General features: G+C 44.5%; 1 protein-coding gene across 1 annotated transcript; it reads left to right on the forward strand.

Moving 5' to 3' along the window:
- The first annotated feature begins 21,820 nt into the window (after positions 1-21,820).
- Positions 21,821-29,686, forward strand: NKX3-1 (NK3 homeobox 1). The gene is made up of 2 exons (XM_002709466.5): positions 21,821-22,127; positions 23,131-29,686. The coding sequence occupies exons 1-2, from the start codon at positions 21,821-21,823 to the stop codon at positions 23,547-23,549; spliced, it is 726 nt and encodes a 241-aa protein (XP_002709512.1). The 3' UTR covers positions 23,550-29,686.
- Positions 29,687-72,089: the final 42,403 nt, after the last annotated feature.

Consider the following 72,089-nt stretch of genomic DNA (forward strand, 5'->3'; position numbering starts at 1 on the left):
GTATTTACTCAAGATGCAGTTCCAGTATTTTCCAGCTGCTGACTATAACATAGATGGCTGCAAACAATACTTTTTCCTATTGGTGAGCCTGTACCTTCTATGTGTCCTGGGTGCTCCTGCACTGTCCTGACATACTGGGTAAGGCTCCATCCTCCGACAGATTCTTATTTATATAGCAAGGGGAAGTCTTGCACTAATATGTCCTTTTTAACCATTGTATGATTCATTTTATATTTACCATGCACCTCCATCTGAGGCAGAGAATAGTTCACCCTCTGTGTCTGCTGGTTCAGTCACAGATGAAAAATATTGAAAAAAAATTCCAGAAAGTTTCAAAAATCAAAATTTGAATTTGCCTGATGCAGAATACCATATAGTAAGCTGAAATCTATGAGAATGAAGTGATTGTAGGCATTGTATTAGGTATTATAAGTAACATTCCAACGATTGAAAGTATACTGGAAGATGTACATGGGATATATGAAAATACATGCCATTGTACGTAAGGTACTTGAGTATCCACTGATGTTGGTATCTGAGGGGTGGTCCTGGAACTAATCCCCCCACCCCAAATAATGAAGGACACCTCCCATCCACAGAAGAAGTGTCCAAGGGTCAAAATGGTGACAGCAGCACTGCCTGAGGCAGAACTGGGACTAGACCAGAGACTGTCTGTTCTCTGGTCCTGGGTTACTTCCACAGAGCAAGTCTTAGCAGAGAGTTCAAGTCCTCACACAGCTCATGGGACTACTGAGGGACCTTCTTATCTTTCTGCCTTGAGGGACAGAAGCCCCTTTTTGGAAAGCATTAATAGGGGATAAATCTGATTGATGAAAGATGCCAGATACGGTGGTGGTGGTCGTGGTGGGGAGATATAGCTGCCTCTTCATCTGTCTGGCAGTAGATGGAATAGCTGAAGACCCTGATGGTTACATTATTCTTGCCCAGTTTTTTTCTATATTTTCCACCAACCCTGAACCTCCAGGGACACTGATTCATGCTTTCAAATGGCCAACTCCTGGGAGCGGGGAGCATTCAGCCCCTGAATTCTTTCTTCTCCCCTCACAGCGTGGAGAGAGCTTCATGGGAAGTCACTCTGCCTTCCTCCCTCTCTGTTTAGACTCTGCCTGGCAGCCCACATGACCCCTTTCAACCCTAAAGAGAGAGGTGGTCTCAGTGACACAGTCCAGATTCCACCGTAAGAAAAGCGAAGAAGCACCCAGCAGCCCTGCCTCTAGCCTCACGGCGCTTCCTCGTACAGTCCCCATGGGGCTGGTCCTATGCCCTGGTCCCAGTCACTCCTGGCTTCTTCCCATGCATGCTTCAGTGGCTCCTGTTTCCTGTCACCAGTCTCTCCTAATTCCGAGGGCCCAGGAAATTGGAATCCTGAGTGAGAACATCACTGGGCCCCAGCGGATGCTTTCCTTTCATGGCCTCTGTCTCCAGGCCAGCACTGGGCTCCAGCGCCTCGTGTGGCATCCCCATGTAGCTCATCAACCAGACCAGTGTTGTTCCCCTGCAATGCTCCTGGAGGAGCACGGTGGATGTCCCCACCAAAATGCACAGACTCTGTGTCTGCGGCCAGATCTGAACACCAGCCTCGGGTCTGCCCAGTGGATTTCCAGCAGGCCTGGTGCCAGTCTTAGAGGGAGGGCTCCACAGCATTTGTTGACAGAGCAAGTGATCAAATGACTGCAGAGTCTACATTGAACACCCAGACCCTGACTCGGCTCCTCAGTAGCCAGAACCTTCCAGAACCTTATCTTCTGTGTGGATGGAATCTGGTTCCTAGCAGGGGCTGTCTGGTCTTTGATAAACAGGAAGCCTAAGACTTGTCAGCCACGAGTTGTGGTGTGGAGGGAATGAATGTCACCTGTATTTTTCTTCCTATCCTTCCATAGGTCAACTTAGCTATAGCCAGCAATTAGTAAGGGAGACTGTCCGAGTGAGTGGAGCAACACAATACCAGTTTCACTAAAAATATTTCCAAAGAACCTACTACTAAGTGTAATGCACACCTCTGTGCACTGAAGGGGGGCTGGGTGTGGAGGCAAGCAAGTGAGATGTATGAATGCACAAAACCACTTCCTGTCCTCCAGAACATTATCAAATGGCAGGTGAGACAGTGCCACAGGAAAAACTAGAAAAGGTGTATTCTAAAAACATCACAGGGGAGCAAAGAGAAGGTAGCTATTTATTCTGACTGGGGTAAATCAGACACACAATTCAATAAACACCTGCATGATGATTCCTACCCAGAAGATATACATACTGAGGGAGAAATCTAGCTATTGTTCAATATCTGATTCCCCTTCCTTCTTTAATAATTGAACTTCACAGTTTTAGTTAACTACATGGTCTTCCAGCTAAAGATCGTATTTCCCAGACTTCCTTTGCAGTTAGGGTGGGCTAAGTAACAAAGCTCTGACTAAAGGGATGTAAGTGGAAGCAATGGATAATCCTCCAGGACATAGTCTTAAGTAGGAAAGACCTTCCTTCCACGTTCCTTCTCTCCTTGCTGCTGACTAATATACAGATGAAATAGCAGGAGCAATGGCTGCTGTGTTAGATGATGATAAAGCAATGAGATGGAAGAAGTCTGAGTCCCCAACATTATGATATCACATCACTTTTGTTCGGTTTATCCTCCAACAATTGCATGGGAGAAAAGTAAACTTTGGGGGCTGGAGCTGTGGTGTAGTAGGTTAATCCTCTGTCTATGGCCCTGGCATCCCACATGGGTTCTGGTTTGAGTCCCGGCTGCCCCACTTCTGATCCAGCTCTCTGCTAATGGCCTTGGAAAGCAGTAGAAGGTGGCCCAAGTGACTGGGTCCCTGCACCCATGTGGGAGACCCGGAAGAAGCTCCTAGCTCTTGGCTTCGGATGGGCTGGGCTCCAGATGTTGCAGTCATTTGGAGAGTGAACCAGAAGATGGAAGACCTCTGTTTCTATTTCTCTCTCTCTCTAACACTGCCTCTCAAATAAATAAATACATATTTTAAAAAATAAACTTTGGTCTTTTTAGATCCACTGTTATCTTAGCCCTTGTTAAAGCAGCTGAACAGATATCTCAACAAATAGAGGAGGGGCCCATCAGGAGGCATGTCCTGTGAGTTTGTGCAGAAGAAGCGGTGCGAGGGCCCCTGTGGGGAGCAACTCGGACTAGACTAAGTTACTGGAATTAAGACTTATTCTATGCATCTGCTCTCCCACAATATGGCGCTGAGAAGGGAGAAACAGCTTCTACACAGCTGCCTCCAGTTCAACCAATAAACTGTAGGACCTGCTCCTGATTGGAGGAGAGCAGCATACTCGGCATGTGGGTAGCAGAGTTGGGATTGGTGGAAGAGGACTATAAAGGAGGAGAGAGACAACATGCACCAGGAACATCTAAGGGGAACATCTATCTGAAGGAACACCTGTGCAGCCCCGAGAGAGCCGGCCGGCGGTGTGCCGCTCCCCCACGGAAGTGGGGAAAGTGGCTAGTGGGAACCGCCCTTCCACGGAGGTGGAAGGGTTGGTAGCCAACCCGGGAAGAACCAGCAGCAAACCCGGGGAGGGCCGAGCAGACGAAAGAACAGCGCAGGGTCCTGTGTCGTTCCTCCACGAAGAGGGGGAGCGACATAATGGTGCCGTGACTCGGATAGGAAACTTAGGAGGGAAGAAATGGGAAGAAGTGGGAAAATACCAGAGAGACTAGCAAAGAGCCTAGGGAAAAGCCGGACGGAAAAGGTGCCGGAAGAAGCTATTGAAAGCCTAGGCATAGACTCGGATACGGACTGTGGGAAAGAAGTTAGGATTGGACGTTAGGATTGAAAGTGAAAGTGAAAGCTGGAAGAAACTTAGACTCGGATGCGGACTATGGCGGGGAAGCTAGGAGATTGAAAGTGAAAGTGAAAGCTAGAAGAAACTTGGATACGGACTGTGGGGAGAAGCCAGGAGAAATGAGGGAGGAATATTGTTGGAAGAAAAGTTAGGAAACATACCGGGTGGAGAAAAATGTTAGGGAGGATGTAGCCGCGGGGGCAGGCCGAGGCAGAGACGTAAGCCAGCTTGGGATTCGTCGAGTCAGCCCGGGGAACAAGGAGCGAAAATCTGGAACCAGAGGCAGAGACGTGGGCCGCCAGGTTGGAATCCGTCAGATTAGCCCGGGGAGCAAAAGACAGGAAGCCAAACCGAAGGGCGCAGACGTGAGCCAGGTTGAATTCGCCAGGTTAGCCCGGGGAACTTAGATTGAATACCAGTGGCGGAAACGTAAGCTACGCTGTGTGATTCGCGGAAGCCGCCGCGTGCAGAGAGAGCACGGGGCGTGAATAGATAGGGAACGTGGGGCTAGCGCGAAGGCCGTGGTGCGGGCACGAAGGGGCTCAGAGACCGCGGAGTGCGCGCGAAGCCGGTAAGCCGCGCAGATGAGAGAAGCGCGGGCTGAAGTGGCTCAGAGCCGGGAAGCCGCCGCGGCGAGGCGCCGAGAAGCAGCCTCGGGGCGGGCACCGGGATGCCGCAGGGATAAGAGAAACAGAAGTTTAGAAGTAAAATGAGAGAAATAGGAATGCTGGTAGATAGAAGTAAAATGGGAGAGATAGGAATGCCCGGAGATAGAGAAATAGAGAAAAATAAGGCCTCCCCACAACACGGCAATGAGAGAGCTTGGATTCGGTCTGCCTGATTAGTAAGACGATAAGCACCTGTGGGCGGCTGCAGGTCACTGAAGACAGGCATGTAATTAACATCAATAAGTCTCCCCACAATACGGCAATGAGAGGGCTTGGATTCGGTTTGCCTGATTGCTAGGGCTTGTAAGCACCTGCAGGCAGTTCTAGCAGAGCAGAGCATGCGCTGCAGGGCACCGAACACAGGCACGCATCAGCACCTAAAAACCTCCTCACAACATGGCGAAGAGAGGACCCGGATTCGGTTTGCCTGATTGGTAGGGCTTGTAAGCACCTGTGGGCAACTCTAGCAAGCAGAGCAGAGTGTGTGCCGTGGGGCACCGAAGACAGGCGCGTATCAATGCCAAAAATAAAAAGAAAGGGGGATCTGTGGGGAGCAACTCGGACTAGACTAAGTTACTGGAATTAAGACTTATTCTATGCATCTGCTCTCCCACAATATGGCGCTGAGAAGGGAGAAACAGCTTCTACACAGCTGCCTCCAGTTCAACCAATAAACTGTAGGACCTGCTCCTGATTGGAGGAGAGCAGCGTACTCGGCATGTGGGTAGCAGAGTTGGGATTGGTGGAAGAGGACTATAAAGGAGGAGAGAGACAACATGCACCAGGAACATCTGAAGGAACACCTGTGCAGCCCCCGAGAGAGCCGGCCGGCGGTGTGCTGCTCCCCTGCGGAAGCGGGGAAAGTGGCTAGGGGGAACCGCCCTTCCATGGAGGTGGAAGGGTCGGTAGCCAACCCGGGAAGAACCAGCAGCAAACCCGGGGAGGGCCGAGCAGACGAAAGAACAGCACAGGGTCCTGTGTCATTCCTCCACGAAGAGGGGGAGCGACAGGCCCCCTGTTCCTGTTTGTAGCCTTGCCTGTGAAGGCTGCTTCTCCACTCATCATACCCTGAAGTACCTGGGGTAGGGGGACTTGGTGAAAGTTATGATGGGTTTTACAACAGGCACCAGGAGCTGGGCTAGGGCACCAGGATGTTTGTTTTCAACATACTTCAGATGCAGTACTAAAACCCCTGGATGCAGATCATGATGTTCAAGAACATGACGCTGTCGCCCTTCCTGCGTTTCTGTCCAGACTCTGGGGAGCAGGTCCTGGGGGATATGAGAACAAAGAGTAATGAGGAGATCATGGAGCAACATCTGAAGAATCTAGGGGAAGAATGAGGAAACCCTCAAGAAGGAGGAGCAGGAGAAAAACTCTCTCATCCAGCCAGCTTTGGCCCTCCAAAGTCCTGCCTGTGCGAGTGCATCTGTGAGGTGGAAAGGCAGGTGCCCTGCCCAGGGCTGGTGCCATTACCCAAGGAGATGACAAGAAGTACAAAGCTCTGGAAGCCAGTGCCCAGGCTGAGGCCCAAGGCCACTGTGGGCTGGGGCAGGGGGATGTCCAACCAGTGGGGAGCTGGGGATGGGATTCCCTTGGCCCGGGGAAGTCCCTGGTTCTATCTCAGAGACACTCTGGAAATATCTTCACAATGAAACATCTCCACACACACACACACACACACACACACACACACACACACATAAAAAGTAATAAATAAGAAAATAGAGGGCATAGGCAGGTAATTAGATCAACTAGTGACAGTGCGACAGATGTTTATAAGAAAAGAAAAGCACATCCAACCAAGCTGATCCAGGAAAGCTCCTTGGGATGAGGCACCAAACTGTGACAGATGGAGGGAAAGGGTAGGGAGTCCACCTGAGGGCAGCAGAGGGGAGCACAGGGCACAAAGTGCAGGGGAACCAAGGACTTGGGGTAGGTGACGCAGAAAACAGTTGTCGGGATGTGTCCGTGGCCACACATTTCAACAAATCTGCATTCCCGGTGGATCTCATCTACTCTGAAGAGCCAACCACCATTTCTATGTATGTAGCTCCCAAATCCCACATCCAGAATTCTGGCTCTACCCTCTGTCCTGAATTCAGATCCAGCTGCTATTACTTCCTGGACATCTCTGTCCTTAATGTGTTGTCCAGTGTGAAGTAATGCTATAACTAGTACTGAAACAGTATTTTACACTTTATGTTCTGTGTGGATGCAAACTGATGAAATCTTTACTTAATATATACTAAATTGATCTTCTGTATATAAAGATCATTCAAAATGAACCTTGACATGAATGGAATGGGAGAGGGAGCGGGAGTTGGGAGGGTTGAGGGTGGGAGGAAGTTATGAGGGGGAAAAAGCCATTGTAATCCAGAAACTGTACTTTGGAAATTTATATTTACTAAATAAAAGTAAAAAAAAAAAAGAAAGAAAATCCCAAAAGTACACAATACAAAAAAAAAAAAAATATTTCCCAGGCACCTCAATCTAAAGCACAGCCTGTCTGTTCCCAGCTCCCTCCCACTAAACCCACTCCACTGTCTATATTCCATCTTCCATGAACTGCTCCATCCTGTCTGTAACCCAGGCAGAAATCCCAGTATCCTACTTAACTCTGCTCTCCCCACCCTGCCCTGTTCTAGATTCCCACTGCCACCGTCTTGCTTCAGATCCTTGACCTTGTGCATGTCTCCTAACCATCTCTCTGCCACCACTCCCTTCTCCCTGGGCCATTTTTGGGCTGTTATGGGGAAATTGTATATATTTCAAAGTACAGTACACATTCTTTAACCCAAGGCACAGAAACTCCCACAACATGCCTCTCACCTCCATTTCCTGCCGCACTTCCTTCCCAGTCCTTCTACCTGCTTTCTGGTGCAGTCAGCTCTCCTAAACACACCAGGCAAGCTTTCCCCCTCCTGGCTTCAGAGGCCCAGCTCAACTGCCACCTCCCAAGGAAGTCTTCTCTGAGCACCAGGTCAGGAGTTCCTGAGCTCTCGGCGTCATGGTTGTTCCCTGCTGCACTGTGCATCCACCATTGCAACGTACTTGTTCATTTTCTTAATGCTCCCTAATAACAGCAAGACACTTGACTGAAGAAGTCAATTTTGGCCAATCTTCCGTATTTATTTATTTATTTATTTTAGTGTAGCATGCAGATAAAAGTATGCAAATAATGCATGTATGGGGACTCCATTTAAATAGTTCATGAAAAAAACATTTTATGGAAAAATTAAGCATGCATTTCAATATCTCTGCACCAAAATACTCAACTTTTTTCACTTTTTAATTTAATTTTTTTAGTTTTGGGGGATATCATTTTAATTTACATTATAGTCAAAGGCTTAATGGCTCTACTAAATAAAGTGTTTAACAAATAAAAAGTTGAAAAAGGGGACAGCACTGTGGTACAGTGGATTAAGCCGGCTCCTGCAGTGCAGGCATCCCACAGGGGCCCTGGTTGAAGTCCCGGCTGCTCCACTTCCAATCCAGGTCCCCGCTAATGCAGCCGGGAAAGCAGCAGAAGATGGCCCAAGTGTGTGGGCCCCTGCACCCACATGGGAGATCTGGAGGAAATTCTGGGCTCTTGGCTTCAGCCTGGCACAGTCATTTGGCACAGCCTGTTGCAGCCATTTAGGGAGTAAACCAGCAGATGAAATATCTCTCCCTCTGTCTCTCCTTCTCTCTCTCTCTCTCTCTCTCTCTCTCTCTGTAACTCTGCCTTTCAAATAACCAACTATATTTTAAACAAAAATTTAAAAGACAATTGTCTAGCAGAAAAATAGTCAAGGACTATAAACAATAATCAGATGGAAAGAAGTTCAACTTCACTCATATAAAGTAAATTTTAAAAGTCACAAAATCATTAATACTATAGTAGTATATAATTGCTATCTTTTTTGATAAATGTTTAAAACAAAGTTTGACAAAACACCATATTTGCAGCAAAACATATCCACAGGCATTTCTCATTTTCTTTTTTTGAGTGTTTTTAAAAATTTTAATACTCTTGTAAGGGAGAACATGGTATTTGTCTTTCTTTTTTACTTTATTATTTATTTATTTGAAAAGCAGAGTTACAGAGAGAGAGGCAGAGACAAAGAGAAAGGTCTCCCACCAGCTGGTTCACTCCCCAAACGGCCGCAATGGCCGGAGCTGCACCAGTCTGAAGCCCACAGCCTGGAGCTTCCTCTGGGTCTTGCACATGGGTCCAGCGGCACAAGAACTTGGGCCATCCTCCACTGCTTTCCCAGGCCATAAGCAGAGAGCTGGATCAGAAGAGGAGCGTCTGGGATGCTGGTGCCGCGGGCAGAGGCTTAGCTGACTACACCACAGCACGGGCCCCTCCGATAGACTTCCTGCAGCACCTCACACAGCAAGAGGAAATCTGACAAAGTGACCTTTCCACATACCCAGCCCCAGATCATGAAACAGAACACTAGCATCCTCCCCCAGAGACTCTCCTGTGCCTTCCCTACTGCCACCAGTCCCCCAGGAAACTGCCATTTAGTGAAATTAAATCCATAGGAAATCATCTGATATAATTATGTAACTTTTTGGAGTCATATAACATACATGCATTTGTCTGGCTTTTTTTCAGTCAACAGTGAGTGTGAGAGACGCATCCGCATTGTTACAGGTAGTTGCAGTTCATTCATTCTGTGTTTAGTTTTCCATTGTATGAATACACCCCAGGGGATTTGTCTAACCTACTAAGGATGGGCATTTGGGCTATTTCCAGTTTGAGGCTATTCCAATTGATGCTGTTAAAGACATTCTTGTGCGTGTCTTTTGGTGAATATTCACCCCCAAACATCTTTCTGTTGCATATGCATGAGGTGTGGAAATTCTAGGTCATGGGTATGCATATGGCCAGGGTTATAGATCCTGCTTTTATCTAAAGTATTGTGTTATTTTATGTTCCCCCAAAACCATTTGAAAGCTCTGGCTGCTCCACCTTATCACCACTCCTTCCTTTCTTTCTTTCTTTCTTTCTTTCTTTCTTTCTTTCTTTCTTTCTTTCTTTCTTTCTTTCTTTCTTTCTTTCTTTCTTTTACAGGCAGAGTGGACAGTGAGAGAGAGAGACAGAGAGAAAGGTCTTCCTTTGCCGTTGGTTCACCCTCCAATGGGCGCCGCGGCCGGCGCGCTGCGGCCGGTGCACCGCGCTGATCCGATGGCAGGAGCCAGGTACTCATCCTGGTCTCCCATGGGGTGCAGGGCCCAAGCACTTGGGCCATCCTCCACTGTACTCCCTGGCCACAGCAGAGAGCTGGACTGGAAGAGGGGCAACCGGGACAGAATCCGGCGTCCGGACCGGGACTAGAACCCGGTGTGCCGGCGCCGCAAGGCGGAGGATTAGCCTAGTGAGCCGCAGCACCAGCCCATCCATTTTCTTTCAATTTCTCCCTTCTTCCACTTCCTTGCCTGGAACAGGACAATACATCAAGGTATTGGGAGTTCCAATGATATAGCTGAGTTGAACTAATGGATGAGTCATGAGAGATAAACTTGAAGAGATGCCTAGTCAGTGAGCAGAGAAAAGTGATGAATGCCTATTAATCCCCTATGAAGTACTAGGTTCTTGACATACATTATATCATTCAATTCATAATCACTCTCTCAGCTCTAAGGTCCAGTGGAATAAGATGCATACCCAAATTAGGAGACTGAGGTTCAGAGTGATTGACAAACTTATCCAGAATCACCACCACTGAAAGTGCAGGTTTAGACTGAACCTCCACAATTCATTTGTTTTATATTATATTCTATTACCTTTTCATAATTATAACCACTGTATTCTGCTGCCTTTGCCACATGAGTCCTTACTGATATTTAACGACCTGAACATACAATCATATTTGCTGATGGTTCAGCACCCAATATTCATTTTCTGATTGTGGTATCTTTCTGATCTGCCATTTTCACCCTAGTCTTGGAGTAAGTTAGAGGATCTGAACCAATACATAGCTTCAAAGAACAGTTCTTCCTCCCAAAGAACAGCTGGAGATGTGTAAGATCCCAGAGATTCCCATGGGCTCTGATCCATCCAGCAATGCCTGGATTCAGAAGCAGCCCTGGAAACTCATTACACGAAAGTAACACACACAACGCTAAGATTATGAGTACTATAGCCCATACTGCCAATGGGGTAACCACAGCCTTTGCCTGCACTACTTAAATTGCCCACCAGGGGACAACATTGCCTCCAGTTTCCCACTATGGGAACAAAGGAATTCCCCAAATTCCATAGGACTCCGCCGGAAGCTTTTGCGTTAGGCTTTGAACAATCATTCAGGTCCTTCCTCAGGTCAAGCCCTTTGCCTTCTTGTTTGTATAGTGACAGTTACAGACGACACCGGCTGTTGTTGGCAATGGCTTCACTGTGACAAATACTGATAACAATGGTGACGCCTGTGGCACCCAGAGCACTGGTGCGCTTCACAGTGCCACTTGTCCTCCATAAACTGCCCATTTAATTGTCAAGAGAGGAAGTGTCATTCTCACACAGCTGAAGAAACGAGGAAAAGCGAGTCGGAGTCAGAATATAAACCCACGATGCCTGTTGACAAATCCTCTGCCGAGGGCTGAACTTGTGTGTCTCAAATATGACTGTCTGGGTTTAGAAACAAACCCTGCAGGATCTGGAGAGCAACTACTCCTGGCGGATTAGCTCAAACGCCCTGGAGGGAACGTGATCTGATGGGCTCCTCAGAGACTTCCTGACTTGAGGACTGGCGGGAGAATCAACGCCACCGGATCTGTTGGATTCCGGCTTAGCTCCGCCACAGGCCAGGTTGCTTTATGGAGGGTGAGCTACTTCTCTTTTGGGTTCTAGTTCATGTCGGGCAACATGGAATTAGTTGAACCAGCCTCTGTCAGTGAGACTTTTTGGGTTGTAAGTGACAGAAACACAATTCACACCAACATGATCAAAGCAATTCAGAGCAGTCTCACAGCCCACTTAGCTAACCGGCAGGAAGACTTACGATGGGGCTGGACTGAAGGATGACTGACAAAAGGGACCTGGGACCCACGGAGTCACTCCCATCCACCCCTCACCTCTGGTGTCTCTGCATGGTGAGCTTCAGACTCTCAGGTTAGCTGAAGAGATGGCCTATGGGCACATCACAATCACTTCATAACCAGAGAGGAAAGAGGCCGTTTCCTGCCAACTCCAGACTGAAACACCAAGTGAGCTTGTCCTCACCACAGTGAGCAGGGAGCATCAGGTGTGACAACGAAGATAGGAGATAGGAAGGCTTTGCAACTGCAGGGGTGGGTGTTAGGCACAGGGGTTAAAGTCCCCACTAGGGATGTCTGCATCCCATATCAGAGTGCCTGGTTCAAGGACCAGTCACCCCCCGTTTCTGATCCAGCTTCCTGCTAATGCAAATACGTGGAAGCAACACATGATGGCTCAAGTACTTGAGACCCTGCCATTCAAACAGAGCTTTGCACTCTCAGCTTTGACATGGCCCAGCCCTGGCTACTGCAATTGAAAGATCTCTCTATCTCTCTCTCAGTAGGTTGTATGTGACATTTCTTCCTATGGGGACAGGGTCCTGGGCCAGGAATGATGCCACAGAAGGTAGCGCTGCCTGCTGGTTAGGCAAGCAAGATCAGGGCCAGATGGCATGCATCTCGGCTTTGCAACTTATTAGCTGAATGGCCACAAGAAAGTTAGTGAACTTCTCCCTACCTGAGCTTCCTTTTCTGCTTGGGGGGGGGGGAGGGGCAATAATAGTGTCATACACAGGGTTGTTGAGAGGATTGAGTTAATATAAAGTGGTGCAATATTTGCATATAACCTCTGCACATGCCTCCTGTATAACTTAAATCATATCTAGATTACTTATAATACTTAGCACAATATAAATGCTGTGGAAAAGTTGTTATACTGTATTATATAGGTAGTAATGATAAGAAAGCAAATTCTGTATGTTTAGTACCAGTGAAATTTTTTTCAAGTACTTTCAATTGCAATTGTTTGAATCTGCAGATTTTGGAGGTGGGGGGAGCCCAGATACACACACGAATGGGATGCAGGGCTCTGCCCACATCCAAGGCCTTTCAGGCCTCAGGCCACTGCTGCTGGGTGGTCTCTGGGGTCTGCTGTCCCTGCCCCCATGTCCAGGATGGCCGTTTCCTGGATGAGCTGTGAAAATACCAGCAGGGCCTGGTCTGCCTCTCCTCCCTCCCTGGGGAGCTACAGGGAGGGTCTGCTCAGGCCCAACAGGAACTGCAGGCTGAGTGATGGCCACCTGCTCAGTGGTCCTTGCCTGCATCTGTGAGAGGCGCCCCAGCCAGCAGACAGCATTTTTCTTGGTGAGGCCGCGTCTGTGAGTCCCTAGGCCCTGCGTTGTCTGTCTCAGGGTGCCCTGATCCCTCTGGAGAGCCAACCAGAGTTCTTGCCCTTGGTCACTCATCCTGCAGGGACCCGTGCCCATCCCTTGCCTGGAAACCGGCTCTGTCAGCTTCTCGGTGGTCACCCACCCTGCAGAGCGTCCGTGAGGCTACAGGAACCTGCTCAGGTTCATGGCAGGGACTGAGAGCTGCAGGGATGCAGAAGGAAGGTCTCGGATTGCTTGTGGCAGCCAGCATGGGGTGGCGGGAGCGAAGGTCACAGCCTCCTCCCCTAGACAAACAGCCCCCAATGTGTCTCCCAGGTGAGGTCCTCCGTTAAGCTGTTGAGCAGACCAGGCATGGAAAGACCGTGGCCACCCAGTGAGAGAGAGGCAAACTTCTGCAGACACAGCCCAGCAGCTGTGGTGGGAGACGGAGGGGAGGTGACCAGGGGCAGCGTTAGCAAAATACTCTGAGGTTCCTATTGCCCAATAAATCTTCCCCGACGGCCTTTCTTGGGCGATAAGCACTGATGAGGGACATCGTAAGGTTGAGTTATTATCTGCACCGAAGTTTCCCACACTCTCACTCTCTGGGCTGCACAGAAAGGCTGCAGACAGAGCTGAGCTACATAGGGAAGAGTGGGAAGATGAGAGCTTCCCAAAGGGTCCGGGGGTGCAAGGGCAGTGGCTGCGTGGCAGGTGTGGAACATGCAACACAGGGGCTTCAGAGTGGGGTGAAGGGCCCAGGGACGTCCATGGTCTGGAGTCCATCACGTGTGTCCACAGTGGCCTGCTCTGCCTGCACTCTCTGACTCAGGGAACTGCTCAGTGGCCTCAGCTCCTCACTACACAAAGGAGTGGGGCAGGAGGAGGGTGGCCTGGCATCACTTCAGAGTCTGTTAGAAATGTAGACTCTTAGCGCCCACCCAGACCTAATGGTTCTGCAATTTTGTTATAACCCTCAAAGTCTGGGCAGTGCTGCTGTCGCTGGCCAAAGCCCCTCCCCTGCTCCCTCCTCAGATGCTGTGGCTTGTTTGTCTCCACCAAGACTCATACTGAAATTTAAGGGAAAAAAAATTCTTTATTTACTTGGGAGGCCTAGAGACAGAGAGAGTGGGAGAGAAAGAGACAGCACTCCCACCACTTGTTCAATCTTCAAATTCCTGCAGTGGCTGGGGCTGGAGCTAAAGCCAGGAGTCAAGAATTCAATCCAGCTCTCCTACATGGGTGCCAGGAACTCAATTACTGGAGCCATCACCATTGCCTCCTGGAGTCTACATTGGCAGGAAGCTGGAGTCAGGAGCCAGAGCCAGGAATGGAGTCCAGGTGGTGTGTTAACTTCTAGATATCCACCCAGTGCTGAAACTTAATTGCCCTTGAAACAGTATTAGGAGGTGGGACCCTTAAGAGGTGACTTAATTATGAGGGCACTGCTCACCTGCTACATAAATGCTGTTACCGCAGGAGTGGGGGAGTTACGATGGCAGTGGCTTCCTGATAAACAGAGGAGTTCGGCCTGCTTTCCTCTCCTGCCTGTGATGTCTTCTGCCATGTTATATCACAGTGAGAAGACAAGCAATTCTGTCTTGGGCTTCTTGGTTTCTAGATCCATGAGCCAAAGAAACCTGTGTTGTTTATAATTTGCCCAGTCTGTGGTATTCTGTTAGAGTAGCGTAAAGTGGACTAAGATACCAGGTTCATTTTCCTGAGCTTTGGTCTCTGCACCATGCCCTCTTTTGCCACATCTCCATTTCTTGCACACTGCCAACCACCAGGTGCAAAATAAAAGCCAAACTAACTCAGGACCCTATGTAAACGGTTGAGGGCTACTTCATGTGTTACCACACTCACCCAGCATTCTCATGTTAACCCAAGATAAGAATCCTAACAGAAAAATGTAGGGCATGGAGAGAGATCAGTGGGAAGGCAGTGCCCTTGACCCACCACAGGAAGGCAGGTGTCTATGATGCAGGCTAACCATGCACACGGGGTTTATTTTCCCCTCAGCCCTCTTTCTGGTGGCTCTGCTGTCATACTTCCTTGGGAGTGGACAGCAAGCAGCAAAACAGGGCCAGCTGGACAAGGAATTCTGGAAAAGCAACATGGACGTAATGCCATCCTAGGGGACTTGCCAACCATCCTGTCTGACATTCCTCCTCTATGAAGCTGCAGCCTATTTTCTCTTCCCAGTGTCAGCCAGGACAACCAGGCTCAGGCTCCAAAAGAGCCTGACTTGCTTTCAAAGCCATTTCTGAATACTCAAGTCAATATGTATTTAGGAAATATCTGCCCTAGGATATGATGGAGAAGTCACGAGCTTCGGAGCCAGGGCAACCTGGTTAGCTGGGATTAGTTCAGTGTAGTTAGTTTAGTCTCTGAGTTTCAGTCTCATTCTCTAAAAAAATTATTTCCCCTGGGCTGTGATGCAGATTAATTGCCTACAGCAAATCATTGTAGTGAATCTAGAATGAATGTTCAATATTCATCCTTTTTCTCTCCCCTTTCTTGGGGTGATGCAGGAAAAGGAGAAGCTGAAACACAGCCCTGACATTCAACCAGGTTAGAACAAAACTGGTGCCATGGTTTGAATGTATCCTCTCCAACATTCAGGAGTGGAACAAATGGCCAAAGTGCTAGTATTAAGAGGTGATGTCTTTAAGAGGAGATTAGATCACGAAGACTCCTCCCTCCTGAATGGGATTAAAGCCTGTATAGGGACGAGCACTGTGGCATTGTGGGTAAAGCCTCTGCCTGCATTAATGGTACCCTATATGGGTGCTGGTTTGTGTCTGGGTTCATGTCCTGACTGCTCCACTTCCAATCCAGCTCCCTGCTAAAAGTCTGGAAAAAGCAGACGGCAGAAGTATTTGGGTTCCTGTACCCACGTGGGAGGCCTGGATGAAGTTCCAGGCTCCTGGCCTCAGCCTGGCCCAGTGCTGGCTGTTGTGGCCATTTGGGAGTGAACCAGTGGATATCCAGCAGACCTCTCTCTCTCTCCTTCTCTCTCTGTAAGCCTGCCTTTCAAAATAAATAAATATTTTTTAAAAATATTTTATTTATTTTATTTGAGAGGTAGAGTTACAGTGAGAGGGAGAGACAGAGAAAAAGGTCTTCCTTCCATTGGCTCACTCTCCAAATGGCCGCAACGGCCAGAATTGTGCTGATCTGAAGCCAGGAGCCAGGTGCTTCTTTCCAGTCTCCCATGCGGGTGCAGCCCAAGGACTTGGGCCATCTTCTACTGCTCTCTCAGGCCATAGCAGAGCTGGATTGGAAGTAGAGCAACAAGGACAAGAACTGGTGCCCACATGGGATGCCGGTGCTGCAGGCAGAGGATTAACCCACTGTGCCACGGCACCTCAAAATAAATGAATCTTAAAAGAAGGGGGGGAGTAGAGGAGGAGGAGGGGAAGAAAGCCCTTGTAAAAGTGGCTTCACACAGAACTGAGGTTTCTTGTCCTTTCATCCTCCACCACGTGGGGACAGAGTGTTCCTCCCTTCTGGGGGTTCCAGGAACAAGGAGCCATGCTAAGAGCAGAGAAAAGCCCTCACCAAATACCAGATGGGCCAGCAACTTGATCTTGGACTTCCGAGACTCTGCAACTGTAAGAAAATAAACATCTGATCTTCATAAATTACCCAATCTATGAGATTTTGTTACAGCAGCACAAAAGAGACTAAGACAACTAGTAAGGATTAAGTGTTCCTGGACCGTACAAAATCATCACTGTGCTCCTTCCAAGAAGCAACTCCTCCTCCAGTTGCTTTGGGTCTCTAAGGCCCACTGAACTTCACCAAATGGCCTCCAAATGATTCTTTTCTCCTCTTGAGTTTAAAGTCTTTAGCTGTGGTGGAAGGACATGAGGATGAGAAACCAAATAGGATACTGTCTAGTAAGGTACAAACTCTGAACTTTCATACTCTGGTCCATCCTAGAAAGATAGGGATGGGACAAGTCTGAACTCCTAGATCCTTGGGCTTCCAGAAACACTAGGGAAGCATTCTCCCTTGCCCACTCCCAAAACAGCAGATTCAAGAAGGACTGTCACTGTGTCAAGGAGACAGTGTTGAAGATGACAGGGTCTCTACTAGCAAAAAATTGGGGAATTCTCTCACTGATGCACAAACCATAGCTGGATGTTCCAATAATAAGCATTTATTGATCACCTGCTGAGTGCCAAGAACTAAGCCAGGTGTTAGGGATGGTACAAATATGAGGATGACACAGTTCTTTGTCAGGCAGTTCATAATCTAACAAAGGAAATGATCCACCCACACAACCCAGATACAAAGCACAAAGGCAAAGAAATGTAAAACCAGCTGAGGCGAAGTGCCAGGGCCTGTGTCCCTTTTTTGAAGGGAGATCTGAAGCTGGAAGAAGTGCTAGTAAAGGAAGTGAGACAGCACAACTCCAGCTCTAAACCTGTAAATTTTTAAAAATTTGTTTATTTGAAAGGCAGAGAGAGAGAAAGATATACAAACACAGGGAGGGAGGGAGGGAGGGAGAGAGAGAGAGAGACAGAGACAGAGACAGAGAGAGACAGAGAGAATGAATCTCCCATATGCTGGTTCATTCTTCAAATGTCCTACAATAGTCAGGGGGGCTGGGTCAGGCTGAAGTCAGGATTCAAGAATTCAATTCAGGTCTTCTATGTGGGTAGCAGGAATCCAACCGATTGAACTATCACCTGTTGCCTTCCAAGGGTTCACATTAGCAGGAAGTTGGAATCAGAAGCAAAGCCAGGACTCGAACTCAGGCATGCTGGCAGGGATGGAGATGTGGGCATCCCTAGTAACATCTTAACAACTACACCGAATGCCCACTCCTTGGTTTGTAATTCTAAAAAAAATTATCGGTGAGTAAAAGAAAACATACCCAGTGCCACTCTCCTTTTCTTCTTCCAACCTGCTGTTTCCATCTCACTGAGCAAAGAAAACTTCTCTGTTGAATAAATATATATATATATACACACGTATATATGTATATGCTTCCACACATGTTCTATGTGTTAGTGTTCAATGTAAAAGAGTATATAGATCAATACAATGTAACTTTTTAACCTGATGGTTTCACTCTTTAACACATTTTGCAACTTGAAGCAATTTCTGACTAGAGTGAGGATATGTTCCCCAGTGAGTACATTGGGTATTTGTGTGTTCCTAGGGCAAATCTCTAAGCATTGAATAGCTATGTCAAAAGATACGCCTAGGGCCAGCGCCATGGCTCACTTGGTTAATCCTCAGCCTGTGGCGCCAGCATCCCATATGAGTGCTGGGTTCTAGTTCTGGTTGCTCCTCTTCCAGTACAGCTCTCTGCTGTGGCCCGGGGACAGCAGTGGAGGATGGCTCAAGTGCTTGGGCCCCTGCACCCTCATGGGAGACCAGGAGGAAGCACCTGGCTTCTGGCTTTGGATCAGTGCAGTGCGCTGACTGTAGTGGCCATTTGGGGGGTGAACCAAAAGAAGGAAGACCTTTCTCTCTGTTTCTCTCTCTCACTGTCTAACTCTGCCTGTCTAATAAAAAAAGAGAAGAGAAGAGAAGAGAAGAGAAGAGAAGAGAAGAGAAGAGAAGAGAAGAGAAGAGAAGAGAAGAGGATATGCCTAGTTTTTAATTTTGACAGATACTGTCATGTTGCCATCCAGATATGTGAAACTGATTTACTCTACCTCCAACTTGGTGCCAGAGCAGCTGTTCTGGTCATTATCCACTTTTTTATTTTAACTTTCACCAACTTGATAGATGGAAAAGGGATATCTCAATGTGACTTTGATTTGCATTTCTTTAATGATAAGTGTGGTTAATTTTTTTTCTCCATGTGCCTCTTTATGCTGTACATCTTTGATCCATCTGAGATTTATTTTGTTGTAAGAAAATGTTTACATTTTCTAAATGATGGCACTAGTTATTAAATAATGCATATTTCCCCACTGATTTGAAGTGACAACCAGCTCTAAATTTTTAAAATGAAAAGAAGCCACTTTAAGCTAAACCTCACACTATACACAAAAATTAATTCAGGATGGATTATAGATTTAAAAAAAAAGTGTAACAACTTTAGAAAATAACACAGGAGTGGTCAGCATTGTTGCACAGTGGGTAAAAACTGCCACTTCCAATGTCAGCATCCCAATATGGGTGCCAGTTAGTGTCCCAGCCACTTTGCTTCTGATTCAGCTCCCTTCTAATGTCCTAGGAAAAGCTGCAGAAGATGGCCCAAGTGCTTGGGCCCCTGCTACACATTTGGGAGACCTGGAAGTAGCTCTTGGCTCCTGGCTTCAGCCTTGCCCATCCCCAGCTGCTGTGGTCATCTGGGGAGTGAACCAGCAGATGGACAATCTATCTCTCTGTCTTTCCCTCTCTGTAACTCTGACTTTCAAATAAATAAAAAAACTTTAAAGAAGTTTTTAAAAACAGAAAATAACAAAAGAGTATTTTCAGTACTAAGGTCAGGCACAAAGTTCTTAAATTACAAAAATTATAATATGTGTACAATAAAAAATAATAGAGTGAACTTCACTAAAAACTAAAAACTTCTGTGCTGTGAAATATCCTGTTAAAAGAATGGAAACACAGCCACAGGTTAGTAGAAAATATCTGCAAAGCACATTCCAACAAGGTTTATGAATAATGTTTATTTTTATCTACTGGAAAGAACAACAGAGACAGAGAAAGAAAGAGAGACTTTCTATTTGCTGCTTCACATTCCAAATGCTGGCAACTACCAGGTCTGGGTCAGATCAAAGCCAAGAGCCCCATTACTGGGCCATCACCTGCTGCCTCCAACAATGCATCAACAGGAAGCTAGATTGGAAGCAGAGCTGGCACTGTTATAGGACACAGGCGACCCAAATGGTGGCTTACCTGCCTGTGCCACATTGCACACCCCCAGAAGGCTTATATAAAGAATATATAAAGAACTATCAACACTGAATAGTAAAAATCCAGAAAATTCCATCATAATGTAACCCAAAGTCTTGAATATTTCAACAGAGAAGATAGCAATGGAAAGAAAGACCTTGTTCAATATCCTTAGCCATTTGTGAAATGCAAATTTAGAAGTAAAGCCAGCTAAGATATCAATGGCTAAAGTAAAAATAGTGATAGCACCAAAATGTTAGCAAGGATGTGGGGACACTGAAACTTTCATACGTTACCGTGGAATTGCAAAATCGCACAACCACTCTGGAAAGCAGTTTGGCAGTTTATACAACAGTAACATCTACCTCGCATTTGACTCAGTAATTGTACTCCTGGACAGTTATCCCACAGAAATGAAAACTATGATTACGCAAAAACCTGTACCTGAATGTTCATTGCACTTTCCCTCATAACAGCAAAAAACAAGTCATGGATCCTTCAACGTAGGACACACTCTGCTACCAGATCCATGGATCTTACTACTCAGCAATAAGAAATCATGGCTTTTAATCCACACGGCCATCCAAATGGACCTCAGGAGCGTTATGCTTGGTGGGAAAACAGCCAACCTCCAGAGGTTCCATACTGTGGGATATATGTTCCATTCATATAACATCCACAGAATGATATAACTCTAGAGATGGAAAAGATACTAGTGGTTGTCAGGGAACAGAAATGGAAAGTAGGGGCTTAGGAATGCAAATACAAAGAGGTAGCACAATGGAGTTCTCTTGTGGTTATGAAACAATTGTGTGTCTTGATTATGGCAGTTACATGAATCTATGCATGTGATACATTGCAGAAAACTTCTCTCTCTCACACATGCACACACAAGTACAGATTTTAAAACAGTGAAAATAAAATGAAACGTGTAGTCTAGTGAACGTTAGTTGCACGGATGTCAATATCCTGATTTTTAAAAATATGTAAGATGTCATTGTTGGGGAACACTGGAGTCATTTTTATTTTTTTTGCAATTTCTTGTGCATTTCAAAATAAACTATTTAAAGAATGTTTAAGTGAAAAGAGATCTAGAAAAGACAAGCAAAGAAAACTAGCAGTGCCGAAGACCTTCCCATGCACAGGGTGGTTCTCTTTGGCCTTACCCACAACATCCCATTCAATCCCTTTTCTTTCTCCCCAGACACACAACATACTATCCTTCCGAGATGTTTCCAATAGAATGGAATTAGACTAGGGCAGACACAAAAGTTGCATAAGAGTAGTGTAAAAGAACACCAGCACACTGCTTTTCTAGAGTCACCTGTTGTGAACACTGTAGCCCATTACCTCCATCCTGTGGGCGCCATCCGCCAGTCTCTGACATTGCTCCTGGGGCACGTGAAGGTAGGTTACCCACTGCACACGTCAGCGTTTATCTCCTAAGAACATTCTCGTACACGACCACAGTGCGGTATTCAGCGGGATCCAACTTAACGGAGGGCCTCCATCGTCACTGTTCCCTGTCACTTGCACCGATGAGGTCCAGCGGAGTTCAGTCTGGGGTCAGGCATGCCCCTGACTGCCATGCCTGTTGGAAAGCCTTGGATCCGGCGTACCTGGCTTTGCCACCGCTCGCTCCTGGTCGCGGGGCACCCAGAATTCTCACCTGTAAACAGGTGGGAGCGGTACCACGGACTCGCCTGTCTGTTGGTAAGACACCATGACAGCCTCGTGTGTCCTCGGCATCACCATTCCCGAAAAGCATCTCGACTTCCATCGTGGGTGGCTTGGGGCCGAAGAGACCCGCTTGGGTTTTTCGCCCCCTGCCTTACAAAATGGCTTAGGACGGGGTTGGGGGCAAGCCAGGGAAGGAAAGGCGGGAACCGGGGAAAGAATCCCCCAGGGCAGAGCGGAGCTGGACAGTGCGAAGGACTCGCCTTTTCTGCCAGGTCACCTGGAGCGCCAGGCGGCCAATCGGAGGCGCCGTCCGGTTCCCGCGGCCAATGGGAAGGCGGCGCGCGCGCCCCCCCTCGGGGCTATAAGTGCGCGCCGGGCGGCGGAAAGTGAAAGTGGTGCGGGCGAGGCGCGGGCGGCTGGGGCCTGAGCCGAGCAGCGGGGATGCTCAGGGCTTGCGAGCAGCGGCCGGGGGAGGCAGAGGCGGCCGGCTGCAGCCCCCGGGCTGCACCGCCAACCCAGCCCAAACCGCTCACCTCCTTCCTCATCCAGGACATCCTGCGGGACCGCGCAGAGCGGCGCGGCGGCCACACCTGCAGCCCGCAGCCCCCGCGCCAGCCCGACCCTAGGCGGGACCCCGGGCCGGAGCCCGCTGGAGAGAGAGGCCGCGCAGGGGCACTGGAGGAAGGACCGAACGCTGGGCCCGGAGCCACGCTGGGGGAGGCCGAGACGCTGGCGGAGACCGCGCCAGGTAAGCAAGGGAGGCCCAGCTGGGCTGGGCTGAGCTGGCAGATCGGCCCCGAGGGTAAGCGGGCCTGGCGAACCTAGCCGAGGTCAGAATGCAGAGATGCGGACCCTCGCGGCGACAGGCGAAGGGACCCCGGCATCCCCGCCACCCCTAGCCACGGGCGCGCCTGGGGGATTCACCGCGAGCCCTGACGCAGGGCAGCGCCCGATTTTGACGCGGGTGGCCCGGCGCCCTCGGCTCCTCGGGGCTGCACAGCCGTCATGCACGTAGTGTGCACCTGGGCGGTGAAACCCGGACGCTGCCTGCGCCAACCTAGTTCCAAATGCAGAGAAAGGAGAAGCGAAGCCAGAGACCGAACGTAGCGGGTCTTTCTCACCAGCCCTCCTGGAAGCACCGGATGCCTTTGAGTACCATTTTCCTGGGTGTCATCGCCCCCTCCCCCATTTAATTTTATAAAGATCAACCATCTCTCTCTCTGTGGGTCCTTGCTGATTATTAGAAAACCAATGCAGAGGGCCAGTGCTGTGGCCTAGAGAGTAAAGCTCTGCAGGTTCAAATCCTGGCTTCTGCACTTGCGATCCAGCTCCCTGCTAATGCACCTGGGAAAGCAGCGGAAGAGGGCCCAAGCGCTTGGGCCCCTGCACCCATGTGGGAGACCCGGAAGAAGCTCCTGGCTTCTGGCTTCAGCCTGGCCCAGTGCTGACTGTTGCAGTCATCTGGGGAGTGAACCCGTGGATAGAAGATGGATCTCTATCTCTCTCTCTCTCTCTTGACTCTGACTTTCAACTAAATAAATAAAATCTTAAAAAAAAAAAAAAAAACTAATGCATTATAGACAGACTTACTCCTTCCTCCCTCTGGAGAGGTCCTTGGTCATGTGAAAAAAGTGCAATGTATCAGAGATAACAGAGGGCTGTTTGTTCACACCCAGGAGATAAGGGTGGGTTGACTTCTGTTCTCTTCCCGCTAACATGTAACTTTTCCTTCCCGTCCCTCCTTCTTCCAGTCAGGCACTTTGAGACGTATGTGCTGGACTGCGAGGACGCAGCAGGCACCTTACCGAGCCTTCCCCAAACTGCCAAGCAGCCGCAGAAACGCTCGCGAGCCGCCTTCTCCCACACTCAGGTCATTGAGTTGGAGAGGAAGTTCAGCCATCAGAAGTACCTGTCAGCCCCTGAGAGAGCGCACCTGGCCAAGAACCTCAAGCTCACAGAGACCCAAGTGAAAATTTGGTTCCAGAACAGACGCTATAAGACTAAGCGAAAGCAGCTCACCTCGGACCTGGGGGAGCTGGAGAAACATTCGCCCCTGCCAGCCCTGAAAGAGGAGGGCTTCTCCCGGGCCTCCCTGGTCTCCATGTACAGCAGCTACCCGTGCTATCCCTACCTTTACTGCCTGGGCAGCTGGAGCCCTGCTTTCTGGTAAAGTCAGCTCAGATGACAATGCTGTGTGATCCAAAACTGCCTTCCCCACGGTTTCTCTCTGGAAAGCAAAAGGGACCAAGATCAGGGAACATTGGGGAGCAAGAGGGATGCAGATCAAAACCATTGGAGGTTTGTGTGCAAATCCCAGATTATTCACTGGTGGGCCCATAAAAAACTAGGGCAGTAAATATTTTAATATCTAAGTAGTTCCTGCAGTGCATAGTTCAAGTTGTTGCTTTTAGGGGAGACAGAAAGTCAAGTGCTCTTTCCAGCACTTTGTATCATTTTGGTTGTGGTGCCAGCATCACTCCTGGGGATTCTGTTGCTACAACTCCCTCTTCTTGTGGCAGTGGTCACTGACTCTGAAAAAGCAAACCCGCAGAGAAAAAGGAAAGCGCTGATGAGGATGTTGTCTGCTGAATTAAACCTAAGTTCAAAAGCCTTTCATTAGCCTTGGGTCATGGCCAAGGTTATGTTCTGTCCCTGTAAGAGAAGGTCCCAGAGAGAAACACCTTGCACTAACGGTGATTGGCATGGGACATGGAAATACGAAGGAGGAAACAAAAGTAGCAGCTTCTTCTTATTCCTTTTAAATTGTATGCTACTTTTAGTATTCATAGGATGGCACACATAGAACAAAATGAATTTGCTGTGGTTTTAAGACAAGCTGTGTAAACAAAACTCAACTGCAAGGGGCAAGGCCATGCCAGAAGATTCTCTGCATGTCCCTAGGCAGTGACCCCAGGATGCTCTTGGGACCAGTGCATTTTTATTAGCACATGGTGGAAAGAGCTCTTTTCAACCTTTATATGCTGGACCAGGGAAATTAGAATCAGAATTTTCCTGAGGTCTTCAGGCCACAATTTGTACTATAACATGACAGATGACAGCATTCTTTACTATAAGGTACTGTCTTTCTCCCCTTCTTATGTAGTTATCACTCACTATAGGCCTTTTTTTCAATCTACACTTTTGGTCTGGCTATACCTAACCTACACCTTCCTCATTCAGCCTGAGATTTTGTCATTATTGTTGTCATCATTGTTTTCTTTCTCAAAGCTTTATCTGTCTTAACTTAAAAAATAAGTAGGAAGAGGCAGCTTCTAAACAGACGAAAAGGTATGCATTTCTTAATCTGGAAACTCTTACTTCTTTCCTTAAAAAAGTAACAGCATTAAATCCCAAATTCTATTTAAAGACTCGACTGCCCAAGCAGGTCACTGCTGCTTTTATAGGACTTTCTGGTGACTCTGATGCCACAATTCAAAGTCTGAGAACCCTTGGGGCCCCCTGCAGGCAGAGGAGGTAGGGGTACTAGGTTTTCTTTTCTTTCTTTCTTTTTTTTTTTTTTTTTTTTTTTTTTTTTTTTTTTTTTACAGGCAGAGTGGACAGTGAGAGAGAGAGAGACAGAGAGAAAGGTCTTCCTTTTGCTGTTGGTTCACCCTCCAATGGCCGCCACAGCCGGCGCACCACGCTGATCCGAAGGCAGGAGCCAGGTACTTATCCTGGTCTCCCATGGGGTGCAGGGCCCAAGCACTTGGGCCATCCTCCACTGTACTCCTGGGCCATAGCAGAGAGCTGGCCTGGAAGAGGGACAACCAGGACAGAATCCGGTGCCCCAACCGGGACTAGAACCTGGGGTGCCGGTGCCACAGGCGGAGGATTAGCCTATTGAGCCGCAGCACCAGCCAGGTACTGGGTTTTCACATGGAAGAACACAGTGCAAAATGAAGGGCTGAGGAGCTGGTCTTCTCCAGTTGTCTAGTGGACACGGAGGCTCGTGGGCAGGCCGTGGGAGAGAAGGCAGCCCAGATCTTTGGAAGCCCAGTCCACTGAGCAAGCAAAGGGGGCTGATAGCACTTGGCAGGAAGAGGCTGAGAACAAGGAAACTTTTCAGAACACAACATTATGATGGCCTCAGTTTCCAGATAAACAAACTCTCTAAATACTTTGGGGACTGTGTTTAATGCCTGTAATGGGTCCTCCACATAGGATACGTAGTGACTTCAGAGAGGGTGAGCTGAGAACAAAAGAAGTTTGGTTGTCCTTCTGTGTCTGTCTTAGTAGCTCATGTGACCTGGTAGAGGGGATTCCCAGAAAACAAAACTTTACTAACAAGGAACCCCAAGGCCTAATTCTACCTAATTCTGTTTTGTGAGAATGCTTTCAATTTCCTCCTGTTAAAAGAGCCAGTTCACTATCTGGCAAAACTGCCTATGTGAAGTTTGTAAAAGGGTGTCCCGTTTTCCCCATTCTCTATGTTTAGGGCTCCATGTTGAAATACTGCTATTAGATGCTGCTGCCCCCACCTCAGGACTGACTGCTCCAAAGGTGAACTAGCCTGAATCGCTTTCTCCTTCTCACATGACTTTTAAGATGAGCATTTAGTGCTTCCTCCTTACTCAGGACTTTTTCACTCCCCACCCTCTGAATATAATTCTTTTCAACATGCAGTTGTGCAAGGATTAGGCATTTTACAATGATGTATGTTGTATTGCAAAAACAAAAAGCCTCTGTTTAAAATTGTTTGGCTTGTGAATCCATCTTGCATTTCTCCTACTGGAGCTAGCTATCTGTGCATATGTGAACTGGTGAAAGATCATTTGAAAAACTAGTCTGCCAGAACCCGACAGGTAGCCTGGACAGCGCCCTGGACCATTGTGCCAAGCAGCCTGTGTCTATCCTGTTGAATCAGTCCGTTTGAGTTCTCCACATGCATAATAAACCCTGCTCCAATCTGTAACACAAAAGTCTGTGACTTGAATTTTAGTAAAGCACTCCAATCAAACTTTATTTTTCTATGAATTTTTTTGCAGCAAATGGGTGTTTTTAAAATAAAGTCTATGTCTATATTAGACATATCTGTGTGTGATGTGCAGTGTCCTGTTTACCATGTGTTACTTATTTACTTATTTCTGATTACCATATTCTCTCACCTTCCACTGCCTGAAAAGCATTTGGGAACCACAGAACCCCAAGAAACAGCTTTGGTGGTCACCAGTGATGGTTCTTTTATATACACAATGTCCTCAGTTCCTGATTTAAAGAAGAGAAAGACAATTCTTTTTTCTGCTTCAACCCCAGGATACCATTTGTTTGAATAGAGACCATCAGTAATGATGGTATTTACTTACATTTCTTGAAGATCCTGAAGGGAACATGGAGACCCCAGCAATGCTTCTTTGAACATCCCCCTTCTGTGTTCTACCAGCCCCTCACAGGACAGCGCCCCTGGCCCTCACACTCCTGCATCTCTGCAAATGTCACCTGCACCCGGAGTCCATGACTTCGTGCAGGGGAACTCTTTGACTTGGAATCCCAGTATGGGAAATAGGTTTTACTAATGTTAAAGTTAAACATACAACTCACATGTCTGTCATCTGCCTGCATTTAACCTTCACTAAATCCCACAAGCAAAAGCACTTGATTACCCGAGAGAATTGATGCTTTTCTTTCCCCTCCTTCAAGGAAATAGAAGCTTAAAGAGTAAAGTGCTTATTGTAGGTAAAACAGATCATAATTGCAAAGTTTGCGCTAATCCTTTAAGTACATTGTACACACAGGTGGGGTTTCTTGCAGCCTGCTCATATCATGAGATTTAACTCTTTGCACAAACCTAGAGCCATCCTTCCCTCCCCAGCAAGCCATTGGCTCTCACATTACAAAGGCTCAGGCACCAAACTAGCAGATGTGGATTTTGTTTTTGGCAAACCATTTAAAAGTAATTAAACCAGGACGTTAAACACAAATCTCTCATCTCTAACAAAGTCAGCCTCTGCACCTTTTTTGTCCCTTTTCCAATTTTCCCTCAATATCTCTGCTAATCTCATACCCTTCTTCCTCCAGCAACTCCCCTTAGCAGACCACAAGCTTGTGGGATTTGGAATTCACTTTCCATCTGTCTCTAGGTGTCAGTTTCCAGAGCCACTGTGATTTTGTCCCTGGTGATCCTGTTGGTCCTCCTCGGGCCTCCTCAGGAAAGCCATGGTTCTAGAAGGGGACATAGATATGAGAAACACATACCTAACAAAAGTGTTTCGTTCTAATCACAAAGCAAATTGGTTTTCTAGAGTGATGCTAATATCACGCACAGTGAAGGTGATCTGGGAGGGACCAGAGGCAAGGAGGAGAAAGCCACTTAGCTCAAGTACTCTGGAGACAGACCCTGTGCTGGGCTTTATATGCTGAATTTTAGTTGAGAATGGGCTTGAGATATATGGGACAAGTAGTACAGTGGGCAGGGTTGAGAGGGAGAAGCCGACCCATGTGCACTGGCAACTGACATCTCACCCAATACCTTAAGAACCTTCAAAGCTGGCATGTCTCTCACGAAGGGAAGAGGACTGGGATTTTGTATCCCAGCATCAGCTGCCTCCAGACAGCAGGAGCAACCTCAGGCAATGAAGTTCCTTTGGGTGTAAGGTGATGGCCAGCGAGGCACACAGCTGTGAGCCCTTGTGCCACAGCATCCAGCGGGAGACACAGGATCCCTGCCCGGGGTCCCTCTCAGGACCGTGGTTACCACCATGTGCTGCCATGAGTAAATCTGTGTCAAGAGGCTGAGACTCAGCCCAGAGCTCTCAGTTCTGCACACAGAATCCAGACTCTGCGCCTCTCCTGGCCACCGTGAGCGTGTCACCAGGGCATGTTTTTCAAAGCCAAGAGTTATTTACTGCCCAAGAGAAAGGGCAGCAACAGTAGTTCTGGAACAGGACGAGCTCCGAGTTTAGCCATAGACTTGGAATTCATGCAAACTTTCCCAGACTGCCCGCCCCATGCAAAGGCTTATCTAAAGTCATCCAGGGAAATGAGAAGAATCCTGGTTTCCATTGCATGCCCCCCCCCCCGACTTTGCCCTCGCCTCCGTGAAGCTCCAGATGCAGCCTGGACTCGCTTCTTGAGCTTGTTGTGGGTTCTGTTTGGGGTTTAGGATAGAGAGTTAGGATGGATTCCCCATGTGGCCTCTTCTAACTGGGCGGGCACCATCTGCTTCCAGTCCCATCACCAGGAGAGCCCTCACTGGGGAGGTGTTGGGGTAGGGGAGAAAGGCACACCCAGAGAAAAGTCCCATTTTCTCACTGAGGAAGTCTCTAAGATACTCACAGATAATTTCTTTAAAGCCTAGAAATCCATGTTGTTGTGTGGGAAATGAATGCTGACTTTGCTCTCTTAAAGGTGGAAGTTCAACAGTATTTAGTCTCTAACACTAGTTGAGCCTACATTCTCAGGGGGCATTTGAAGGATGATGCTTAAAAATGACATTAAAATCCACAGGAATCTTAATTAAAATCACAGAAAAACAGAAGAAGGCCCAGCCCTACTTAACACCAGTTGAGTACTTGGAAAAGTTCATGGAAAAGAGAATTGAAAGATGAGCTTATGTTGGTGAGAAACTTTTTTTCTGAAATACATGCACTCAAGGGATCTTCAAAAAATTCATGAAAATGTGTATTATGAGAAAACAAAGCATGGATGCTTTTTTTTTTTTTTTTGCATTACAATAAACTAATCAGGGTCCAGCACTGTGATGCGGTTGGATAAGCTGCTTGTGACACTGACTGATATCCCTTATCTGAGCACCAGTTCCAGTCCTGGTTGATCCACTTCTGATCCAGCTTCCTTCAAATGCACCAGGGAAGATAATGAAGATGTTCCAAGTACTTGAGCCCCGCCACTTAGGTGGGAGACCAGGATGGAGTTCCTGGTTCCGGGCTTCAGCTTGTCCCAGACCTGGTTGATTTGGGAAGTAAACTAGCAAATGGAAGATCTCTCTTGCTCTCTCTCTGTCTGTCTCTCTCTCTTTCTGCCTTTCAAATGAAAAAAAAAAGTAAATAAATATATCTTTTATTAAAAAAACTTACCTTCTAATTCCATTTATTCCTGAACTTTTTGAAGTATCATTGTACTATAATCTCTGAAAGTAGGGCTCAGACATCAGTATCTTTTTTATTAAAAGAAGTATTTACTTATTTGAAAGACAGGTACAGAGAGGCAGAGGCAGAGAGAGAGAAAGGTCTTCCATCTGCTGGTTCACTCCCAAAATGGCCACGATGGCAGGAGCTGTCCTGATCCGAAGCCAGGAGACGGGAGCTTCTTTCAGGTCTCCCATGCAGGTGCAGGGGCCCGAGGACTTGGACCATCTTCTAATGCCTTCTCAGGCCATAGCAGAGAGCTGGATCAGAAGTGGAGAAGCCAAGACTAGAACCAGCACCCATATGGGATACCGGCACTGCAGGTGCTTTTACTTGCTACACCACAGCACCAGCCCCACCAGTATCTTTTTTAACACTAATGTCCAAGGTTATAAATCACTTGCTTGGCATCTTTTCAGCTGGTTTTCCTACTTAGCCTCTCAGGCTCATGGTTGCCAGGACAAGAAAGAGCTACCTGGAGGTGCCAGCCAGGAAGGGAGGAACTGAGACTGGTTTCTGCTTTGTGCCCTTTGTCTGGCTCTTTCTGTTTTACAGAGGACAGATGTTCAAATATTCATTCTTTCTTCCTAAGCATCCTCTTTTCGGAACTTCTGACATCATCAAAAGGTACTCTCTAGTCCAAGGAAACCCAACTCATTCCAGTAAATCCCTCACTCAAAGTTTAAGGGACCTAAATGGCTTGTGTGTTTTGCTAACCGTGTAATCCAAAGCATTCATTACCCGTCTCCAACCCAGGCCCATCTGGAGTGACCACACACCTTGACTGCCCCCGTGGAAGACAGAAAATTCCATCCTCGGCTGCTGCCAAGGAGATTTCACCTGCCTGGAACCACAGAGCCTTGTTTGTGCATCTCTGGGAACAGCAGGTGCCATTTCTTGTCTGTCCATTAGTGTCACCCTTCCCTAACAACTCATCTATCAGGATTAAATGTGTTTTCCTACTGACACAACATTTACACTTTCCTCTGCCAAATCAGTAATATTAAACTTCCTTTTAAGTGTGTGTCTGTGTAGAGATGGATGAGGGTGGAGGTGGTTGTGTGTGTGTGTGTGTGTAAGGGAGAAATATGCCTTATAGCAATACAGTTTTTGACTAAAATTTGCATGCAATAAACACAGAACTGGAATTAGAACTCCAGTTCAAACCAGAGAAACTTCAACTTGAGCTAAACAGCATATAGAGACAAGGATGATGGAAATGAGTTAGCTCTGCCACACTCTTTTTCTTTCTTTCTTTTAAAAATTTATTTATTTACTTGAGAGGTAGAGTTACAGACAGAGAGAGGGAGAGACAGAGAGAAAGGTCTTCTACCCACTGGCTCACTCCCCAAATGGCCACAATGGCTGGAGCTGTGCTGATCCAAAGCCAGGAGCTGTAGCTTCTTCCGGGTCTACCACGCAGGTGCAGGAGCCCAAGGACTTGGGCCATCTTCTACTGCTTTCCCAGGCCATAGCAGAGAGCTGGATCAGAAGAGGAGCAACTGGGATACGAACTGGTGCCCATATGGGATGCTAGCACTACAGGTGGTGGCTTAGTAGACTACACCACAGCGCCAGCCCCTGCCATATCAAGAAGAATGCAGACAATTTTCACAGTGTGTGTCTGGAGGTGGGGAAGAGATGGCATCCTCTCCTGGACAAGTTTGGAATCTTTCCCTGCCTCCATGCTGAGAATCTGTTTATGTTTAGATCCTTGATGATTTTTTTTCCCCAAGGAAGAGCAGACTCAACAAACAAGGCACTTTCCATGCCTTGCTGTGACTTTTGGACAGTGAGTGGGTGTGCAGAGGGGATGCAAGGATTGCCATGCACGTACAGCGCTAGTTAGATGGCACACACCCCCTTCCTGGGAGAAACCAACATGATGGAGGTACATGCATGAGAGACTTCGGAACCAAAGTAGGGCCACGAGGCACTAACAGAGGCTGCAACCTATTCTTCAGTTGCTCTTTCAGTATAAGGAACAAAATGGCAGGGTGAACTGATGAAGGAAGCTTAGGCAGAAGTTCGAGGTTCTCAGTGGGACACTCACAAACGATTTCTTTGCATTTTTTATTTTCCTTAATCTATAAAATGTACAGACAAGCCCCTCCATAAAAATGCAAATCCAATTAAGACATTTCAGTGGAAGGGATTCTGTAAAGAGAGAAAAGAAAGGAGGTGGGGGAAAGTTGTAGACAAGGAAAGACACACATCCCATTTGGGCACCAGTCCAAGTGCTGGCTGCTCCACTTCCAGTCCAGCTCCTTGCTAATGGCCTGGGAAGCAGTGGAAGATAGCCCAAGTGCTTGGGTCACTGCAACCATGTGGGAGACCTGGAAGAAGCTCCTAGCTCCTGGCTTCAGATTGGCCCGGCTCTGGCTATTGGAGAGTGAACCAGTGGTTGGAAGACCTTTCTCTCTGTCTCTCCCTCAATGTAACTCTGTGTCTCAAATAAATAAATGAATCTTTAAACAACAATAACAACAAAAGGCTTACTGAAGACATCAGAAGTATGGATTTCAGAGTTCTGCACTGTTCTAGTTTTAGAACTCAGACTCCAGAAATGTCTTTTCAGCTTTGACTTTAGCCTGGTACTAGGTTGTTCCCTTTCTTGCCTCTGAGCCAGTTAAACTGCAAGGAAAGAACAAGAGAGGGAGGAGGGATGAGAGTCCATGGCGCTGGGGAAGAACTGGATGGGTAGTTTTCCATGGGCTGTGGAAGAATCTTTGTACAGTGTGAGTACACAACTCCCCTTGTTGGCTCTTGACTGATGCTGCATGGACCGAAGTCTCCATGTCCTGGAGATTAGATTTTATTGCAGAGACAACTGGGGGCCATGTCAACTTTGGCATCAGGAAGAAACAAAAGCTGGACTAAGATCTGAGAAAAAGTGTTCCCATTACAACCCAAATAGGTTTTACAAGATCCTGTGCAGGCACACACCCCAGAGCAGCCGGAAGGACTTGTGCACAAATAGGGCCAGCTTCACACAGAGAAGCAGCTTGGTGGGGAACAAGGCACAGACTACACCAACATGACCAACAGCACTAGTTGAACATAATCCCATCAAAACCAGAACAAATTTGACCTTGGGCAGCAAACAAAATGTTTGGTGCTCAAAGCAATAGAGCTAAGCATCCCCTTCTTAATTTGTACTGGCCAAAGGTTAAACACTGTTCAAATATAGGTCTGTTCAATGAATAAGTGAGTGAGGCCACACCTCGTAGAGTACTAGGTTTGGTTCTAAGCACCATATTTTGAGGAAAACTTTAGCAAATCCAGGAGCACATTAGAGAAGCCCCAGTGGCCTAATGGATAAGGCATTGGCCTCCTAAGCAAATCCAGGAGCACAAAACTGTGATGATGCAGGGGTATAAAGCGTCACACAACCAACTGTTGAAGAAATGAGGAGTACTTAGCCTGGAAAAGGGAGGTCAGGACCAGGGGCTCAGAGAGGAAAAAGATTAGACTTTTTGTGTATTGTCCCGGGTGGTTCACAGCACCAGGTCTCAGATCAGCAATCTCTGAAAAGTCATTGGGCTGAGGTGAGGAGAGGTTCTTTCCAATTGAAAGCTATTTGGTGAGGAGGTCATAAGGAAGATGGGTGTGCCTGGTACAACTCTAAGATCCTTGCCAGCCCTCTGGTTCTGCAGTTCTGGACAGAAGTACTGGGTTCTAATGCATCTCTCTCTTTCTAGATATGGGGTGAGGATAAATCACCCCTGCCTTTCCAGGTTTCAGCCACTCCTCTGATAAAGGGAGAAATCAGCCCTGCTGGGGGTTAACTGAATCAAATCAGCTCTACTGCATCTCTGGTTCATAAGAGAAGCATTGTGTAATTTCAGGGACAATGGAGATCTATTAATTGATACCTACTGATCCATATCTGAAATTGTACCCATCGAATTTCATTTTTAATCATGTACCTACTGTTCAAATATGAATAACTGTGGGGAAAGTAATGAATTAAATGTAATGAATCACCTCTGAACACTAATAAATATTACTTTCAATAGAGACAGCATGTGGTACAGAAAATGAATCAATATTTTACAAAAGGGGAAAGCACAAAATAATGCTAAAGAGTTCGGAAGAAAAAAAAATTTCTATTTTTATTTCTAAATTTCATCTAATTTTAGCCCTGCCTATAAGTCAGATAATTCTGATTGCTTTATTGCTTACTTTTATGTTCCAGGGTTAAATTATCACATTCTTTTCTCAGAATCATTTTTATTTATTTATTTTTTTGACAGGCAGAGTGGACAGTGAGAGAGAGAGAGAGACAGAAAGATCTTCCCTTGCCGTTGGTTCACCCTCCAATGGCTGCTGCGGCCGGCGCGCTGCACCGATCCGAAGGCAGGAGCCAGGTGCTTCTCCTGGTCTCCCATGTGGGTGCAGGCACCCAAGGACTTGGGCCATCCTCCACTGCCTTCCCGGGCCACAGCAGAGAGCTGGACTGGAAGAGTGGCAACCGGGACAGAATCTGCTGCCCTGACAGGGACTAGAACTCAGTGTGCCGGAGCCACAGGCAGAGGATTAGCCTATTGAGCAGCGGCGCCGGCCCAGAATCATTTTTTGACATTAGACTCAGAAAATTAATATTGTTGCCTGGAGAATGGAGCTCCAGAGACAGGTAACAACATTGCTCTAGAACGGGAAGGAGAGACAGAGGTAATGATTTTCTCTAGTGCTCCATTCATGCTTCCTTTCCTCTACCCCAGCAATTAGGAATCCAGTGATTATGGAGGGAGACAAAAATGCATTCATTTATTTTTATTTTAGACCAAATGCCATAATTATACGTTTTTTCCTTAAGCCATTAATTGCTTAGTCCCTAAAGTTATTATGGCATTTAAAAAAAAAGAATATGATTTCTAGCTATAAGAGCAACTTGTAACTCTTGTTGTACATTTTTATTAGCTGTGTGTCTTTAGACAAGTTATTTGACCTTGTTGATATTCATATTCTTCATTCTCAAATGGAAATAATAATCTCTTATGTACAGGGCTGATCTGATAATTAAATGAGATAAATCCAGCATGCAGAAGGTCATCAAGAATTGCCAGCTCATTTTCCTCTTTTTGAGAAAGTATCTAAACTTCATCCAAATACATACATAAATTTTGTATGCTATAATTGAATACATATTACATATTTTTTTTCCATTGAAGCTACATAGAAAATGACATTTGCCTTCTTTGTAGCCACTTGATAGCCACCACATTATTAGAAATGGAAGTTTCAGGCAGGTATGTAAGATGAAAATATTTCAAAACAGACTTGGAGGAAATGCAAAAAATGCAGAAAAAGTTAAACTAAAGAGAATTGAAGATGAATCTCGAAGATACAGTAATTTTTCCTGGGCTGAGCTGTAACTCCTTGGGATCCCATATAGAGCCTTTGCCATAGGAAAGATATTATTTCCCCTGAAGTTAACTCATTAGAGGTAGAGAATCTAAGATCAGGGCTGCTTGTTTCCATGCCCAAAGCTGGACAAAGAAAATAAATCAACAAAAATAGCTAAGAGGTATTTCTAAACGTGTCCAGCTGCAAAAATTTATGGTCATTAGCTCTTGGAAAAAGGTCATTTCAGATAAGACAACTATTTATACAGAAAACAAAAATGAAACATATATTGATTGGTTTTCAGTTGACTCTCCCAGGCCTGGGAGAGGCACGACGTAGGAAAAGACCTGCCTAACCAGCGTGTCCCTTACCAGTGCTTCATCCACTTAAAGTCTCCCCTTATTTGGACCTGTGGGAAGGTTGCAGAAAAAGCCAAAGTTCAGAAGTGTTTTATGACCATGTGGACCACTTCTCTCCCTCCAGAATTCCTTTTATACAAGAGAGGAAAGGATCCAAGGATGGAAACATTCTTGAGTTAGAGGGTTTTCCATGGCCAAGTTAGATCTTTGAGTACTGTAGGAGGAGAGGTACATGGCAGAAATACTTTTAGCAAGGAAAATAAAACTTTCTCTTTAACTGACACAGTGCATCTACTGCTCAAAAGTTTTATGACCTGTGGAAGTTAATCATTTCTCTATATGTTGGTTTCCTCCTCTACAAAAATTCATCTTTAATGTTTCTCAACTCTATTAGTTTACACTTAATGATTACCATTTTTGAAGCTGTCAGATCTTTCCCATAGCCATATAAGTTCAAATATATTACAATTTAAAAAGAAAATTTGCTTATAAGACATCATTAAAGAAGATTCCTCAATAATATGACACAATGTCCAACCCAGTATAGACAGTTAAATTTGCATAATCTAAAGAAAGAATGTGTTTCACATAGTTGTTAAATAGAGTAAAAATAAATAAGTACTATTAGAGTAATTTGCTTATTGTAACATTTATAGTCATTGTAGTGCAGATGCAAGCTGAGCTGTGGCCTCCCAGTCCCATGTCAGCCAGATAAGCTCATCTTTAACCACCATTCATGTTCTGTCAAAATCCATAGAGATACATTTTTTGACAAAGCTGTCAAGACTATTCAGCAGAGAAGGAACAGTCTTTTCAAAAACTGGTGCTGGAAGAAGCGGGTATCTTTATACAAAATGATGAAGTTGGCCTACTACCTAGTACCACATACAGAAATTAACTCAAAGTAGATAAAACATGTAAACAGATGAGCTAAAACAATAAAACTATTTAAGCAAGCCCACTATTTAAAAAAAAAGATTTATTTTTATTTGAAAGTCAGAGTTACAGACACAGATAGAGAAAGAGAGATCTTCCATGTGCTGGTTCACTCCCCAAGTAACCCCAATGACCAGGGCTGAATGAGGCCAAAGCCAGAAGTTAGGAGCTTCTTTCACATCTCCCACATGGGTGCAGGGGCCCAAACATTTGGATTATCTTCCACTGCTATTCCCAGGCCATTTACTGGGAGTTGAATCAGGAATGGACCAGCCAGGACAAGAATTGGTGCTGTATGGGACGCTGGCATCACAAGCAGTAGCTTTACCCACTACACCACAGCTCCAGCCCCAGCAAGACCACTATTGAGACCTGCAGATCAGAAAAAATAGATTCCTAGGGTTGGCCTTGTTGGGTAGCATGGCATCCCATATCAGCACCAGCTCAAGTCCTGGCTGCTCCACTTCTGCCAATATGCCTGGGAAAGCAGCAGAAAATGGCCCAAGTGTTTGGGCCCCTACAACCACTTGGGAGATCCAGATGAAGCTCCTGACTCCTGGCTTCAGCTTGGCCTAGTCCTGGCCACGCAGCCATTTGGGGAGTGAACAAGAGGATGGAAGACTCACCCTCTCCCTTTCTCTTTAACTCTTCCTTTCAAATAAATAAATCTTAAAAAAGAAAGAGAAAGAGAAAGGAAGAAAGGAAAAAGAAAGGAAGGAAGGAAGAAAGGAAAAAGGAAGGAAGGAAGGAAGAAAGGAAAAAGGAAGGAAGGAAGGAAGGAAGGAAGGAAGGAAGGAAGGAAGGAAGGAAGGAAGGAAGGAAGGAAGGAAGGGAGGGAAAGAAAGAGAAAGAAAGAAAGATTCCTTTCAAACTCCTGCTGCTCATTGGCAATGCGCCTGGTCACCCAAGATCTCTGATAAACAATGAGATTTAATGTTTTTGTGGCTGCCAGTAAACATTAATTTGGAAGCCAGTGGATCAAGGATTAATTTTTATCATCAAGTCTTATTGCTAAGAAACACAGTTCATAAGGCTATAGCTGTCATGTGATGCCTATGATGAAATGGGCAAAGCAATTTAAAAACATTCTGGAATGGATTCATCATTCTAGATACTGTTAAGAATAATTGTGATTCATGGGAGAAGGTCAAAATATCAATGTTAACAGGAGTGTGGAAGAAGTTAATTCCAACTCCCAATGATGACTTTTAGGAGCTCAGTCTTTGGTGGAGGAAGTATTTACAGATAGGAAATAGAAGATCTAGAATCAGAAGGACAGCAACTGATTTAGTGCTGTTTCATGACAAAGCTTTCATGGAACTGGAGCTGCTTCCTAAGGATGAGCAACAAAAGTGGTTTCTTGAGACAGTCTCTACTTCTAGTGAATATGCTGTGAACATTGTTTAAATCATAATAAATGACTCAGGATAATATATAAACTTAGTGAATTAAATAGTAAAAGCGTTTGACAAAGTTGATTTTAAATTTTGAAAGTTCTACTGGGGATAAAATGCCATCAAATAACAGAACATGCTACAGATAGGCCTTTTATGAAAGGAAGATCCAGTGAATGCACCAAACTTATATTCTTGTCTTGTTTGTAACTTTCTAACAGAGCCATTGTAACAGAGCAGAGGTGATATCTCATTTAGATTGGGTTTGCATTTCCCTGGGGCTAATGATAGTGAACATTTTTCATATTTTATTAAATATTTGTAATTCTTCTTTTGAGAATTGTCTATGCAGGTCCTTTGCCCATTTCTTAACTGGATAGGTGTTCTGTTGTTCCATCTTTTGAGTCTTGATCTATTGTGAATATTAGGCTCAGTAGCTTGCAAACATTCTCTTTCTGCTGGATGTCTTTTTCATTGTATTGATTGTTTCCTTTGCTGTGCAAGAGTTTCTAAGTTTGATATAATCCCATTTGCCTAGTTTTGCTTTGGTTGCCTGTGCTTTTTGGGTCTTTTATCCAAAAAATCATCATGTATACCAATGTCTTGAAGTATTTCTTCTATGTTTCCTTTAAGCATTTTCATAGTTTCAGGTCTTAAATTTAGGTTTCTGATCTATCTTGAGTTGATTTTTACATATCATTATTAGAGGTAGGGATCTAATTTTATTCTTCTACATATGTATATCCAGTTTTGCCAGCACCATCTATGAAAAAGACTAGCCTTTATCCAATGTATGTTTCTGGTACCTTTGTAAAAAATTAGTTGGCTTTATGTATGTGGATAAATTTCTGGGCTCTCTTTTCTGTTCCAGTGATCTATCTGTGGGTTTTTACACCAGTATCATGCCATTTTAATTACTATACCTTTGTAGTATGCTTTGAAATTAGGTATTGTGATGCCTCTGGCTTGATTTTTTTTCACTCAACATTGCTTTGAATATTCGGAATCTTTTGTGGTTCCACATGAATTTTAAGATTTTTTTTTAGTCCTGTAAAGAATGTCATTGATATTTTGATAGAAATAACATTGAATTGGTAGATTGCTTTAAATAATGTGGATATTTTAACTGTATTAATTTCTTCAATATATGAACAAAGAATATCTTTCCATTCCTTGTGTCCATTTCTTGTCTTCTTTCATCAGTGTTTTGTAATTTTCATTGTAGAGATCATTCCCTTCTTTCAATTTATTTCCAAATATTTAAAAACTTTGTAGCTATTTTGAGTGTGATTTATTTCTCGATTTTTCTTCCAGCAATATCATTACTGGTCTATTAAAATGGACTGGGGCCAGCATTGTAGTACAACAGTAAGCCACTGTCTGCAGCGCTGGGATCCCATATGAATGCTGGTTTCAGCCCACGTTGCTTAACTTCTGAACCAGCTTCCTGCTAATGCACCAAGGAGGGCAGTGGGTGATGGCCCAAATGCTTGGGTCCCTGCCACCCATGTGGGATACAGGAATAGAGTTTCAGGCTCCTGGCTTCAGCCTGGCTTAGGCCAGGCCATTGTGGCCACTTAGGGAGTGAACCAATGGATGAAAGATCTCTCTCTCCCTCTCTCCCTCAACCCCACCTCACCTTCCCATTACTCTGTGAAATAAATGAATACATTTTTAAAGAAAACTGCTATTTTTGTTTTTATTTTGTATCCTATGATTTTACTTAATTGGTTTATCAGTTCTAACAGTTTTTTTAAATAGAGTCTTCTTTAAAAAAAAAAGATTTATTTATTTATTTGAAAGTTACACACAGAGAGAAGGAGAGGCAGAGAGAGAGAGAAAGGGGGGGGGTCTTCCATCTGTTGGTTCACTCCCCAGATGGCTGCAATGGCCGGAGCTGTGCCGATCTGAAGCCAGGAGCCAGGAGCCAGGAGCTTCTTTTGGGTCTCCCATGTGGGTGCAAGGACCCAAGGACTTGAGCCATCTTCTACTGCATTCCCAAACCATAGCAGAGAGCTGAATCAGAAGTGGAACAGCTGGGTCTTGAACCGGTGCCTATATGGGATGCTGGCACTACAGGTGGCAGCTTTACCTGCTACGCCACAGTGCAGGCCCCTAAATAGACTCTTTAGATTTTTCCTTGTACAAAATCATGTCTTCTGCTAACAAGGATATTTTTACTTCCTCCTCTTCAATTTTGATGCCTTTGATTTATTTCTCTTCTCTAATTGCTCTAGTTAATACTTCCAATACTGTATTGAATTAAGAGTGGTGAAAGTGAGCATCTTGTCTTGCTCTACAACTGAGGGGAATGTTTTCTGCTTTTCCCCATACAGTATGTACTGACTGTGGATTTGTCAAATACAGCCTCCATAATTTTGAGGTATGTTTCTTCTACACTTGATTTGTTGAGAGTTTTTTAAATCATGAAGTGATGTTGAGCCTTACCAAATGCTTTTTATGCATGTATTGAGATGACCATGTGATTTTGTTCTTCATTCTGTTGATGATTTATGACATCTATTGACCTGCAAACACAAAATCACCCTTGCATTCCTGGAATAAATTTCACTCAATCGTGATATGTGATATTTTTTATGTAATTTGATTTGGTTTGCTAATATTTTGTTTAGAATTTTTGCATCTTTGTACATCAAGTATATATATATGGGGGGGAGAGATAGAGAGAGTTATGTTTTTGTTTAGTTCTGGTATCAGAGTAACGTTGACCTCATAAAAAGGGTTTGACAGAGCTCTATCCTTTTCAATATGTTGGAGTACTTTGAGAAGTATTGGAGTTAGTTCCTCTTTAAATGATTTGTAGAATTCAGTTGTAAACCTGCCAAGTCCTGGACTTTACTTTTATGGGAGTCATTTAATTACTGTTGCAGTCTTATAACTTGTTATGGGTTTGTTTAGATTTTCTACATCTTGTTGACTTAATCTTGGTAGATTTTATGTATCCAAGACTTTAACCATTTCTTTGAGTTTTTCCAATTGGTTAACATAAAGTTTTTCACAGTGGCTTTTTAATGATCCTTTTTATTTATGTGGTATCAGTTGTAATGTCTCCCTATGCATCTCTAACTGAGTTTTTTTCTAATTTTTTCTTTGTTGTCTAGCTAAAGGTTTGTCTATTTTGTTTATTTCTTCAAAAACTAGCTTTTCATTTTGCTAGTCTTTGTATTTTTGTTTAAATTTTATTCATTCCTTTTAAAAAAAACACATCTTAGTATAAAATAAGACAGGGAATGGGAGAGGGAGGAAGAGGAGGGGTGGGAGTGTTTGTGGGAGGGTGGGTAAAGTGGGAAGAATCACTATATTCCTAAAGTTGTGCTTACAAAATGCATGAAGTTTTTATTCCTTAAATAAAAGGTTTCTTTGGTAAAAAAAAAAAAAGATAAAAACATATATTCATGTATTTGAAAGGCAAAGTGACAGAGAAGGGGGGAGAGAGAGAGATCTTCCATTTGCTGGTTCACTCCCCAAATGGTCACAACCAGGGTTATGCCAGGCTGAAGCCAAGAGCCAGGTATTCCATCTTCGTCTCCCACATGGGTGGCAGAGGCCCAAGTATCTGGACATCTTCCACTGCCTTGGCAAGCACATTGGCAGGATTCTGGTTCAGACACACAGCAGCCAAAACTTGAACCAGCACTTTGATATGGGATGCTGGCATCACAAGTGACCACTTAACCCATTGTGCTACAATGCTCATCCCTCAATTTCATTTACTTCTGCTCTGATCTTTATGTTTTCTTTCTCTTTCTTTCTTTTTATTTCCCTTTATTTCTTTCACTATCATTTGGGATTTGGTTTGTTCTTGCCTTTTTTGGTTCTTGAGATACATCACTATATTGTTTATTTGAGATCTTTCTGTTTCTAAATTTTTGCAGTTATTGTATAAACTTCCCTCTTAATATTGCCTTGACTGCATGCCACAAATTTTGATATGTTGTGTTTTTGTTTCATTTTCATTTGTTTCAAGAAAAAATTTTATTTTCCTTTTTGTTTATTCAGTGATCCATTGTAAACCAGGAGTGTGTTATTTAATTTCCATGTATTTGCAAATTTTGTTTTTATTGTCGGTTTCTAGTTTTATTCCTTCATGGTCACAGAAGATACATGGTATGATTTTAATTTTTGAAAAATTTTCTGAGATTTGTTTTGTAGCCTAGTATATATTCTATACTTGAAAGTGTTCCATGTACCAATGAGAAGAATGTATATTCTGTAGCTATTGGATGAAATGTTCTGTAAATGTCTCTTAGGTCCATTTGCTCAATAACATGCTCCAACTCTGATGTAGCTTTGTTGATTTTCTCTCTGAATGATCTGTCCATTGATGAGAATGGGTGTTGAAGTCCCCCACTATTATTTTTTTTAAAGATTTATTTATTTATTTGAAAGGCAGAGTTTCAGAGAGCCAGAGGCAGAGAGAGAGAGAGAGAGAGAGAGAGAGGTCTTCCATCTGCTGGTTCACTCCCTAGATAGCTGCAATGAATGGAGCAGTGCTGATCTGAAGCCAGGAGCCAGGAGCTTATTCCAGGTCTCCCACACAGGTGCAAGGGCCCAAGGTCTTGGGCCACCTTCGACTGCTTTCCCAGGCCACAGCAGAGAGTTGGATCAGAAGTGGAGCAGCCGGGACTTGAACTGGTGTCCATATGGGATGCTGGCATACAGACAGTTTTATCCACTATGTTACAGCACCCGGCTTCACCCCACCCCCACCCCCACCACTATTATTTTATTGGAGTCTACCTCTTCCTACATTTGAGTGGTCTTGTGTTGGTTGCATATATACTTGTGATTATTACATCTCTTTGCTGAATTGATTGTCTTATCAATATATAATGTCCTTTTTGTCTCTTTCTACAGTGTTTGATTTACAGTATGTTTTATCTGATATGAACGTAACTACTTCAGTTCACTTTTGGTTTCCATTTACACAGTATATCTTTTTCTGATTCTTCACTTTCAGTCTACGTGAATCTCTACCATGAAGCTCCTTATAGGATCATATAGTTGAGTCTTTTGTTTATTTGTTTTATCCATTTGACTAACCTATGTCTTTTGACTGGAGAATTTAATCCATTTACATTCAAGATTAATAATGATAGATAAGAGCTAACTCCTGTCTTTTGTTGGTAGCTTACTGATTGTTTAACATATTCTGCTTCTTTCTGCCTCTCATAATTTATCTTTGTGTTTTGGAAGCTTTCTGTGAGGATAAGGTTAGATTTTCTTTCTCTTTTGTGTATCTGCTCTGTTAGAGAGTTTTGTACTGCCGTGTGTTTTCATGATGGTTCCCTCAAATGTAGGACTCCCTTCAGGATTTCTTATAGGGCTGATCTGGTGGTGATAAATTCTCTCAGTTTTTGCTTGTCTGAGAAATACTTTATTTCTCCTTCACTTCTTCACTTCTATAGGGTAGCTTCTCTGGACGTAATATTTTTGACTGGAAATTTTTTCTTTCACGACCTTGAATATATCATTCCACTGTCTTCTGGCCTCTATGGTGTCTTCTGGGAAGTCTGTTGGTGGTCTAATGGGTTTTCCTTTGTATGTAGCAACTTGACAATTTTCTCTCATTTCTTCAGGATTCTCTCTTTGTTAACTTTTTTTTAGCTTTTATTTAATGAATATACATTTCCAAAGTACAGCTTATGGATTACAATGGCTTCCCCCTCCATAACTTTTGACTCTGAAGTGGATGTGAGCTTACAAAGGTGTGTGTCTTCAGTCGCCAGAGAGCTGGGTATTGTGGGGAGCAACCCGGACTAGACTAAGTTACTGGAATTAAGACTTATTCTATGCATCTGCTCTCCCACAATATAGCGCTGAGAAGGGAGAAACAGCTTCTACACAGCTGCCTCCAGTTCAACCAATAAACTGTAGGACCTGCTCCTGATTGGAGGAGAGCAGCGTACTCGGCATGTGGGTAGCAGAGTTGGGATTGGTGGAAGAGGACTATAAAGGAGGAGAGAGACAACACGCACCAGGAACATCTGAAGGAACACCTGTGCAGCCCCCAAGAGAGCCGGCCGGCGGTGTGCTGCTCCTCCGCGGAAGTGGGGAATGTGGCAGGGGGAACCGCCCTTCCACGGAGGTGGAAGGGACGGTAGCCAACCCGGGAAGAACCAGCAGCAAACCCGGGAAGGGCCGAGCAGACAAAAGAACAGCGCAGGGTCCTGTGTCGTTCCTCCACGAAGACGGGGAGCGACAGGTATGAACCACTGGAGCACTTGGAAGGAATGTAGCCATGTTCCTCATGCTAGAGACACAAAGGGGGCTGCCCCTTTTCTTGCCAGGCATGCATCAGGACCAACATCTACTGCACTGACACTTTGTTTTATGGCCCAGACCCTACCCAGGTCCTTCTGGGTCGCTGTGGGTGATGCTGAGATTTATGGTACAAAAATTCCTGGTCTCAGCCCTGGGGCACGGGAAGGAGGCTTTGCCCTAATCTCGTGGAGTGACTACAGTGTATGCTGGGAATTGTGCACTGGCAGCTGTGGGTCTGCAGCAGTGAAATGCAGGTCTTCCCTAAGTCCCACAGGGTAGGTTCCATTGACTTTGAGGAACACAGCACTAATCGGCACAGTCCTGGAACTACAGGACAGGAAAGATCCCTTGTCCAGTCCAGGAACAGTGTAGGTTATGCTAGAGATTGTGCACTGGCAACTGTGGGCCTGCAGCCACAGAACGGAGCTTCCCCAGGTCCCACAGGGCAAGCACAGGTGGTCCGGGGCCTCTAGAGCCAACAGTGAGAGTGACGTAGCTACAGGATGCAGTGAAGGCCTTATCCAGTTTCCATGTTTCATGCACATGTTATGCTGGAGATCGTGCACTGGCAGGCATGGCTTTGCAGCAGTGGAATACAGACAGGGTTCTTCCCAAGTCCCACAGGGAGATGTTGGTGACTTTGTGGAACATAGCTCCAATAATCCCTGTCTCAGAGCTGCAAGACATAGTCCCACAGGAGGATCACATGTTATCCTGGGGATTTTGCACTAGCAGGTGCACTAGCAGAAGCACAGGAATGCAGGCAAGGCTTTCTTCATGCAGCTGGGGGGAGCACAGCTGTTCCTGGGGTTTATAGAACTAACATTCACAGTCCCAGATATTCCGGATGCTGTGGGGGTGTTGACCAGGTCTCACAGGTTGAGTGCTGGCTTTCCTGGGGACTGCACCCTGGCAGTTACCAGCCTGAAGCAGAGGAATGCAGATAGGGCCCTCCAGGTCTCACTGGTGAGTGTGAGTTGCCCAGGATTGTAGCACGAACAGACACAGTCCTAGAGCTAGAGAACACACGAGAGTGCCCTTAGCCCCACAGGGCATGCAAGGGTGAAACTGGTGCTTGTGCCCTGGGCACCCTGCTAAGAGATAAAGAAGGGGACATCGTCAGCTCTGGGCTGTTTTGGTTGCTGCTGGTGCTGCTGGTGCTAAGCCCCAAGAAACAGAGGGGAACTTCCCTAGACCGCACAGAGTGAGCGAGCATGGCTCCAGAGCTTGTTCCCAGCAATCCCCTAACTGCGGGATGCAGAAGGGCCAGCTCTCTGCCCTGTGAAACACTCTGGCTCCAGCTATGAGGGCTTCAGGTAGCAGTGGGGCTGCCTATTGTCCCCCGAGACAGAGTGAAGTTTAGCTCCAATAGTACTATAGCAGCTCAGGTCCGGGGCTCTGGATGTAGAGGGAGGCAATGTGGGTTCTTTTTCTGTAGCAAAGTAGTCGCTCAGACTCCAGTCAGTTTTCTAGACTGGAGTTAAAGCCAGTGTGGATTGTGGAATTCACCTGTCATCAGGGCTGTTAGTTGGCAGTGATAGACCGAGTCACAGAGCTTTGCCATTTACTCTTTCCCGACAAGAGGGTGTCCCCTCTGCCTTGGGGCCAGGACCACAAGCTGCAGTGTGCTTTGTTCCTCTCCCTGCTGGCTTTTGGAATCTCCAAGCTATTTACAGTTCTCATCTCTCCCTCTCCTCCTTCCTCCTCCCCCTCCCCCTCCATCTCCCCTTCCCCTCCCTCTCCCTCTCTCTCTCTTTTTAAAGATTTACTTATTTATTTGGAAGGCAGAGTTACAGAGAGAGAGTACTCTTCCATCCACTGGTTCACTCCCCAAATGACCACAAGGGCCAGGACTGAGCCAAGCCAAAGGTAGGAGTCAGAAGCCAGGAGCTTCATCTGGGTCTCCCACATGGGTGCAGGGGCCTAAGAACTTGGGCCATCATTAGCTGCTTTCCCAGCCCATTAGCAGAGAGCTGCATTGGAAGTGGAGCAGCCAGGTCTTATAACGGCAGCCATATGGGATGACAGCTTCGCAGGCAGTGGCTTAACTTGCTGCACCACAACACCAGCCCTCCTCACTTCTTTTTCTTCAAAAAAATGTTTATTTATTTGAGAGGCAGAATGACAAAGGAAGGGGATGAAACAGAAAGGAGAGACCTTTCATCTGCTGGTTTATTCCCCAAATGCCTGCAACAGCCAGGTCTGAGCCAGATGGACTCCAGGAACCAGGAACTCCATCCGGTACTTGGACTATCTTTCACTGCCTTCCCAGGCACATTAGCAGGAAGCTTATTTGAGGTGGAAAAGCCAGGACTTGATTTGTTACTCCAATATGGTATGCAGGTGGCCCAAACCCTGTCATTTCTTCCTTGGGGTTTTCTCTGTTAATCTCCTAGAAATGCAGCCCTGCCTTTGTTATCCTGGTTGTTCTCTGTGCTGGAGGTGAGTGCAGGACCTCTCTATTCAGCCATCCACCTTGGATCACATTCAACACTGAATTTATCCAATATTAGGCGTTTCATTGTATCCATGCCACGTCACTAGAATGAAGTTAGGGGTGCAGCCTGTGGCTGTGAAACTGAGCAAAGCTGAGTGGGCCACCATGGATAAGGACCCCCACTTGTGCCTTCGTTGATGCATGCTTCCAACCTGCTGAGCTCACCAGGCAGAGCCCGGGGACTCTGCAGCAACTTTAGACAAGTGCATGTTTTGAAGACTTTTAGGGGACCTCAACTGTCAGGGAAAAAAAATCAAGCCTTCCTCTCCAGTTTGGCCCCTAATCCAAGCCAAAGTAGAAATAGAACCCAGTAGCTTTGGGCTCCCAAGAAAATGCTACATTTACGAGGCTCTACACCTCCCACTGCCCCAGACTATCAACGACCCATCAGAGTGAAGTCACAAAGCACAGACAATGCCATCTCTCGCCCCTGGCTGAGGACCCCGTGCAGGGGTGTGCTCTGCCCCCAACCCCTTGTGTCCTCTTTTCACTACAGTGCCTGTGAAGGGCTCTCAGCTCCCACACGCCAGGTCCTTCCAACCCAGGACTCTTCCCCACCCCAAAAGAACGAAGTTGGACTTTTTACCTCACACCACACATAAAAATTAACTCAAAATGGAGCAAAGACCTAAATACAAGCACTGAAACTATACAGCCTTTAAAAGAAAACATAAGGTTATATCTTCATGACCTTACACTTAGCAAAAGATTCATAGATATGACACCAAAAAGCATGAGCAACCAAAAAATAAATTGAATTCTATCAAAATTCAAAGCTATGGAAGTTATTTCCTTAAAAATTGTTTGTTTTGTAAGAAAGGCAAATTGACAGAAATAAAGACAGAGGGAGAGGGAGAGAAAGAAGAGGGGGGTATCTTTTCTCTGCTGTTTTATTCCCTAAATGAGATCACCATTGTAATATGCAGTACATTGTTGAGAAAAATGTAGTTCTGTATGACTTTTTTTTCCCAATATCCTATTTGGCTTAATTTGAAATAAGAATTAATTTCTGTTTTATAGACACATAAATCAAGTAACTTGTCCAAAATCAGTGACAAAAAAACATAAAGAGTCATGAAATCAGAAACCAGTGTTTGAAAGATATTTTCACTATACTGTTTGAAGAAACTATACTGTTTCTTCAATATTCTGCCCCAATTTACAGAGCCCCAGATTTCTAGAGACAGAAAAATAGAATTGTATTAAGGTATTGGTTATATGGACATTGTCAAAGCTGAGTTGAGTGACTTTAATACAGATCAGTGCTTCTTGTACAGAAAATTATGAGTTGATAGTAATGCCTCAACAAAAAGGAAATGAACCCATTTCTCAGATCTGTAGATTGAACATAGCTTTATGCATGGTCCCTAAATTCAGAATACAGCCCCCTCCCAGAGCCTCAAGAAAAGTAACAAATGCTGATGAGATTCATACACAATCCACCAACTTATATTTTTTGGGCAAGTAGTACATGTTCAACAGAATTATTAGGGAAAATACAACAAGCCTAAGACTCAGTGCTGTTGATAGCTTAGTAAGAGGTCAAATCCACACTCAAACAGATACGAGAGGGAGAGTATTTGGCCTAACAATTGGGATGCCTACATCTCAGAATATCTGAGTTCAAGTCATGGCTCTACTTTCAATTCCAGTTTCCTGATAATGTACACCATGGTGGCAGTAGTGACAGCTCAGGAGGCTGCCACCCATGTGGGACATCTGGACTGAGTTCCTAGCTCCCAGCTTCTGCCTGGACCTGTGCCAGTCATCGTGGCTATTTAGGGAGTGAACCAGCAGATGAGAGCTCTCTATTTGTCTCTTTCTCTCAAGAACACACATACATACATATATAAAGATACCAGAAGACAAGGTGAACTACAAAAGGTGCTGAAATTAGTGGGAAATACAGAAACACAAATCTGGTGAGGCTGGAGCAGTTAGGACAGCCTTTGAGGAGATCTTTTGGGGCTGGATTAGGTTGGGATTAGAGAGGAAAAGGACGCATAGAAAGTAAGTCTGAGATGAGGCTAACGCAATGATCCTGGCTTGCGACAGTAACAGAGAGAGGTGGGAAGGTGAGGAACAATGGAAAGCAGAATGGCCAGAGAAAATCAACAGGATTTAGAAACTCGCTGGGTGTGGACAACAAGGCCAAGGCCTTTAGACTCAGCAGGAGCAGCAGGGTTTCTCCTGACATAAAAGTGCAGTCCACAGGAAGAGCTGGAACTTTGACTGGGATATGAGTTAGAAGTGGCATTGGCCTGTCCTAGGTGTCTGCAGGAAAACAGAAGATTCTAGTCTCTGTGGAAGGCTGGAGCCTGAGTTAAAGATCTTGGCATCCTAACCCAGAGGCAAGACAATAACAGATAAAGTGGCAGAGGAACAGAATCCAGCAATGCAGCTGGCACTTACGAGGCACAGTTCCATCTTCTAAGCTTTAGGTTTAAGATTTTAAGCTAAGCTTTAGGCTTAACACCTGAGTTAATCATCACTACAACCCCTTTACGTAGACAGAGAACCTCAGAACCAGTGTTACTGGTATTTCTATAGCTAGAAATGCTATGTGTTCTTATTTTCCTGAAGTCCCCAGGCACATAAGCAAATGGTGGAGCAGGATGAGAAACCCTTCTGCCTGACTCCAGACCTGTATTCTTTAACCCAAAATTCTCCTGCATGGCAGAAGATGAGCAGGCAGGTGGTGAATAGCAGGGCCACTAAGGAGGCGGATCAGCCTGTCTGCTTAGCTGTAACACAGTGGGAGGTTGCCAAGGCCAGAAAGGGGGGAGAGCAGGAGGGGCAGAGCCTTTAAACTCCTGGGGAGCACCCCCTCCCCGCTGAGCGCCAGCAAGCCTTCTGTAGCTAAGAACACAGGCCCATGCCAGAGGGTTGAACCTAATGCATCAAGGTCATCTTGATCCCCTCTGTTTATCCTCTCTTTTAGCCACTTCCTGGGCAAACTCTCTTACTTCGCCAAGCCAGCTCTGTGCACTTTTGAACCAGCCACTTGTCTCCCCCAGTCCAGAGATGCTCTTTCTCAGTCTCCCAGATTGGGTGGGCTGATGACCAGGACTCGGGACTGAGGAAACGGAAGCCGCACAGCACGACCTGGAGTCCACAGACAGCGACCTGGACCAGATCCAGGCCAAGCCTAGGGAATTGGGATTGGGGGAAATGTACCTTTCCTCATCTCCCTTTCGTGGCTTTTCTCCCAAATTCCATTAGGATAATGCTCTTGATCCTATTTATTTGGGAGAAGTGGGTTTCAGATTCCTTATCCCAGCTTCTTTTCCATCTCTTCTCACAAAACTCTCCTTCAGAAAAAGGGATGATAAATTGACTTAAACGTCTAAGTGACAGGTCATTGCTTTATATATGAGCTCTGCCACGTATTTAACTCACCAGGTTTCTTCCAAAGGAATGAAGAAAGTTCTAATTATCAACATTTGAAGGCTAAGTCAGGGAGAAACATTTAAAGAAAATCAGGCCACTTTGCAATCACAGTGTCCCTGAATAAAGAATCCCTACTTAGGAGGCCCATCAGAACAACGTGTAATTTTTGCTTTGGGAAAAAAATACGATGAAATTCAAAATTCTAATCATCCATTAGTTCACAACAACACAAAGCCTATCCTGTTGGCAACTTGTATCTCCTGGAAAATGTTAAGCAGAGAACTAATGAAAAACACTGTTTTGAGATCGCTTTGGCAGAAAACACAGTTCCTGGCTTCAGTTAGCTACCATTTAGTGGTGAGAATGAGAAGACTGACATGAAATACAAGCAGCGCACAGTAAGCCTGCTAGAGACTTTCAGCACAGTAGACAGTGAAAGGAGAGAGACGTGTCTGGATCTACAGAGGGAGGTTAGCTGGGCAGCAGGACCTGGGCTGTCCTTCCCGGTGGGCCCTCACACCCTCTGGACACAGTACAAAGTGCTCAGTAAGCTATCGTAAAACCTTTCCCTAGAAAGTTCAAGCACATTCCTCTAAGTGAAAGAAGGCAGACTTAAAAGCCTGTATTATTCCACCTGTGTGACATTCAGAAAACAGCAGAACTATTCAGGAAGGAAAAATAGAAAAAGATAAAAAGAAATCTACATGCAGGTACACTATGAGGAAACTACAGTGTACCAAAGACAAAGAAAGGATCACAAAAACATCCAGAGAGAAAATAGGGAGTGGGTTATTTTCAAATACAGCTTAAAGCTGATTTTTCAACAAAAAATATCAGGGGCTAAGAGAAGAAAACACTAAGCAAAAAAAATGTAAAAGGACTCATTTGTGTGGAAATTCCAAATAGAAGTTCTGAGATGGGAAAAGAAATATAAGCAAGAAAGCACTAACATGGATAAATCAAAGCATTGACCAAAACAATGTCAGTGAGCTTTAAACAGGTAGTAAAAAAAGGACGATAATGACTTCTACATAAGAAAATAAGTTTTCTGAGTTAATGTTCTAAATTTTGAGTTTTGAGGCAGGTGTTGTGGTGCAGCAGATGGAAGACCTCTCTAGCTCTTTCCTATCATGGCCCTGCCCTCAGTCACTCTGCCCTTAAAATACATGAATAAATAAAAATGTAAGATTTTTATATTGATTTCAATAGTAAATTTTTATTAACTCTAACTGTGCAAATTAAATTATGCATGTTAGTTTTGTAGGACAATATCTAAAAGAATAGAAATAGTATTTAACTTCCAAATAATAATTGAAGGAGCTGGAGAAGGAAGGAAAGAGAGAGAGAGAGGTAGGCAGCTGGTGAGGAGGGAGTGCAATGTATTCAAAATAACAAAGAAGGAGGGTTCCATGATGGCAGAACAGCGACAGGACAGTCCGACTCGCATGAGGTGAAATTGATATTTCAAAAGGGGAGAAAGTAAACTAATAGGATAAAGCTGTGGAAGAACCCTAGCAGGAGACCCAGCAAAAGCAGTAGAAATGATCCAAACCCACACCAAAAGAGCAAATACGCAACAAAAGCTTGGATCGGGGAGGAAGATGCCTGCCCCCGGCAAACCAGGTGAGAGGGGAATCCACGGGCCCACAGCACTGCTGGTACAGCGGGAGGGAGAGCTTGCTGAGCTGCTTTTCAGGTTCCAAAACGGCAGCGTGTCTCCCTCCGTCCCCTGCCCCGCCCTGCTACAGCAGAGACCTGCAGCCAGCCTGGGGAGGGCCCACACCGTTTTTACAACTTTATTTTTTATTTTTTGGGGGCACAGGCAGGTAGCTACCCCACCCCGCCCTGACCTACTGTGTGCATACCCAGCAATAACAGGGGTCGCCCCCCACCCAAACAGTGAAGGGGAGCAGGGCAGAGTGATCCCACTGACAACACACGACCCGGAGAGCTCTGGGAGCCGAGTCTAAGAAAACAGTGACTGCATAAGAGGAGAAAGAGTGTGGCAGATCCAACCACAGAGCACCTCTTCACAAACCCCAAACTCCTCAGTTACTCACAACAGCACACAGCAGAGGGAACCGTGCTCACAGGAAGGACTCCACATAGCAAATGTGCGGTTCATTAAGCGGTGCAGATGAGCGCTGAGCATGCCAGGGACTAACACTGGGGCATCCCACAGCTGTGAGGGGAAGGGAAGGTGGCACCAACAGAGATGACCATTCCTCTCCATCCAGTTAACCAGAGGAGAGCTACCACGCCCAACAGGGGTCTCACCTTGAATACTTGCCCCACTATGGGCAAGTGCATGGAACTCAGCAGTGCATGGAACTTTCTCTAGGATTGACCACATGTTAAGCCATAAAGCAAATCTCAGCAAATTCAAAAAAATCAAAATCATACCATGCATCTTCTCTGACCACAATGGAATGAAGTTGGTAATCGACAACTCAGGAATCCCCACAACATATGCAAACACATGGATACTGAAAAACATGTTCCTGAATGAACAGTGGGTCATTGAAGAAATCAAAAGATTTCTGGAAACAAATGAAGATGGCAACACAACTTACGGGATACAGCAAAAACAGTGTTAAGAGGAAAGTTTATAATAATTGGAACCTACATCAAGAAATTGGAAAGCTACCAAATAAATGAGCCATCAGTTCATCTGAAGGACCTAGATAAACAACAGCAAACCAAACCCAAAACTAGTAGGAGAAAGGAAATAATTAAAATTAGAGAAGAAATCAACAGAAATTAATCAAAAAATACAAAAGATCAGCAAAACGAAGAGCTGGTTGTTTGTAAAAAACAAAATTGACACACCATTGGCCCAACTAACCAAAAAGGAGGGAGAAGACCCAAGTTAATAAATTTAGAGATTAAAAAGGAAGTGTAACAACAGACACCACAGAAATAAAAAGAATCATCAGAAATTACTATAAAGAACTGTATGCCAACAAAACAGAAAACCTAGAAGGAAGGGATAGATTCCTGGACACATATGACCTACTTAAAATGAGCCACAAAGACATAGAAAACCTAAGCAGACCAATAACCAAGACAGAAATATGATCAGTAATAAAGACCTTCCCAACAAATAAAAGCCCAGGTCCAGATGGCTTCACTGCTTAATTCTACCAGATATTTAAGGAACTAACTCTAATTCTTCTCAAGCTATTCAAAACAAATGAAAGGGAAGGATTCCTCCCAAATTCTTTCTATGAAGCCAGCATCACCTTAATTCTTAAACCTGAAAAAGATGCAACTGAGAAAGAGAACTACAGACTAATTTCCCTGATGAACATAGACACAAAAATCCTCAATAAAATACTAGCCAATCTAATCCAACAGCATATCAGAAATATCATTCACCCAGACCAAGTGGGATTTATCCCTGGTACACAGGAATGATTTAACATCTGCAAATCAATCAATGTGATCTATCACATTAACAAATTGAAAAACAAAAACCATAGGATTATCTCAATAGATACAGAGAAAGCAACACCCTTTCATGATGAAAACTCTAAGCAAATTGGGAATAGAAGGAACATTTCTCAACACAATTAAGGCAATTTATGACATGGCCAGCATCCTACTGAATGGAGGAAAAGTTAGAAGCATTCCCACTGAAATCTGGAGCCAGACAACAATGCCCACTCTCACTACTGTTTTTCAATATAGTCCTGGAATTTTTAGCCAGAGCCATTAGGCAAGAAAAATAAAAGGGATACGTATTGGGAAGGAGGAAATCAAACCATCCCTATTTGCAGATGACATGATTCTATATATAGGGGATCCAAATATTCCACTAAGAGATTATGGAAATTATAGAAGAGTTTGGAAGAGACTATTGGAACTTATAAAAAGAGTTTGGAAAAGTAGCAGGATATAAAATCCGCACACAAAATATATATATATTTTGTACATACATACAATGCCACAGCTGAGAAAGATCTACTAAGATCAATCCCAGCCACGCTAGCTACCAAAAAAAAAAAAAATCAAATACCTTGGAATAAATTTAACCAAGGAAGTCAAAGATCTCTACAATGAGAATTACAAAACACTAAAGAAAGATATAGAAGAACATACAAAATGAGTGGAAAAATATTCCATGTTCATGGATTGGAAGAATCAATATCATCAAAATTTTCATACTACCAAAAGCAATTTACAGATTCAATGTGATACCAATCAAAATTCCAAGGACATTCATCTCACATATAGAAAAAAATGATGTTGAAATTCTTATGGAAACACAGGAGTCCCCAAATAGCTAAAGCAATCTTATACAACAAAAACAAACCTGGAGGCATTACAATATTAGATTTAAATACATACTACAGGGCAGCTATAATCAAAACAGCCTGGTACTAGTACAAACAGATGGATAGACCCATGGAATATAATATAAACCCCAAAATCATTCCAAGCATCTACAACCAACTTATCTTTGACAAAGGAGCTAAAATCAATCCTGGAGTAAGGACAGTCTCTTCAACAAATAGTGCTGGAAAAACTGGATTGCCACATGCAGATGCATGAATCAAGACCCCTACCTTATACCTTTCACTAAAATCCACTCAAAATGAACTAAAGACCTAAATCTGGGACCCAATACCATCAAATTATTAGAGAACATTGAGTAAACCCTACATGACATCAGCATAGATTAAAAGTTCTTGGAAAACACCCCAGAGGCATAGGCAATCAAAGCCAAACTTGACAAATAGGATTAAATCAAATTGAGAAGCTTCTGTACTGCTAAAGAAATAATCAGCAAGGTGAAAAGGCAACAAGCAGAATGGGAGAAAATATTTGCAAACTATACAACTGATAAAGGATTAATAACTAGAATATATAAAGAGATCAAGAAATTCCACAACAACAACAAAAAACAACTCAAGAAATGGGTAAAGGACTTCAACAGGCATTTTCAAAAGAAGAAATCCAAATAGCCAATAGACACATGAAAAAATGAAGGACCACTAGCCATCAGGGAAATGCAAATCAAAACCACAATGAGGTTTCACCTCACCCGCGTTAGAATGGCTTTCATACAGAAATCAACAAATAACAAATGTTAGTGAGGATGTGGGGGAAAAAGTACCCTAATCCACTGTTGGTGGGAACCTAAGCTGGTAAAGCTACTATGAAAGACAGTATGGAGATACCTCAGAAATCTAAATATAGACCTGGTATATGATCCAGCCATCCACTCCTTGGAATTTATCCAAGGGAAATGAAATCAGCATATGAAAGAGCTATGTGTACCTCCATGTTTATCCCAGCTCAATTCACAATAGCAAAGACATGGAATCAACCCAACTGCTTGTCAACTGAAGACTGGATAAAGAAATTATGGGATATGTACACCACGGATTACTTTTTTTTTTTTTTTTTTTGACAGGCAGAGTGGATAGTGAGAGAGAGAGAGAGAGAGAAAGGTCTTCCTTTTGCCGTTGGTTCACCCTCCAATGGCCGCCACAGCTGGTGCGCTGCGGCTGGCGCACCGTGCTGATCCAAAGGCAGGAGCCAGGTGCTTCTCCTGGTCTCCCATGCGGGTGCAGGGCCCAAGCACTTGGGCCATCCTCCACTGCATTCCCTGGCCACAGCAGAGAGCTGGCCTGGAAAAGGGGCAACTGGAAAAGAATCCGGCGCCCTGACCGGGACTAGAACCCAGTGTGCCGGCACCGCTAGGTGGAGGATTAGCCTAGTGAGCCATGGCGCCGGCCACCACGGATTACTACTCAGTAGTGAAAAAAAAATGAAATCCAGTCATTAGCAACAAAATGGGTGAAATTGGAATACATCATATTTACTGAAATAAGCCAGTCCCAAAGAAACAAATACCACCTGTTTTCCCTGACCTGTGATAACTAATCGAGCACCTCAAAGGCTACCTTTTAGAAGTGAAATTGACACTTTGAGAAGCAATAACTTTGAACAGCCCTTGTCTTGACCATTGAGAAACAGGTTTTTTTTAAATGTTTATTTTTCTTTTCTTTTATTTATCTTTTTTCTTTCATACTAATTGTTGAACTCTTTATTTAACATAGAGCTAACTATATGTGTACAAAGTTAATTGAAAATAGATGTCAGTAAAAAATAAGAGTGAGAATAAGAAAGGGAAAAGGAAGAGGGGGTGGGAGGGCAGGCATGATCTAAAGAATCACCATGATCCTAAAGTTGTAACTGTGAAATATATGAAGTTTGCAACTGTAAAGCAGTATATTTCAGCATATGTTCCTATGAACTTACTTCTAAGGGTACAGTTTAAAAACTTCCCATGGGACCCCAAATCCCCTTAAGCTGGTTGGGGAAAACAGCATTTTAAGTGTTACAGAGATCATCTGAATAGAATTAACTGTTAAAGTGATCATATAAATAGAACTAAATGTTTGGTAATAATAATAGATAGAATTAAAAAGGATGTTCCAACATAGGAAACAATACATACAGCAGACTCATAGACTGACAATTGCCTTAAACAGCACTCTGACCTCAGAATCAGCCCTTAAGGATTCCTGCCCTGGTTGAAAAGCCTAGGGGAGAATTTCAGGCATGGAAAGCCACGACACTGTGTCAAAAAACGTTCTACATGAAGGATCTCTGATTGAGACCCCAGTGGAAGAAAGTGGCCACCAAGGAAGGATGTAGTTTTCTCTGAAGGGAGGAGAGAACTTCCACTTTCCTTATGGCCTTGTCAAGTTTGTGGATCCTAGGTAGCTCACGTCAAGAGCCCAGGGTGATCATTAACATACATAAGAGTGTTAATTGTTAAATAAACCACAAGAGTCACTGTGCACTAATTCCCCATGCAAGAACTCTGTCCTCAAAAGTTGTATGATCAGACTTAAAAGTAAAACTTGTTTTCAAAGAATTACTTCATTTCAGTGTATTAAGTGGAGGACATTCTTATGTCTCATAAGTTATATCTTTGCCTAATAGCTTCCAAAAGATATATCATACTTGGGTTCTTCTTTAAAGATAATTAAGTTTCTAAAAAAAAAAAAAGCGAAATTACCTTCAAGATGCAATGACTGAACAGTCCTTATTTGGACTGTTGAGGAACAGGGGCTATTTTTGTTTGTTTTCTTTTTTTATACAAGTGTTGAACTCTTTATCTAGAATAGAGTTAATCTTCTGTATATAAAGTTAAATGAAAATTGATCTTAGTAAAAAGCAAGACTGGGAACATAAGAGGGAAGAAGAAGAGGGGTGGGAGAGTGAGTAAGAGAACAGGTACAGTGGGAAGAATTACTATGTTCCTAAAGTTGTATTTATGAAATGCATGCAAATAAATTAAAAAAATAAAAAAGAAACAAAAAATGTAAGATTCCAAAAGTATAAAATGAGATAGCATACGTAAATTCAAATAAGATAGTAATTTCAATGTAAATGGAATAAATCCTCCAGTTAAACTTTAAAAAAATTTTTTTTACTTATTCATTTGAGAGAAACAGACACAGATAGAGAGAGGGAGCATACTCCCAATTGCTGGTTCACTCCCCAAATGCCTGCAAAGGCCTCAGGCTGGGCAGGCCACCAGAGCCAGGACCCAGGAATTCAGTCAAAATTTCCCACATAGGTGGCAGGAATCCAATTGTTTCAGTCATCACTGCTCCCTTCTAGGGAATGTGAAAATATAAAACTTGAGTCGGGTACTCTGATAGAGGATGTGGGCATCCTAACCAGTGTCTTAACTATTGGACCAAATGGCTACCCAAAGCTAAAATTTTAAATTCCCTGGGGCCAGCATTGTGGAGGACCCTCAGTTTTTTATGAATGGACTCAAAACTACAAAAATATCTTGAAATTAATGAAGCTTATATTGAGAAATAGTTCGTATTTTATATTTTTATCTTTTAATTCCATTACCCCACAAACTATTTGAAGACTCTTCATACTGTTTGGAATCCACTCCCTAGGATGAAACTTGTATGTACTTGATAGTACATAGTACCGTCTCATACTATATAGCAAAAAGATATAGAGGCACAAAAAGCAAACAAGCTCTCATACTGGGATTCAATACACATCAGTCGATAGATTAAGCATGTAAAAATTAGTAAGGATATAAATTTATCACCATGATCTACAAGACAAAAATAGAAACTACACCCAACAACTACAGAAAAGACATTCAAATTCGTATTCAAACCACACATGGAGTATTCATAAAAACTGATCAGGGGCCAGCGCTGTGTTATAGTGGGTAAAGCAGCCACCTGCAGTTTCAGGATCCCATATGGGTGCCAGCTCGAATCCTGGCTGCTCCACTTTTAATCCACCTCCCTGCTAAAGTGTCTAGGGAATCAGTAGAACATGGCCCAAATTCTGGGGATCCTGTACCCATGTGGGAGACCTGAAAGAAGCTCCTGGTTCCTGGCTTCAAATCAGCCCAGCTCTGGCCATTTTGGCCATTTGGGGAATGAACCAGTGAATAAAAGATTCCTTCTCTCTCTTTCTCGGTGTGTGTGTGTGTGTGTGTGTGTGTGTGACTTTGCCTTTCAAATAAATAAATAAATATTTTTAAAAAACTGATCAAACATAGGCTGTTATGGCTAAATTCTTCTCCACTTGACCAGGCTGTTGGGTGCCTAGCTATTTGGTTGAACATTATTCTGGGTCTTTCTGTGGTAGTATCTGTGGATGAGATTAACATTGAAATTAGCATACTGAGTAAAGCAAATTGCCCTCTGTCAAGTGAGTGAGCCTTATCCAATCAAGTAAAGGCCATAATTGAACAAAAATGTGGACCCTCCCTCAAGTAAGAGTATTCTTCCTCCCTGATGTCCTTGAAACAGACATAGCATTCCTGCTGCCTTTGGACTTGAGCATCCATGTGGGAGACCCAGATGGAATTTCTGGCTCCTGGCTTCAGCCTGGCCCATATCTGGATCTTATAGGCATTTGGGGAGTGAATCAGCAGCTATATCTCATTCTATTTCTCTCTGTTTCTCCTTCTCTCTGCCACTCTGCCTTTCAAATTAAATAAATAAATAAATCTTTAAAAAGAAAAAAGAAATCCTGAATTCCCTATAACTATTCAAAGAATAATCAATGGCTCCATTTTCTTCCTATGAAAACACTGTGTATCATGATGATTGAGCTTTTGGAGCCCTTGTAAATTCTGTACCCAAAGCGAGTGCCTCACTTCCTGTACCAGACTTCAGCCACGCATAAAAACTTTAGCATTCTGGCCCCTTCCAGAAAAATTACGCCAACCTCTGCTCTTCTCTGTATCTTAGATTCCATTCTTCTTGACGATTTTCTTCCTCAAACTCACTAAATTTGATTCTAGTTTGATTTATTTCTAGGCCTGCCACATGGTTATCATACTGGGATTTCTTTCTGTTGGATTTTTATGCATTCCATATTTTGAACTAAATAGAAATGGCACCAAAAGTCCTCTGATATCTAAATATGGCTTTAGTTTTGCTCCTGGCCCTTACTGACAACATGGTTAGACAGCATTCTAACAACAGGCTCTAAGTCCAAGAGTAAACCTCCAAATTTGGAGTCCCTTGGCTCTAGGTATGTCCATAGTTATAGTTATATGTCCTGATCAGCTCCAGGAGGATTTTTCATTTTGAAGGCTCATATCTCAATTTTTTGTTCTGTGAAAGTTTCTTCTCTCTGATAATATGATGTCTTAAGTGTTATTTTCTAGTTGCTTTCTCAAATTCCTAATAACTTGATATTGAATGTTTTGATTTGATCCTGAGGTTATTTTCATCTTATTTATCGACATCTTAACTCCTGAAACCATATATTTAATTCCTAGTGCATATTATTCTAATTTTTCATTTTTCATGGTTTCTGACCTTATTTTATCGATATAGATCATGACTTAATCGGAAAATATTCCCAGATTCTACTTGATGTAGAAGTGTACAGCAAAGGGAACAATCAACAAAACGAAAAGTCCAGAAGAAAACACCAGAAGCAAGTACAATCCTTTCATAGTGTGTATCAGAGTAGCCTCAAGACAGGGAAGTGAAACTGTGAGTTTATGCAGGTACATAATGAAAGAGAATCCACTATTTTCTTGATTCCAACTGACCCAGAAAGTTCTAGAATTTAGCTTGCAGTTTCTGTATAATATATTTTCTCCTGTTTCCATAAATGATAGGTATTTGCCTTGCTAACCCTCTGCTCTGCTTTGGTTAGTAGATCCAGTTCTGAAGCTGACTGTGGAATGACCACAGCAGTTACGCTCTTCCCACCCCCAGCCCTCAGTTGCATCCCTCCATGCCCGGGACATAGCGGCACAGTGAACAACAAGGGAGGGCAGCCACGGGGCTCCTCAGTGTGAGTCGGGAGAGACTAAGGGAGCCACAGCCCAGCATTGAAAGAGGCTCGAGTCTACACCACAGCAGACACGGACGAAGGGCAGAGAGGGGGCCTCCTTTGAGGAAGGAAAAACACAAATGTCCAGCACCGCCGAGAGCAGCCTTCCCCACATTGCCGGTGTCTCGTCTGCAAGCCAGGAGGAAAATGCTCACAGCCGAGGTGTCCCGCCCTCAGCAAGACGCTCTGAGAGAAAGCAGATGTGTTTAACTGAAGAGAAACCCAGGCCAGCCATTCACACATCCAAGCGAATGGGGATGTGCTGTATATGCCATTATGTGCCTTATTTCTTAATCCTATATTTCGACATTATTTTGTAAATTTTAGAAATAACTTCCTTATTTTGGAGGAGGGCAGTTGTTTATTTCTTTATTTTTGTCTATAAATTCATATTATTTTATGGTATTGAGATAATTTTAAATACTGGTATATAATTTATGTTGTGTCATCTAACTTTCTGATCTTTGTCAATCTTAGAGCAGATAAGGGGTAACACAGGGTAATTTGATTTTGCATTTATTTGAGGTGAAATTGAAAAGCTTTTCATTTGTCCAAGAGCCATTTGTATTTTCCTTCCTGAGAGCAGCCTGTTTATCTCCTTTTTCTATTGGGTTGTTGGTCTTTTATTGTTGATAAAATCCAATGTATAAATTTGTTGGCTAAAATGCATTGGAATTAAGACTTATTAAAGTCCACAACCTATTATTTCTGAACTAAAGCATAATAATAAACTTGTACAAAGATACCCTAAGTTAAATTAATTTCATAGGCCGGCGCCGCTGCTCACTAGGCTAATCCTCCGCCTTGCGGCGCCGGCACACCAGGTTCTAGTCCCGGTTGGGGCGCCGGATTCTATCCCGGTTGCCCCTCTTCCAGGCCAGCGCTCTGCTGTGGCCAGGGAGTGCAGTGGAGGATGGCTCAAGTACTTGGGCCCTGCACCCCATGGGAGACCAGGATAAGTACCTGGCTCCTGCCATCGGATCAGCAAAAAAAAAAAAAAAAATTTAATTTCAAATTGGCCCCATTATTTTGACATGAAGGGTTTTTAAAAACTGCATAAATATAGCTTACCACAAAGAAAATATACAATTAAAGACATAAAATGCTATGGTCTTACAATTCAAAACTGGGAGGAATCTCCAAACTATTTAATTCCTTTGCTTCACTGTACAGATAAACTGAAAGAAACCAAGCCACGTAGCCTTAGTTAATAGAAGGTAAATCTCCAGATTGCGAGCACAATGGTGCTCATATGTTACTTTGTTGTTCCTTTTAATCTGCTACTTAGAAAAGTAAGAATTTTCTGTCCTTGGCCAAAAGTTTCTTTTCTGGAGATATGTGAGTAGCCAATACCAAATCTTTCTAATAAAGCTCGGGCCAGCTGACCTCAAAGTTTTGCTCTGGGTGCCTCTCCTAACTGGGTCCATTGTTCTCACAACCTTGACCTTAAGCCATAAAGGAAAGAATTCGGCAACACTAGGTAGACAAACAAATATTTTGGATTTCTCCCCAGTGATCATCAGGACAGAACAACGTAGCCCAAGCAGGGGTGTGGTGGAGAAAACCTTTCAGAGTCTGGCACAGGCTGAACGCTGCCAGGCAAGGCAAACACAGAGTTGAGCAGGATCTTGGGCACTTGGCTATCGGCCCTGGGGTCTGATCCCCTATAAAGGGGGAGGAATATTTGATGAGCAGCAAAGGATCTTAGCAAAACCACATAATTATCACGTACTGAGACTAGATACAGGAGCTTAATTGTTTAGATCCTGGATTAATAAAGGGCATGGGGTATAAAACCCCAAAGACAAGGGCTCCAGCAGAAGCAGTGAAGGGGAACAAGAGTGCAATCCCTACATAGAGTGCTAGCCTAGGTAAGACTACACTGGGGCCTGAGGAGCCAGAGCTGAGCTCTCTTCTTTAAGAAAGAATTGATTTATTCCTACAGGCCATTCTGGCCACCCCAGCACACACACACACACACACACACACACACACACTGGGTTTGCCTGAGCCCTGCTATGAAGGAGCCAGAATAACAGAGCATCTCTGATGGATGATGGGTCAGAAGCAGGGCTGTCTTAAGAGCAGACCAGCAGGGACCCCAGCTGTGGCATAGTAGGCTAAACATCCACCTGCTGTGCCGGCATCCCATATGAGCGCCAGTTTCTGTCCTGGCTGCTCCACTTCTGATGCAGCTCCCTGATGGTGGCCTGGGAAAGCAGTGGAAGATGGCCCTAGGGCTTGGGCCACTGCACCTGCATGGGAGACCCAGAAGAAGCCCCTGGCTCCTGGTTTTGGATCTGCTCAGCTTGTTTTGGCCATTTGGGGAGTGAACGAGCAGATGGAAGACCTATCGCTCTGTCTTTCCCTCTCTCTATCTGTAACTCTGCCTCTCAAATAAATAAATCTTTAAAAAAACAAAAATGAGCAGGCCAGCAGTCAGCAGCCTATGTGTTCAGGACTGTCCTGTAGAGCTGGGCAGCTGGTGCTCTGCTCAAAGGCACTGTCTGAGGGAATGCAGGGGCTGAGATCCATCCTGGTGATCACTCGCCAAACTGTATGAAAGGCATTCAGGGCCGGCGCCGTGGCTCAATAGGCTAATCCTCCACCTTGTGGCGCCGGCACACCGGGTTCTAGTCCCGGTCGGGGCGCCGGATTCTGTCCCGGTTGCCCCTCTTCCAGGCCAGCTCTCTGCTATGGTCAGGGAGTGCAGTGGAGGATGGCCCAGGTGCTTGGGCCCTGCACCCCATGGGAGACCAGGAAAAGCACCTGGATCCTGGCTCCTACCATCGGATCAGCGCAGTGCGCCGGCTGCAGCGGCGGCCATTGGAGGGTGAACCAACGGCAAAAAGGAAGACCTTTCTCTCTCTGTCTCTCTCTCTCACTGTCCACTCTGCCTGTCAAAAATTAAAAAAAAATTAAAAAAAAAGGCATTCATTTTACTATAGCACCTCCAGGGCCATATCTGTCTAGAGAGAGGCATTGTTTTCTTTTAGGATTCATTTTTTATTTATTTGAAAAGCAGTGTCACAGAGAGGGGAAGAGAGACAGAGAGAGATCTTCCATCTGCCAGTTCACTCCCCAAATGGCCCCAGTGGCGGGGAATGGGCTGGGACAGGTCAAAGCCTGGAGACGGGAGCTTCTTTCAGGTCTCCCACGTGGGTGTAAGGGCCCAGGGGCTTGGGACATCTTCCACTGCTTTCCCACAGACATTAGCAGGGAGCTGGACTGGAAGTGGTGCAGCCAGGTCTAAAACTGGCACCCATATAGGAGGCTAAACAAGCTGTGCCCCAATACCGACCCCAAGGCACTGTTTTAGTCAAAGAAGTAATGCAGGTTGTGGCAGCTTGGAGTCTGGTTTATTATAAATGCAGGCTCTTAAAGTCTACCCCAGAATCATTGAATCAAATCTTCTATTAGTACCAACCCAGCTGACACAAATACCCATGGAAGGCTGAGGAGCCTTGGACTGAACCACAGGGGAATACATTTCATTTTGCAGAAGAGGAATCTGCTATGCAACAAAGCACTTTGCTTAGAGAAGACATTTGCCCTCATGCCTCTTGAGTTCCATCTCTTCACTAGTTTTTTCAGACTAATAACCTTTATTACCTCTGATCTATTTTATGGTAGTAGAACCAGGGCATATGGCTTGAACCCCTCATTGCTTGTAGAGTTCTAAGTCTCCTGGAGCCTTCAGGATTTATATTGTATATTTCCAAGAGAGCTTGTTCACTTCTGAATAAGGATCCTTGGGTTATATCTGACCTAGAGCAGTGGAGTGGTCCCTGTGCCGACCCTAGCAGAGCTCCAGTTTTCAGATTCTAGCTGAATCCCAAGACTGGAGGGTGTGTGTGTGTGGTAGAGAGCACACAAGCATGCAACATGGTAGCAGGTAGGGCAGCAAATATAGTGCATGCAAACCTGGCTCATCTACTTTTTTTTAAGTTTAATCACTCTTCTAAGGACCTAAACTACCTGCTCAACTTGTCATACAGTCCCAAATAATCTGGCTCCAAATTTTCTTTGCAACCCCCACTGATGCAAACAGATCATCTTTCTAAACTTGGAGTGCTATTCTACTTACATTGAGTCACTAAATCATCTTACCAGTCACTGCTGAATGCCACCTAGCCTACAGGCACAGAAAGTCTGGAGGCAAAGCTATCAAGGAGAGAATTCAACATCTAAAGCCTGGTTACAATGCATCCATTTGGAGTCACCAGCGTGGTTCTCACATTGTAACCCTCCATGCACTGTTTCTCAGAGAAAAGCTGCCAAGTTTTTCTGCTTAGCATTATCTAGCTCCTCCTGCTCCCACTCTCTCTCTGCTTCCTCCTTATCTCCCTCTCCCTGTCCCCCACCCACTCCTATCAGAGAGGACCTCTTTTTTTTTATCTTCTGCAAGCTATTTATGATTATGATTTTCCTAGCTCTCCTTTTTGAGTACCAGGAAAGAGAGAAAGTTAGGGAAAGAGGTGGTCATGGCCATCCTCGTCTGTATAAGAGCTTCATCCCAAACAGAGGCTCCTCCATCTGCCACCAGCCTGCTCAGAGGGAGCTGCCTTATCCCCTCCCTTCCCTCACAGCTCCCTGGGGCTGGAACTCCAGGGCTGGGGGCCCCCAGTGCTGACTCACAAACATTCGCTTTGCCTGATGCAGCTCTGGCCAGCTGAGCCCTGCTCAGGAACTCGCTGATTTCCATTCCTGATCACACCCGCCCCTACCTCTCCCTTCCCATGTCTAGCCATTTGTGAGGCAGGTGGACCAGCGTTGCAGGGTGCACTGGAAACTTTTGATGAAACAGAGAAGAGAGGGCTCATCTTCTTGGGCCAAGGAGTAAGTGGTGGGATCCAAACTATCAGAAAAGTCGAGGATTTGATTGTTAGGCTGGAGCAAAAAGAGCAAGAAGTGAGCAAGGGGACAGGAGGGAAGGTGGTTTTGTGACCTTACTGCAGCCTGCTGTGCCGACAGAAAAGTCTGGCTGAATCAAGCACATTTTCCTCTCTGCTCTCGCTCACTTGGCCTTGAGAGTGAGAAGGTTTTATTGTTTTGTTTTGTTTTCCTAAAAGAACTCTTCACCAGTGAGTGATATAGTCACAAAACAAGTATGTAAATATAGATAGCTGAGAGTGACGTGGGACAAAATTGTTGTAGAGATGGGAGATGTTATGGTTTGGATTGTATCTCTCAGAAAGATATGTTGGGCCGGCGCCGTGGCTCACTAGGCTAATCCTCTGCCTGCAGCACTGGCATCCCAGGTTCTAGTCCCGGTTGGGGTGCCAGGTACTAGTCTCTGTTGCCCCTCTTCCAGTCCAGCTCTCTGCTGTGGCCCAGGAAGGCAGTGGAGGATGGTCCAAATGCTTGGGCCCCTGTACCCGCATGGGAGACAGGAGGAAGTACCCGGCTCCTGGCTTCGGATCGGCGCAGCGCTGGCCATAGCAGCCATTAGGGGAGTGGGAGTGAACCAACGGAAGGGAGACCTCTCTCTCTGTCTCTCTCTCACTGTCTATAGCTCTCTCTCTGTCTCTCTCTCTTACTGTCTAACTCTGCCTGGCAAAAAAATTTAAAAAAAAAGGATGTGTTGAAGAACTAACCCTTGGCACCTTCAAATGGGCACTTATTTAGATGGCCTTAGGCAAGATGTGGTCATACAGTATGATGGATGTCCTTAGAAGGGGAGAGAGAGAGAGACAGAGAGGAGACTACCAAGTGAAGACATCTACACAAGAGGGGAAGATATACACACGCCAAGTGACAGCAGGAGCAGAGAATACAACACTGCTGCCCCAGGTCGAAGATGGCCTGGCCTGGCAGCCACAAACTGCCAGAAGCTAGCAAGAGCAAGGAAGGAATTCCCTCCCAGCTTCACAGGGAGCGTGGCCCTGCAGGCCCCACGATTTCAGGCTCATGGCCTCCAGAACTGTGAGAGAATGAATGCGGTTCAAAGCCACCCAGCTGGAGATATTTCCTTGCAGCAGCCACAGGAAACCAATGCAGGGGTTGAGTGGGGCCTTGCTAGCTGTGCACAGTACAGGAAAGGAGGTCCTTCAAGAGACGCTATCCCAGAGAAAGGTGAGCCTCACCAGCCAAGTCAGTCATTCTCGCCATGCCGCAATATATTGGAAGGATTTCTGTGCTCCCAGGATAAGATCAGCAATGTCTACTTTACTATATAGTAATCAGTGTTATCATAGCTTGGCTGCCTTGTAGATTTGGTTTGGCTGCACAAAGTCTTTTTAACTTACTTCTCCTTGCTCACTATCTATTTATTATGCATGGAAATTCATGCTGACACTGTTCTGCATTTTTGAAAAAACCAGTGTTTGGCCTTCACGTTTATTGATATTCAGATCTTAGTGGCAGCTGAATGTCCCAGTAATTTTTGTCATAGAGCTCCGAGGAGAACAGTTTGAAATGACTTAATAGGGAACTCCTAAAGCAGTGTGAGCCTTGTTTAATACTCAGCAGATTTTGCCTCAAGGAAATCCTGTTCTTTGAAGAAGCTGTTATGGTCTATTGGTCCAGTGTCATACCATGAGAAAGATCTAAGAGCCATATTTACACGTACTGCTGTCATGGATCCAAAGTCACCATTAGTGATGATTAGGCAAATAGAACAACTCCACATGTCCCTAAATACATATTTGCAGGATAATAGGCTATTGGGTGAGGCACTTGTCTTTTAAATATGCCCAGTTTATACTAAAAAAAAAAAAAAGTCCTTCTTGTTGGGTTGCAAGTCCACTGGGGAGCACTGGCCATTTCCAGGGATGGAAGTGCTGCCTGCCACTTGACATGTCAGGATGGCATCTGGCAGTCAGCATTCTGGGGCTCTCTGATGAGGCTGCGGAGTGTGTAGCGTCTGTGCAATGCAAGCTCAGGACACTGATTTATATGCTAGTGTTAGCGCAGAGGCTTCTACCTGGGTGTCCCCAAAGGTAATAATGAGTTTCTATATGCTGTTTTTATTGGTTCAGAAAATCTAACAGAAGCTTCCATTTACGCTCGAGTAACAGATGGTTTAAGGTGTCAGCTACGCATTATAAAGATTAAGAGTTTAGAGTCTGTAGTCAGACTGCCTGAATTTCAAGTCAGCATCAAAATTTAGAAGCTGTGAAACCCTGGTCAGTTTATTCAACCTCTCTGAGCCTCATTGACAAAATAGGTATGATACGAGTACCTACCACCTAGTTGTGAAGCTTGCCTGGGTTTGATGCCAGGGAGGCCTCTGGGCAATGCCTGGCATCCACTGAGTTCTCATTAAGTACTAAGATATATTAATTCCAGTCAAATGCTATATGCTAATCAAAAACTCTCTTAGCAATGACATGTGTCACAAATTAATTTTTATTATTACATATAATTTATAAGATATCTCTTAAAACTTGGTTTATGCAAGGGAGAAGAACATAAATGAGATCATTGGTGATGAAAGTATTGGAAATCATTGTTTGTGTCTATATTTTTTGAGATTCTCTTGTTTATATTATGTTGACATCACTTTCAAAAACATTGTGGAAATACAGAGAATCTAGGCTGTACGGCCTATAATGCTAGTGTAATAATTGTCACTGAGCAATCAGAGTCTCTAATTCTGACTCTCTCAATTTTCCATTAACATATTCAAGAAGATTCACAAATATATGGAAGTGAAAACTAATATTGATTGACACTCTAATACCAAGATCTCCAATAGATAAAAGGATAAAGGCTACCCAGGAAGATAAAGAACTTAACATACAAAGTGCTGAGATGAAAGTCCACACTTGAGGGAGTAAATAGCATAACTGATGCTACAGAAAATGTCATCACCATTAGAGGTACAGTTTAGTGAGCACCTTCTCTGGAGAGCTTCCCTGCAGCCATCCCCCTGTGCCTCCATACTGAACCAGGTGCCTCTTTCTCCATTGCCTAAGTCCCCAGTGCAGCTTGGGGACTCTTCTGTCATCTCACCCACCATGTCATATCACAACTACGGTCATCCCACCGATTCCCCGAAGAATTGGTTCTGGGACTCTGCAGTTATAAAAATTTACAGGTGCACAGTGTCCTAGCATGAAAAGGTGTAGTATTTGCGTGTAATCTAGCACATTTTCTCATACACTTCAAGTCATCTCTAAATTCCTTGTAATACCTAACGCAATGTAAATGCTTTGTAAAAAGCTGTGATACTGGATTTTTAAGGAGATAATCACAAAACAAAAGTCTGCACATGTTCAGTATAGACACCATTTTTTTTCCAAATATTTTTGATCTGTTGTCACTTGAATCTTTGGAGATGCAGGGCAGACAGTGTATGTTCATAGATTTAAGTCCAAATCTGAAGTATAGAAAACATGTACCTAGATCTGTTTGTGTCTCCAATAATTGGCAGCATGGCTAGTCGACATTAGTTGAACTGTCCATGCAGACTCTGTCCAAGGCTTTACTGAAAGCCGGTTATACCCTCTGGTACTCTTTCCTGAACTGTGAATTTTGTTTGCAGTTTGTAGTTTGTAGTTTGTCAAAAGAAGGGACTCTGTTTATTCTTTTTCTTTAAAGATTTATTTAATTATATGAGAGGTAGAGTTACAGACAGTAAGAGAGAGAGAGGAGACAGAGAGGAAGATCTTCCTTCCGCTGGTTCACTCCTCAAATGGCCATAGTGGCCGGAACTGCACTGATCTGAAGCCAGGAGCCAGGAGCTTCTGGCGGGTCTGCCACATGGGTGCAGGGGCCCAAGGACTTAGGTCATCTTCTATTGCTTTCCTAGGCCATAGCTAAGAGCTGGATGGGAAGTGGAGCAGCTGGAACTCGAACCATCACCCATATGGGATGCTGGCACCTCAGGTGGTGATTTTACCCACTATGCCACAACTCCAGTCCTCATGAACTTTCATGAATTTTCCTAAGACCAATGGCAATTCATTGTTCTATAACTTGACCAACATATCTTCGCCAGTGTTTCAAATTTAGAACCACAGCTTCCTACCTCCAAAATTTTGATGCCATTCTCATCATCCATGGTCCTTCAGAGATTGCTAGCAGTAGTAGCTGGGCAACCTCAGCCACAAGTTCCCAACATGACACACGAAGTAATTTTCAGGCCCAAAAGACTTGGAATCATTGAGAGCAGGCTTCTTATATTCCCTCACCTCAATTTTCATTTCTCTAACAGCTTAGGTAGTCAGATCACTGTCCCTGACCAGGACAGAAGGAAAGAAGATAGAAGGAAAGTAGACAACAGTCATGCTTTCTGTGGTAACTTGTAGCAATTCACCACCTAGCCAAGTGAGGCAGTTAAACACGTATTAACATGTCCAAATCAAAGATTAACCACTATAAGAATTGGCCTCTCAGCAAAAATAGAAACTGGACAAAAGCTATGAACAACAGCTTTCTGATACTGGATAATAACTTAGGACTATGAGTACTCTGGGGATATTCAGAGGTATCCACTTGAGCCCTTGGCTGCTTACTAAGTTGCAGGTGTTGGGGTGAAACTCCAAGAGTCTATAGAAAGAACCATCAGAAGGCAAAAGGTTGGGGCCGACACTGTGGCACAGTAGGTTAATCCTCTGCCTGAAGTGCCGGCATCCTCTATGGGAACCGGTTCGAGTCCCAGCTGCTCCTCTTCCAATCAAGCTCTCTGCTACGGCCTAGGAAAACAGTAGAAGAAGGTCCAAGTCCTTGGGCCCCTGCACCCACGTGGGAGACTGGGAAGAAGCTGTTGGCTTCTGGCTTTGGATCTGTGCAGCTCTGACATTGTGGTCATTTGGGAGTGAACCAGCGGAATAGAAGACCTCGCTCTCTCTGGCTCTACCTTTCTCTTTAATTCTTTCAAATAAAAATAATTCTTTTAAAAATGCTATTGAGGCCAGCATTATCCTTCTATCAAAACCAGACAAGGACATTTCAAGGAGATTACAGGGCAACATCTTTCTTGAATATAGATACAACATCCTTAACAAAATCTTAGCCATCAAACCTGTCAAAATAAGGTATTAATAATATACCATGACCAAGTGTGGTTTATGCCAAGAAGGCAATATCATTTTTAACACTTGAAAATCAATCCATATATAATTTACCACATTAATACACTAATGAAAGAATCAGATAAGAGAGTCAGTCCATCATGTATAATTCCAGAACTTTAGTGGCAAGAAGCAGAGCGGTGGCTGTCTGGGCCTGGGGTGGAGGCGGGATGGACCACACAGGGGCACAAGGACACTTTGGGAATAATGGAAACCTTATGCTTCCTGAGCATGGGAGTACTAAATGATATTTGTCATAATTTACCAAACTGTACACATGAAATGGGTGAATTTCACTGAATATAAATTACACCTAAATAAAACATTTAAAAGTTTCTGGTCCAAATCAGCACACATGCTCATGGCAAATGCAGCTTCCACAATCCTCTTATTTCTCTAGGTTGCCTCCTTCTCTTCCTTTTTTAGCCAAGTAATACCTTATTACAGTGTCAGCTCTGGAAGGTTAGTCTAAATATCCCAGATTGCCACTCCCAGAAATGGGGATCAGTCCGACATTCTCAGGGGGCATCCCTAGGAAGATCACTGTATGGCTTCCAGCTCCCTCAGCATGGTGGGGAAGGTGGAGACAGCTCCAGCTCTGATGGTGAGAGGGTTCTCTCCTTCCTCCCCTTTGTTCATCAGATAAGTAACTGCAGATATTCTTTCTTTGATTCAATTCAGAAGAAACATTTATTCATTTTAAGTCAAGAACTGGACTTTGAGGTCAAAGGACCAGATTTTTAAGTTGATTCTGTATGAAATGAAGGAGTGAACAGATTGCTTAACCTTTCTTGGCTTCAGTATCAGCCCTTATAAATGTGGATCTATGGCCGGCGCCGCGGCTCACTAGGCTAATCCTCTGCCTTGCAGCGTCGGCACACCGGGTTCTAGCCCCGGTCGGGGCACCAGATTCTGTCCTGGTTGCCCCTCTTCCAGGCCAGCTCTCTGCTGTGGCCAGGGAGTGCAGTGGAGGATGGCCCAAGTGCTTGGGCCCTGCACCCCATGGGAGACCAGGAGAAGCACCTGGCTCCTGGCTTCGGATCAGCACAGTGCGCCAGCTGCAGCACACCGGCCGCAGCGGCCACTGGGGAGTGAACCAATGGAAAAGGAAGACCTTTCTCTCTCTCTCTCTCTCTCTCTCTCTCTCACTGTCCACTCTGGCTGTCAAAAGAAAAAGAAAAAGAAAAGAAAAGAAAAATGTGGATCTGTAATTCCTAAAGTGCCTCCAATAAAATCTGATCTTTAATTTTTGGGGAAGACCTCTATTCAACTGCTCCTCTTCCCTCATACTGTTGTTTAAAACTGTTACATCTGCTTCATACTCATAACATCAAACGTCATGTCCCTAATATTTTAGTGCTGAGTTAGATTCCACTTAGATTTCAAATACAGTAATCCTTAGTCCACTTAGCACTTGGTTCTCTTGATTTCTTAATTCTGTAGAATATAATCATGGATCAAAAAATAAACTGGAAAACAAAGAGGAGGGAAGGAGCTAGGAGCCAACTATTTACCAATTTGAGGTTGTCCTAAAAGGGGAAACCCATAGACTTACTCAGGGTTAATTGGTCAGGTATTTTATATCCAAACCTAATAAAATTAATTCTTGTGTTCTCGAGCCCATAGTAGATAATCATCTGCAAATTAAAAGGCACATTGACAAACTGATTCCAAGGGAAGAGATAGAATAACCATAAAACAGAAGCACAATAAAATACAAAGGACTCTAGTGTGGACAATAAATTGTCCTATATAATACTCTAAGTCCTCACGGAGCTACTGTACTGAAACTAAGTAAAACTACTGTTTGTCATTAAGGCTACTGTCTTATGTTTTAAAAGACAACCTATCGGATGTCCACCAAACTTCACACTCCAAACTGACTTGATCTTTGACAGTTCAGGAAAGCTGATGTTTACTAAAGTATATTTTACCTACCACCTATTTCAAATATGTAAACAATGTATTCTCAAATCCAATGCAGCATCTTGAGGGAAAGACCAGGTCATGCACTTCTCTGTAACTCCCATATGAT

This window comes from Oryctolagus cuniculus, chromosome 2 (genome assembly GCF_964237555.1).
Source record: "Oryctolagus cuniculus chromosome 2, mOryCun1.1, whole genome shotgun sequence".
Taxonomy (NCBI): domain Eukaryota; kingdom Metazoa; phylum Chordata; class Mammalia; order Lagomorpha; family Leporidae; genus Oryctolagus; species Oryctolagus cuniculus.

Bases quoted from the DNA above. Each gene is read 5' to 3' on its own strand.
- NKX3-1 (XM_002709466.5), top strand. From the start codon at position 21,821: ATGCTCAGGGCTTGCGAGCAGCGGCCGGGGGAGGCAGAGGCGGCCGGC. The intron at 22,128-23,130 runs GTAAGCAAGGGA...TCCTTCTTCCAG, and splicing joins GCTGGCGGAGACCGCGCCAG to TCAGGCACTTTGAGACGTAT.